Raw genomic sequence first — 71,279 nt, forward strand, 5'->3', positions numbered from 1 at the left:
GGCCATAGAACCAAGAAAACAGAGTCCAACACACAAAAAAGCACAAAGATAATCCTTGACTCATAGCCCCATTCTTTCAACTGCAGAGCCAGCAATCAGCAAAGCTCAGCTGAGTCTGTCTCATATTGCATCACCCTGACGCTGACCTTTCTGCCTCCCTTTTGCACATTTAAAGTCCTTTGGGATTACACCGGCCCACCTGGATAATCCAGGATAATCTCCTTATTTAAGGTCAGTTGATTAGTGATTTCATTCCATCTGCAACCTTAATTCCCCCTTTGCCATGTAATGGAACATAATCACAGGTTCTGAAAATTAGGGCATAGACGTCTCTCTTTACCACAACTTTATACCTTTCGAAACTATTTGCATTGGTTAACATAAATCTGCACTGCTTTTATAATTTACGATTAAGAGTATTTGATAGAGATGGGGATGCCTGGCTGGCTCGTCAACAGAGTGTGCAACTCTTGATCTTGGGGTGATGATTCCAAGCCCCGTGTTGGGTGTGAAACTTACGTTAAAAAGAGAAAAAGAGTGATGTGTATTTGATAGAGGTTTTTTTTAAATTTTATTTTAAAAAGGATTTTGACTTTCTTTCATGTTCTAGTGGTAAAAAGTGACGTGGCAGGATTAGACAAATGGAATATTCCAAAGAACTGGCAAACTGAAGACATATAGAGGTGGGATATAGCATGAGACGAGTGTCATATATCAAACTATGGAGAAAAAAGAATGGACAGTTAAAAAAGGAACCTGTGGTCGCTACCAGGAACAAACGCTTTGATCTTTATCTCACACCACACACCCAAATAAATCCCACATGGGTTAAAGGTCAAAGCTTCAAAAAACTTACATGTAGTAGAAGAAAATGTAGGAAACCGTACTTGTAATCTTGACGTATCGAAAGGCTCTCTTACACCTCAATCCATAAAGCGACACTTGGTAATATTAAACTAAAACAAAGTAAAATACAAGCAACAGGCTTAGAAACAAAATTTAATGAAGTATAGCAAGGAGTCAATAGCCGTTCTCAACAGCGGTCATCTATAATTTGATAAGAAGACAACACTACAGGAAAACGTGCAAAGGACATGAACAGGTCACCTCTCCAAAGGAGAAATGTAATGGCAATAAATACACGTAACTACATTCAAACACACTAACAAGGAAAGGCATGTTACAAGGAAAAAACACAAATTATTTCTGCAGGCACGTTGTATTGCTTAAGAACTCATACTCTGGTGTGCCAAACCTCCAGGGTTTAAAGCCTAGCTCTGCTGGTTACTGCACTGGCGGCCTTGGGCAACTTCCTAACCTCTCTGTGCCTCAGTTTCCCTCTATGTAAAATAGGGATAGGGATAATAACATATCTTTTTTTTTTAGTTTCTTTATTTATTTTGATAGAAAGAGAGCACAAGCTGGGGAGGGGCAGAGAGAGGGAGAGACAGAATCCCAGTGTGGGACTCGAACTCAGAAACTGTGAGATCAGGACCTGAGCCAAGCTCAAAAGTCAGACACTTAACCAACTGCGCCACCCAGGGATAATTATGCATCTTAACACTTTATTATAAAGATGAAATGAGTTAATATATGTACAGTGCTTTGAACAATGCCTGGCACAGAGTAATCACTCACTGAACATTAGTTCCATATTTTATCATGAGACATCCACAAAGGTATACCCACATATGCCGCAAACATACACACAACTAGGCACACTCCAAAGTTCACTGTAACATCATTTTGCCCTAATGAAAATCTGGAGATGACTTTAAACGACATCAACAGGCAGTAGATAAATTTTCTACCTCCAGAATTTAGAATGGCGATTAGCTGTTAAAAAGAACAAGGAAGATCCAGGCACCAATATAAGCAGATGTCCATGATAAATTAAGCGGGAAAAAGCACGTCACAGATGTATACAGAATGACCCAAATTCTGTTCTTTAAATATATTATATGTAGTGTCTACGCAAATATATACCTGTATGTGCACATGTATACTACGCGCAGAAAGTGTTATGAAGGCTTGATATGTTATCAGACTGTTAGCAAAGGTGACCATCAAGGAGGTAAGTAGGATCAGGGGTGAAGGTGAAAGGGAGAGCTTAGCAAATAAACTTCTACACTTTTCTTGTCTCCCTTTTGTGTTAAAACAGCATGTGCTTTTATCAAAATGACAAAAAATAAAATAGATAAACATCACGACCCGTGAGGGTACATTCTGACATAGAGACAATGGTACGTGAAAGAAAATTATGAAATCAAGTCATTCTGCAACTTTTTTTTTTCAAGAAAAGATGGAACCAGTGGCAAAAGCATTAGTCTGATTGTGCTTCAAAGAGTGTCAGTTTCGCTGTGGTTTTGCAAATGCTTTGAATGTGGGCTAAACATGTCAAAGTCCCACATCTTTCAAGGACAAAGACTCCACAACAAATAGCCTGCATTAATTGTTTCCACTGTGGGTACTATTTTGTGAGTTTCACGTCCCCGGGGGAAAATGTTTGCAAAATTCAAACCGTGGGACTTCAATATTACTTAGATGACACAAACAAATTAAAATAAGGCCAACCTAAGCCAGTTGTGTTTATCAACCTGATCCCCTCTGAAAATGAGAAATGAAGTCAAATACCCTTTAATGCTATTTATTAGTGGAGTAATATAATACATTTTGACAAGATGAACAGTTGTAACAGGCAGCTGTTAAAGTCTCTACAGGGCCTGTTTAGAATGAAAACAGGCGGGAGAGACAGCTCTATAACTGGGTTTTAAGAACAGCTCAGCCATCAACTATATCCTAACCAAGTACTTTTATCCAGTTAATTTACAGAAGGAATCCCTTAGGGTCTCCAGCCGTCTACCAGCACAGCTCATTAGAGCCCAGCATCCAACTTTTCTCATTGTAACACTGAAAGCATTTATGCTTAAAATGTAATTAAACTTAAAACAAACAAGATCTTGATTCCCTGACAGTCCTGCTATTTTGAAATCGACAAGAGGCACGAACTTATATAGGATTATTTAGAAAGCACTATACATTTCAGCCACTTATGGCAAGACATCTTGCCCAACTGTTCATCCTGCATGCAATTAGGAATCTAAATACTTGGGTAACGGGTTTCCACTGGGAATTCAACTTGCAGATCTCTTACAAACGGGTAATGTGGTAAGACTTGCTGTCCAATGAGGTGTCTTATTGAAATATCCCTGGCCGGTTTCACTTGTCGCGGCTGTCGTCTTAGCCGCTCGCACACACAGTGTATAGCTTTCATTACGAAAATAGAAATTTGTGTCCTAAGTGCTGTTACATTACTAATGCTAAATATTTAATTCCCTGGGGTTCCAATTATGGTTGAGCACCAGCAACACTGATTCTACTCTTTAATAACAACTGTAAAAGCAATTTGAGCATTTTTCAATTAATTAAATACATAGTGAACGAGTAACCTCTTGTCATTTTGCCCTCCAGGACCTGAGCTAATTGGTGTAGAATAAAATGTTTTGAAAATTAACTGATATTCCGGTCGGCACAGTTATACCATTAAATTACAGTTTGCAGAATGAAGTTTGTCTTCTCATAGTTACACTCAATAGAGTCTGCAGATGTGAGAAGAAAGTACCTACATTTTATGTACTTAACGGTGCCGCTAATTAGAGCAGAGCTGAAAGTCGAGTGTAGTTTCTCTAAACACCGGTCAGTATCAATAACGCTTTGCATTGTTCACAGATAAATGCAACAGATTTCAACAGAGGAAGGTTTCCCGGATTTCATTCTGTGTATTCACAATTTAGCTTAGCCATTTCAAAAGCTTGCCCAGAAGAATTCCTATTATTAATTAATTGTACTCGCACCAAGAAAAAAAAAAAAAAAAAGCCCCCAAAATAGATTCTGACAATTTCTGTCACAAGAGAAAGTTCCAAACCCAACGTCTGGGAAAGTCCTTCCTTTTTCAGCCCTCTGGTGTGGTTTCTCCTCGTGCCACAGAACAATGCCATAAAATAAGTTCTAAATTGGTTTCTCAGCTTTAAAAGTATGGCGGGGATGAATCATAAAAGCAGATGCTGTTTTACCCACATTTTTAAATGAACCTTTCTCTGAAGTGCAATGAAATCTGATTAAAGAGACCATCTCCTTGTAGAAAAACGTCTCTGACAGGTGTTCATCCAGCTCTGAGTCTTGATTGGCCATAATCTAAAATCCATGCTCAGAAATCGAATGCCTTTTCAGCAGCTGTCTTTCTAACGGAGATGATCCCCTAAACAGGTTTCACTGAATTAGGAATCTCAGCAAAAGCATTATGGCTCATGGAATGAGACACGGAGAGTGAAATTAATCACTCTGGGAGAGAGGGGAAAAATAATAGGGAAGATGTAATCATTTCCATACCAATTTTTAGGGTTTAAGTCTTTAATATTTTGAAGATTTTTAGTAACATCTTGGAGAAATGAACTTTAATTACAGGATTAACTTGATAGTACCCGTCTGTTAATATAAATGGATCAGCCCAAATTGCTGATTATTGGGACTAAAGTAGAGAATGAGAGTATTTTAGAGGCTGGTGGGGGGGGCTGGGGTGACTCTTCACAAAGCATTTCCAGTCTGTCAGCAGATACCCGCCCACATGGAAAAAAGAAAAAGTACACATCGGCTTAAAGCTTATTTCAATATTATTCTACATAGAAGGGAACAGCTTCCTTTTGTAAGTTTCTTTATTTATTTGGAAAGAGAGGGAAGGAGAGTGAGTGGGGGGAGGGGTAGATAGACGGAGATAGAGAATCCCAAGGAGGCTTCGTGCTCTCCGTGCAGACCTGAGCCGAAGTCAGATTCTCAACCGACTGAGCCACCCGGGGTGCCCCTAGAAGGTAACATTGTATCAGACCTTCAAAAACGTTGGCTCACCATGGCCTGTCATCAACCATTCTGAAAACAAAAAGCCACAGAATTTGTAAACGACATCTTCAATCCAGTATTGCAAATTATCTTATTTCCAGCCCAAAGAACCGCTTAAATGTTAAGACTTAAAAATAAATATAAACATACAAGGGATAAAGATACTGGGTTTTTTTTAAAGATTATTTATGCATAGGAAATTATTCTAAAATAATTTACTTAGTTCTGAAAAATAAGGATTTTATGAACAGACCAGACCACTAGTTTGTGTCTGAAACACAACTAAATAAAACAATAAGTGGCTCCCTAAAACACTGGACAGTTATCTATACCTAAAACTGCTACATTTCACCCCAGGGTCCTTAAATTATCACACCCGACTGACCAGTTGGCCCTCGGATCCCCAAAAGGCAGGAGCAGGCTCACAGCCAGTTGAAGAGAGGAGACTTCTTCCCGCTCAGGATCACATGCCCATCAAATTCCCCTTCTCTTGCTTTGGCTGATCTGACGCTTCCTCTACTCGGAACACTCAGCATCCCCACTCTGCACACGGAGAACTAAGTCCCACCTAGTACTCACCGACACAATCACTTAGGAGTTGGGGGTGGGGGAGCTCCCCTGTCTGGGAACCAGAGGATCTGGGCTCGGTCCCGAAAGCAGGGACACTAGTATGACCTTGGGCGAGTCACCGGCTGCCCCTGTGACTCTGGTCGCCCGGTTCTCCCAGGGGGGACAATATAAACCCTGGGCTCTTCTGAAGACTGGATAAGAAAGCACGTTGAAAACACTGGAGAGGCTGGAAAGTGCCTGGAAATGTACGATAACCAGGACTTCCGGTCTACGGTCACCTACCGGCACTTTCAACAACGCGGTTTTCCTCCGGCTGTTGTGCAAAAAGCCTAATGTTAAGCAGGTATGTAATGCATCCATAATCACGTGCATTTAAAAGTTAGAACAATTAAGGGCTCCACAGTTTTCACTAGAGATTCTCTTAGAATTAAGGCTTCAGCTTTAGTCCCAATAAATTACAAGCCTAAAGAAAGTATGTTGAGCATCTTCCTAAAAAAAGAAAAAGAAGGGGCACCTGGGTGGCTCAGGCGGTTGAGTGTCCGTCTTCGGCTCAGGTCCTGATCTCACGGTTTGTGAGTTCGAGCCCCGCATCGGGCTCTGTGCTGACAGCTCAGGGCCTGGAGCCTGCTTGGGATTCTGTGTCTCTCTCTCTCTCTGAGCCTCCCCCACTCACACTCTGTGTGCGTCTCTCTCTCTCAAAGATAAACAAACACTAAAAACAATTTTTTTTTTAAAGAAAAAGAAGCAATAAGGCAAAGATGAAAAGGAGAATTAGCAGGATATTATCACAACACACGCTTCATGTAATTAACTATGAACTTAAAATGAGGTCCGCTTTAAACCTGATTTTCTTTTCTAAGGAGTGTTCGACTAGCTGCCTTCCTTTGCAGATGCGAGGCCCAGGGCTCCCCCTACCCTGTAGGGGACAGTCGGCTTCTGCACAGCCCTGCCAGGGAGAGAAGCATGTTGAGGGAAGGAGTTAGAACAGACGCCCCCCCCTCCCCCCAGTTGGCTAAAACACACAGAAAACAGACATGTTAAGGAACAAGGATTTTAACGGGGACAAGAGCTGCCTGCACGTGAATATACTGCTGCGGTATCTGAGCCGCCAGTGGGGCTAGAAACCCTTTCCCAGGTCTGCCTGTATTCTAACCAACGCCATCACCGGTCCCCAAGTCCACAGAAGCATCAGCGATCTCAAGGGCAGAGGAGGGACCACAGGCAGGGCTGGTGAAAACTACAGCAGCCGGCAAATAAAGAACCAGTTCTAACAAATGGCAAGGAGAACGGAAGAACAAGCCCAAACTCCCACGTCCTTTAGTGAGAGCGGAGTCTTACAGTACAATCTGGAATGATGACCGCGAGTTGCCGTCGGAGTTCACGAGACGCAGCTTTCAAAGCTTCATGGGAAAGGCATGATCCATTTGTAAGAGGTTTCCAACACAAATAGTTCATGTGAATTCTTACAACTTGGCCGTCTTGTGTAACCCACTCCGGGAGGGTTCCAGATTATCGTGGTTTCACTGTAGTTAGATAGTTTATGGTTAATGTACTGCGGTATAAATAAATATAGCTTAGCCTGAGCGTCTCCGCTGAAAATGTGTGTGTCATAAAAGGACAAATAAAATAGGTCAATAACCAAGACCATAGTGAATAATTGAAGCAATAAAGGACGTAACATTAGAATCAACTAGAACTAATCCTTTTCAAACTTAACAGTACGTTTATTCCAAATTCACTTCAAGAGGTAAAACTACATGTCCAAAGATAAACGGTGAGAAAGGGGGTATAAAATCACTAACTTACACCGTCTCGATAAAATCTAGATAATGACAGCGCACCCCCCATGAGAAGAGTCTGTAGGAAAACAAACCCAACTGACGTATCTGTGTGATGAGCAAGTAACATTCTACACCGTCCTTATTTGATTTTATATCATAAAGGTATACTAGGTGCTCAATAAATTGACGTTGAACTGAAATATCACTGACAAGTGGTTTGGATGTCCTATAAATAAGGTGGGAATGGCACCTAGATGGCTCAGTCGGTTAAGCGTCTGACTTCAGCTCAGGTCGAGAGCTCATGGTTCGTGAGTTCAAGCCCTGCATCGGGCTCTGTGCTGACAGCTTGGAGCCTGGAGCCTGCCATGGATTCCGTGTCTCTCTGCCCCTCCCCTGCTCATGCTCTGTCTGTCTGTCTGTCTCTCTTTCTAAAAAATAAATAAACATTTAACATAAATAAATAAAATCGGGGCGCCTGGGTAGCTCAGTCAGTGGAGTGTCTGACTTCGGCTCGGGCCATGATCTCACGGTTCGTGAGTTCAAACCCCGCATCGGGCTCCGTGCTAACAGCTTGGAGCCTGGAGCCCGCTTCGGATTCTGTGTCTCCCTCTCTCTCTGCCCCTCCCCCACTTGTGCTCTGTCTCTCTCTCTCTCTCTCTCTCAAAAATAAATAAACATTACAACAAATTTAAAATAAAATAAAAGAAAGAAACAAATAAATAAATACATAAATAAAAGATAGGAGTCATCAGGAAGATCATCCACGTTTCCTGGGTGTGGTTAGATATCTACCACACAAGAAAACAGACCGAGAAAAGTCTTAGATCTTAAAGGACATTGATCCACGGACAGCTACAAAGGACACACTGACTTCAAAAGCTGCTGGGTGAACCATGTCCTGCTCTGGTTACCTTTCAGAGTAGGGGACCGCGGCCAATCTGAAGATGTCACAATAGTGTCAGGAGATGATGAGGACAAAGTCAGGGCTCCAGCCACACAGCTCCCCCGGCACTAACACTGTTACTAGGCGGTCCTGTTCGGTCAGGATGACAAAACACGCCCCGATTTGTGACTTCGAGGGAAGAGGGAGGCAGGGGGACTTCCACAGAGCCCCTTGGGGGCACAGAGCAGTGACAAAGGCCATACATGGTATTTCTGTAAGCTTCCTTCACACCCCTGCCTGATCTGGCTATGTCAGGGTTTTAGTAACCCCATTGTTGTAGATTTTAATTGACGTAGCTATTTGGTTTGGGCATTTTACAGATTTTGCAACGGTGGAAACATACGTGCTTGCCTTTAATGTCCACTGGCTTCATTTATGCGTTGCTCGACTGTCTCCCCCTCTATTAGCTCAAAGACATTAGCAACCTGTGCAGTTTTGCACATGGGCTGTGAATTCTAGACGGTCTACCTAGACTACGGACACGCATGTCTTCTCAGTGCCAGCCGGACGCCCGTTTACGAAAAGTTTCACTTGGCCCTCCAGGTCCAAAATTCACACAGCCTGCCGAGCCCCAGGCACGGCCCTGCTGCTGTTCCAGAATCCCTTCACGGCAGGGTTTCTTTCCCAAAGGCTTTCGTAGTAGGAATCTGTCTGTGCCTATCTCATGAAGACCTGGGTTAAGGATAAATTTTACAAACACTCAGACGGTGTTCAGTGTTTGCCACGCCTCTTTCATTTTACCGGTAAAGGACGTTTCAAGCCTCTGCCACGGATGGGCAAGTCGAGGCAGATGACTCACTGTTTGTGCTATTTGGAAAGGAAAAAAAAAAAAAAAACCCAAAAAACAAAACTCCAGCGATTGAGAAACTCTAAAGGCCAACCCAGAGATGCCTCTGAATTGCTGTTTAGAGATGGGGCCGAAGAAGGGGGATACTGTCTCTCCTTCGAGCAGGGCTGGACAAACTACCACCGTGGGCTAAATCCAGCCTGCGGCCTGTTTTTGCAACTGTTGTCGGAACGTTTTTGGAAAAGTGTCGTTGGAACGCAGCCATACCCACTTATCCACGGCTGCGTTTGCTTTGCAGTGACAAAACGGTCGTGACGGACGTGGCCTGGCCCACAAGCCTAAAGGATTCACTGTGTGGCTCCCCAGAGGAGACGTTCGCGAAGCCCTGCTTCATCGGGCCCGTCTCTGAGAAGGATGGGAATCCCGGAAAAGCTGTGCCCATCCTAGAAAGCTACTTCTCCTACCACCGACCTCAGCTGGCCTCATCCCTGCTCTCCCCTGAGCTGTGAGATGTCCAGATGCTGGTTCCAGAGTTGTCTGGTAACTACTCCTACCTGATGGCCTAAAATTCGTTGCCCTCTCCGGTTGCGAGATGCCCAATGAAGAGCCTGGGCCATGGAGTTATCAGAGGTGTGGCTGAATTTGCAAGTGTCCTTCCCAGCCCCACGCTCTCTCAGTACCCCCTGAGCACCTGGGCCTGGCCTGTGCACTTGACATCGAGCACAGGAGAGCCTCAGAGAATCTGAAAGATGAAACGGGAAGGGGTGTGTGGGATTTCACCAGAAGAGAGGTGAGAGGAGGAAGGGCCTTGTGAACAGAAGAGGTGACAGGTGCATCGGCATGGAGGTGGCAGGGCCTGCTGGGGTCTCTACCCCAGGAAAGCCAGCCCCCCCTGGGAGGGGTGTAGAAGACCGTGTTAAAAAAGTCCACCGGTCAGGGGTGAGCAGCCTCGTGAATGGCGCTGAGGGGCTGAGGGACATTAGGCAGGAGAGTGTCTGCCTTAAGGATTTAAGCAAGGGTGTGACATGACCAGATCTCCATTTCTGGAGGATCACTGTGACAGCAGGGGTGATGTGGAAGGGAGGGGTGGGGATGTCCGGGTTCTCCCCGATGCAGCTGCACCATCCAAACCGTGTCCACTCTGCAATCCCCCAATCGTCCTTTTCTACATACTCCAGGCAGTTCGACCTTCTTCCCTGGGCACTCAGGGCACCTTCAGCTGCAAAAGTATATAGTTTCTACCCTAAATCATCATTTTTCTCATTTTGTCTGACGGTCCGGAAAAAATTGCAAGGCATACCGAAAGGCAAAAAAACACAACTTAGAGAGACAGGGCAAGCATCAGAACCAGACACGACAGAGATGTTGAAATTATCAGAATGGGAATTTAAACAACTATAATCAATATGCTAAGACTGCTAATGGATGAAGTAGATAGCACACAAGAACAGATGGGCAAGGTAAGCGCAAAGATGGAAATTCTAAGAAAGAATCGAAAAGAAATGCTAGAAATATAAAATGCTGTAACAGACTTGAAAAATGTCTTTGATGGGCTTATAAGTAGACTGGACATGTGCCTGAGGAAAGAATCTTGAGGATATCTCAATAGAAAGCTCCAAAATTAAAGAGAGAAAAATGACTGAAAAAAACAAAACAAAACACTGGAACAGAATATTCAGGAACTGTGGGACAACTGTGAAAGGTGTACATGTGTTTACTGGGAATGCCAGAAGGAAAATAAAGAAATGGAAGAAATATTTAAAGTAATAATAAGTGGGGGCGCCTGGGTGACTCAGTCAGTTAAGCATCCAACTTTGGCTCAGGTCATGATCTCACGGCTTGTGAATTCGAGCCCCGTGTCGGGCTCTGTGCTGACAGCTCAGAGCCTGGAGCCTCTTCAGATTCTGTGTCTTTCTCTCTCTCTCTCTCTCTCTCTGCCCCTCCCTCGCTCACACTCTGTCTCTGTCTCTCAAAAATAAATAAACATTAAAAAAAAAAGAGTTGACAGAAAAAAAAAACCCATCAATCTAGAATTCTGTACCCTAAGAAATTGTCCTTCAAAAGTAAAGAAGAAACAAAGACTTCCTTAGACACAAATTGAGATAATTAGTTGCCAATAAACCTGCCTTGCAAGAAATGTTCTAAAGAACTTTAGAGAGAAGGAAGGGATATAGTCAGAAACTCAGATCTACATAAAGAAAGGAAGAGCATTGGAAAAGGAATAAGTGAAGTAAAATAAAAACTTTAATTTTTCTATTCTTTTTTTAAATATATGTTTATTTATTTTTGAGGGGGGCGGAGAGGGAGAGAGAGGATGGACGGGGGAGGGGCAGAGAAAGAGGGAGACAGAGGATCTGAAGCAGGCTCCTCGCTGACAGCGGAGAGCCTGATGCGGGGCTCCAACTCACCAACAGCAAGATTATGACCTGAGCAGAAGTCAGACACCTAACCAACTGAGCCATCCAGGCGCCCCTATTTTCCTATTCTTACTTGACCTAACAGATAACAGTTTGTTCAAAATAATAATAAAAATTATGTATGCACATATATGCTTATGTATGCATATGTATAAGTGAGCTGAGTGACAGCAATGATACAAGGGACGAGAGGGGGAATTAGGATTATTTTGTTATAATAAGATACTGGCACTACCTGTGAGGTGGTATAGTGTTATTTGAAAGTGGACTCATATTAGTTGTAAATGTACTTTGCAGACTCTAAGGCAACCACTAAAAAAATTTTTTTTAAAAGAGGTATAACTGGGGGCGCCTGGGTGGCTCAGTCGGTTAAGCATCCGACTTCGGCTCAGGTCACGATCTCGCGGTCCGTGAGTTCGAGCCCCGCGTCGGGCTCTGTGCTGACTGCTCAGAGCCTGGAGCCTGTTTTGGATTCTGTGTCTCCCTCTCTCTCTGACCCTCCCTCGTTCATGCTCTGTCTCTCTCTGTCTCAAAAATAAATAAACGTTAAAAAAAAAATTTAAAAGAGGTATAACTGATACACTAAGAAAGGAGGGAAAATGAAATAAAATAAAATGGTCGATTGAAACCATAAAAGGCAGGGAAAAAAAGTAGAAGACAAAAACGGGGACGAAGACCAAAAGCAACAAATAGAAAACGGTGATGAGTATGGCAGATACTAATTCAACAATATCAAGAATTAGTCTCAACATCAAGGTCTAACTCTACCAATTAAAAGGCAAATGCAGTAGGAATGGATTAAAAAAATAGTAAGTTGAAAAGAAAAAAACAAGACCTAAGCTTATATTGTCTCTAAGAAACCCACTTTAAACGTAAAGACACATACAGATTAAAGGCAAAGAGATGGAGGAAGATATACCATGCAAACACTTCTTAAAAGAAAGCAGGAGTAGCTATATTAATTTTAGACACAGCAGATTTCAAAGCATGGAATGTTGTCAGAGATAAAGAGGGACATGACATAAAGATAAAGGGGTTAATTCTTCAAGAACACATAATAATCCTTAACATGTATGCATTTAACAATAGAGTCAAAATATGTGAGGCATAAACCGATAGAACTACAAAGAGAAATAAATAAATCCACTATTATTGTTGAAGACTTTACCTTCTATCATAAGTGAACAGACCCAGCAGGTAGAAAATCAGTAATGACATAGCTGAACTCCATCACCATCAACCAACTAGATATAATGGACATCTATTGATTATTTCATCCAACAACCACAGAATACTCATTCTTCTCAAGCTCATATGGAACATTCACTAAAGTAGACCACATTCTGGGCCATTACACACACCTTAACAAAGTTAAAAGAATAAGACTTATACAATATATGCGCCCAAACCACAATGGAATTAAACTAGGAACCAATAACAGTTGGAAAAATCAAATACTTCAATATTAAACAACACACTTCTAAATAACACATGGGTCAAAGAAGAAATCACAGAGGGAATTTCAAAACATTTTTAACTAAAGGCAAATGAAAATACAACTTATCAAAATTTGTGGGGTGGAGGGAAAGTAGTGCTTCGAGGAAAATTCATAGCTTTTGAGTCCACATATTAGAAAAACGAAAACTCTAAAATCAATAGTCTAAGTTTTCAACTTGGGACATTAGAGAAAGAAGAGCAGATTAACTCCAAAGTAAGCAAAAGAAAAGAAATAATAAAAATTAGAGCAGAATCAGTTAAATTAAAACCAAGAAATCAATAGAGAAAATCAATGAAACCAAAAGCTGGTGCTTTGAAGAGATTAATGAAATTGAAAATCGTCTAGCCAAGCTAATTATGAAAAAAAGAGAGTGGATACAAATTACAAATATCATAAACGAAAAGGGGACATCCATATAGATATATGACACTAAAAGGGTAATAAACATCATGAACGTCACGTTCACAGATTTAATAACCTAGAGGACACAGACCAATCCCTTAACAGATACAATCTGCCAAAACTTACAGAAGAATAAACAGACAATCTGAATAGTCCTATATCTATTCAAGAAATTGAATCAATAAATAATAATCTTCCAAAACAGAAAGCACTAGGGCCAAATGGGTTCATAGGTGAATTCTACCAAACATTTAAGAAAGAAATGATACCAGGGGTGCCTGGGTGGCTCAGTCGGTTGAGTGCCCAACTTCGGCAGGATCCATGACAGAAAGGATCGATAATGTTGGATTTCACTAAAATTAAAATTTTTTCCTGTGAAAGACACTGTCAAGAGAATGAAAAGACAAGCCACAGGCTTGGAGAAAACATTTGCGAAAGACACATCTGATAAAGGGCTGTTATCCAAAATAGACAAAGAACTCTTAAAACTCGTCACTAAGAAAATGTGCAACCCAACTTAAAAAGTGGGCCAAAGGTGTTAACAGTGGCCTCCACAAGGATATACAGGTAGCAAGTAAGCATATGAAAAGATCTATACGCCATACGTCATCAGTGAACTGCAAATGAAAACATTTATGAGCTCCCACTACGCACCTGTTGGAACGGCCAAAATCCAAAGCACTGACACCACCAAATGCTGGTGATGATACGGAGCAACAGGAACTCTCATTCATTGTGGATGGGGATGGAAAATGGCACAAGCACTTTTGTGAGACAGTTTGGCAACTAACTATAAAACTAAATACTCTTACTGTACGACCCAGCAAAGGAGCTCCTTGGTATTTACCCAAAGGACTTGGAAATGTATGTCTACGCAAACACCTGCACACAGCTGTTTATAGCAGCTTTGTTCATAATTGCCAAAACTTGGAAACAACCGAGACGCCCTGGATGAACTGGGCTCCATTCAGATAATGGAATATTACTCGGCCCTAAAAAGAAATGAGCTCTCCAACTCTAAAAACACATGGAAGAATCTTAAATGCGTATTACTAAGTGAAAAAAGTCAATCAGAAAAGGCTACGTATTGGGTGATTCCAACTATGATATATGGAAAAGACAAAACTATGGAGACGGAAAAAAGGGCAGTGGTTGATAAGAGTTAGTGAGGAAGGGGGGGGGGGCGTGAAAAGGATTTTCACTGGATTTTTAGGGCAGTGCAACTATTCTGTATGATGCTGTAATGGTGGATACATTTGTCCAAACCCACAGAATGCACAACACCAAGAGAGAACTGTAAACTATGCACTTTGGGTGACCATGGTGTATAAATGTGGGCTCATCGATCCTAACAGATGCCCCACTCTGGTGGGGAATGTTGGTTTTGGGGGAGGCTGTGCATGTGTGGGGCAGGCGGTACATGGGAAATCTCTGCCTCTTCCTAAAACTGCCCTGCAGTCTGTGGACCACACTTCGAGTTGCACTGTGTAGACTGTGGCCTTTCTAAGTACAGAGACCTTGATTCCTCAGCCCTGTGTCCCTAAGTACCTGATCGCAGGGACAGACTAAGGGGTGGGATTTAAGAAGTTTTAGAAGGTAAAATTGACCTGACCTCACAGGAGCATGAAGTAACACTCACCTGATTTGGTAACTAGGGCAAGAGCGATGTCATGAACCGATACAAAATGTTCAGGAGGGCATAGAAAGAAGGAGGCTCGGGACAGAGAGAACAGAGGAGGGGTGATCGGGAGCTGTCCCAGGAGACAGCTGAAAATCTGAGACCAGGGTTCCAGCAAGGGAGCCCGTCCTGAAGGGAAGGCAGCACCTCGGAGAGTTGGTAAACTTTGTGTTTACTGTCACATCAAGGGAGGTGGCCTACAGAAGCAAAAGCGGCAGAGGCCAAATAACCCAGGGACAGCAGCATCTCAAAACCAGAGACACTGCTACATGCACACCATGGTTGGGTCCAGTGAGATTGAAAACCATCAGATCCAGGCTTTTGAGTAACTAGAAAACCAGATCACGTGTGATGAATGGAGAGTGGAGGGAGAGTGAGAAAGCGGGAGTGGAGGGAGCGAACACAAAGCCCCGTTTCTACACACACATCTTTCTAGGAGCTCGCCAGTTAGGGAGGGGAACGTTCTGAGTGGGGCTTAGAGGGAGAGACTGAGTCTCCAGGGAAGATTTCAGAACAGGAGCAATTTGAGGGCAAGAAATTAAGCGACAAGGGAGATTTTTACGATCCAGAAGACGGAAATCAGGAGAAAAGGGAAAAGAGAAAACAAGCGGTTAGCTAGACAGGAGACAAGCGACCCATTCTGGAAAATGAGGGACAGTGGCAAGTAAGGCCGGGTACAGAAGAGGCATAGAAATAACGTGCTGTGGTTTGCTCCAAAAAATGATCTCCTTCGGTTTTACAATCAAAACGTGCATTAATTCAGCTTCTCAGTGGATGTCAAGGTTTTCAAAGGCAAAAATTGGAGTAAGTACCAAGTTCTAATTCCCTTCTAACTCTAAAATCTGGGTATTCAAGCTCAACTATTTTTGTCCTCACCCTTCTGAGCAAACAAGTTATAACTCTCTATTTCGTAACCACTCAGGAAGAGTCAGGAACGATGGTCCGTACCTGCTCCGGTCTCTGCTTCCCAGCAGCCCCACCTCATCAGGTAGAAAGTCAAAGTGGCACTGAACCCTCTTTAGTTTTCTTCCTGGGAACATGCCAGCGCCCTCCGGAGGTGTAAATGTTCGCTATCATGGCTTCGTGAGTCCTGAGTTGTCCTCATGATGTATGTCAACGATTACGTTAAGCCGATACATCATAAAAAGCTACCTTCAGGATTAACAATCCACCAGCTAGTCTGGAAACTCTGTGAGGGAAGGACCATGGCCACTGTGGTCTCCACCCTGTGACCCCTGCTGTCCAGTCTCCAGTCCCCAGCAGGCGCTCAGTAAGCAGCCGTGGCTCACACGCCCGAGGTGAGAAGAGCCAGAGAACAGTCCGTGCTAATCACCGAAGCATACGTTGCAATCGAAACTCATCACGCCTCCCAAAACAAGAATATTCTCCAGTGCCTTTTTGCTTGGAAATGTTTTGCCTCTCTCCACCTTAACATTTCTATGCATAATTGAAATTTAGTACACTTCACGTTTCGGAGACAACTCCGGGACGCTCACGTCACTTCCTTGACCTATTTTGGAACCCCGTCTTTTGCAAAACCAACATTTCCCAGTCATATTGAGCAGTTCATCTTGGACTTGATTTTCACAGCTGTATCTCCACCTTAAAATTTCTATGCATAATTGAAATTTAGTACACTTCACGTTTCGGAGACAACTCTGGCCGGGAACGCTCACGTCACCTCCTTGACCTATTTTGGAACCCCGTCTTTTGCAAAACCAACATTTCCCAGTCATATCGAGCAGTTCATCTGGGACTTGATTTTCACAGCTGTATCACCTGCTTTTAAACACACACACACACACACACACACACACACACACACACTTAATAGTGAAAGAAAACACAGTTTTTGAGAAATTTTCTCATTAAGAGGGAAAAAAAATTGTGCCACTGTTGGAAGAACAGATATGTTCCCTGCCTACTTACTAGATAGGCTGTGAGTTCCAAACCCCTGGGCTATTGTACTATCGCCTCGAAACCGACTGTCGGGACCACCCCGCGCCTTTTCTTCCTGGCAGACCTACTCTCCTGGGATCTCGGTCTCAGAACACCAACACCACGACCTGATGGTTTAGGTCCTGTGGACACCCTCGTTGCCATGTTTTTCTTTGACCCTCGTAGGAGACCAGTCACCAAGCCCTTTGATGCCTGGCACCGCAGTCTTTACCATCAATCCTTCAACACCTCCCCTCCCCTGGCCACTCTCCGAGCTCGGGCAACTGTTTCCTCTCGCCCGAACACATACCCACAACCGTCACCCAACTAGCCTCTCGCCACCAGATCTCACTGGCCCCCCAGCGCACTTCCCCCCCTCCAGCACCAAAGGCGGGATGTCTAAAATACACACCTGAACGGGGGCACCTACGATGGAGCCCAAACTCCTCCTCGTCAGGCAGATGAAGCATCCCCTGAAGCCCCGGGCCCTGCTGCCTCTCATCTCTCTTTCCCATCTCCACACACACCCTTCCTGCTCTTCTCAAACTTCTCACGCTCCCAAATGCACCCGGCTCTCCTGGTCTTTGCTCCCCGCGCCTGGGGCTCTCTTCCTTTGGGGCTCAACCCTAATGCCCCTCTCCTCCAGGAGGCCTTCCTTGACCTTGTCCACCCTGGGGCAGGCTTGGTTAGGAATTGTACCCCTGTGGTCCCATGGCATCTGGCCTTCCCTGCCACCCCGCTGCGCTGAAATGGTCTGTTTCTGCCCCGTCTCAACCGCAGAGGCCAAGCTCGAACAAAGCTCCAGAAGCAAGCACGATGTGCTGTCCACAGATTCATCTCTAGGCCTGAGCCTGGTGCCCGCTTTGCTGAGTTCAGGGAATATGTCATATTCATATTTGGTTCCCTGGACTTATCACAATGCTTAAGTACAGCAGGTATGTAGAAAGAGCCATGCAAGAATGCAATAGTCTATTGGCGAAAATTCAGTTCTGAGATTAACACACTTGACCTTGCGACTTACGCCCACACTTGGCGCCCCACCGTCGGCATGACTTACACAGGCGGCATTTATCTCTGACATAGGTAGAATAAGATGCACCAAGAATAGGGCTGTGATACAAGCATCCTTAAATTGAATTTCCAGAAGCGGGGACAGGCATCTTCAAGAGGCCGCGTTTGCTTTGGATTCTAAAGATCCTCGTTATTACTTTGTAGCCGGTCATGTCATCTTCCTGGGACTCAAGTTTCTTCATATGTAAAACGAGTCTTGTCCAGCTTCAAAAGCCTGCAAGAGGAAATGGCCTGCAATTTTTATGCATTGAGTTTGAAAGGTACTTTGAATAAGAAGGCTCCTGGAAAAAATAAAATACTCCACCAACGTATCTGGCAACTCACACTTTAGTGAATTCATGCATAAAAGCTTAAAGATGGCGAGTGGGTTAAGGTAATCTAGCAATAAGTCGCTCTAAAAACATTTTGCGGAGAATATACATATAAACAATTATAGGCAGCATTACAAAGTGCCTGGCGTTTTAAACGACTGTACAGGGAATCAGGGCAGAGTCGGGAAGTCTAGTGGGAACCAACCTATGATTTGCAGTATTTGTAACAAATTGTTTTAAGACACCGACTGAAATCTCACGGCTCTCTTTAGTTTTTAAACTGCTAAACAGTATTACCAGATGATTCTGCAATGCTTCCTCTTCATGCCTACTCAAGACTCTGAAGTCGCTGACCTAGAGTAGCCCCTTTGCAAAACACGATTCGTTTTGGCCTCCTCATCGGCAACAGCACGCAGTTGGGTATATCGGGATCCATATCATTACACGTAAAATCCCGAGTACCTTAATGCTGATGTCTTTTATGACCACTTGGCTCAAATCTACGATTTATATAAAGGTAACGATCCTTAGGTCTCTTCCTTTTTTCAAGTTCCCCAGTTAAACGGGCCTCCGTGCTAGCAGAACTTCCTATTTTCGCTTCCTAAAATCGGATGCATATTTAAAAAAATTTTTTTAACGTTTATTTATTTTTGAGACAGAGAGAGACAGAGCATGAACGGGGGAGGGTCAGAGAGAGAGGGAGACACAGAATCCGAAACAGGCTCCAGGCTCTGAGCTGTCAGCACAGAGCCCGACGCGGGGCTCGCACTCACGGACCGCGAGATCGTGACCTGAGCCGAAGTCAGAGGCTCAACCAACTGAGCCACCCAGGCGCCCCTGGGATGTGTACTTAGAAAGGCTCTTAACTCTCTTACCACCAGGAGCACTTTAAAAAAAAAAAAAAAAATGATGCACAGAAAGACTTGTATTTGCTTAGCTTACTCAAAAGAGTCCCTGGGTAAAGCCGTCATTTCTCTCTCTGCATTACAAATCTTTTCTTTAGGTAATGTTTTATCTATATGTGATCTTGCAGTTTTCATTTTGGAACTCTTCCAAAAGAACTTTAAGTTCTTTTGTTATTTGAAGCCTAAAACAAACTAATACTCTAAGAAGTAGGATAGTTTTATAGATTACGCATTTCAGACACCGGAAAAGTATCAAACCTCTGATTCCTTATCAAACACAAAGGGAGGACAATAAAATATTGTTTTACACGTACACACCCACAAACAGATGGAGGCCTACACGCTAAAACGTAGGTCCAAGCCCATTTTAGGAGGAAGAGTATCCATTTGCTTTTCCCCTCAAACCCACATCTTTAAATTTAAATATTACTCTTAAAAAAAAAAAGAAAAAGAAAAGCATGCCTCATTTCTGGCCAGTTCCTAAAACATAGGAAGCTGTTAAACAGACTTTTGGGCAGTGACGTACCCGTCCGATGCCCCCGGGAAATTCTAGCCAGACCAGATTCCACCCCACGTTCAACAAACCACACAAGAGCTCATTTCCGTCTCCTTGCCGATACCCTCCTCCGCGTGTACAATACATGCTCCTTCGAAGTTCAAGTCCGCCATCTTCTGTGAGGCCCGCGCCAGCAGTTCCGGCGGTCTTGGGCCTTCTCCCGAGTTCCGAAGGTTCTGGATTTCTAGGCATGCACGGTCATGTTGGTCTCTCGGTTTCTTTTTACTTTTTCCTCTGTCCCCACCCCCTAATCGATGCACTATGAGAACCAGACTATGAGAAGCGAGGGGCGGGGGGGGGGGGGGCGGGGGGGGGGTGTTATATTGCCTTCTTTACTGTCAGGGTCCCAGTGCTAGAACGCGAGGCGTGTCAGTAGCTGCTTGATGATGAGTGACTACTGGTATTTAAAGACTGCACGTGTGCATGCTCTCTTTTTTCCAGGCCATTTTTAAGGGCAAGGACTACTTTGTTGTCTTAGGTCATTTATATCACTGTGGTCATGAACATGAGGGCTGGAGAGAGAAACTGTATTTAGAAGCATTGAAAGATTGGGGTCCCCTGAGCCTAGTGCCTCACTGGAAAAAGCTAAAGATTTGTAATACTGACTTTCGTTAGCAGGATCATTGTAACCAGTGCGTGACCCCCAACGTTGCTACAGAAGGAAATGGAGCTCGGTCTTCGGTGACAGTTCTAAAGTCCACATGTATAATGGTGGCAAATCAGAGTAAGAATCGTCCTGGGAAACCTTCTCATTGGCTCACCCCCAAAATATAGCATCCGTGGTTTTGTACACGTCTCACTACGTCAAGGTAAGTATAATAGAACAGTGTAATTTCCACCAGCGCTGGGACGAGGGCGGTTTCTTCCAGTTAGCACTGCATAAAGTAGCTGGGATTTTTAGGGGTCGTGTATTAGGAAAGGGCACGTTTTCATTTTCATTTCCTTCTTTTTCTTCCCACACCAGTCTTGGAGTTGAATTAAACGATCGTGAAATGCAATGCCAATGAATACAAACGGTTAAGATGATGAATTGATTCTACAACTAAAAACTGCAGGCAAGGTCGCAGTTTTTGCACAAAAGTTCAAGTGTATCAATTCGGAAGCTGTTACGACACATCCTCGAGCGCCAAGTCTCTGCTAACACTTGGAAACCCCCCCCCCATTTCTCCAAATGACCCGTCAGCTTTGCGGCACCTTCTCTAGACTATATACTTATCTTCATCCCTTTACATATGAATTGTTCGCAAAAAAAAAAAACAAAAACAAAAAAAAACAAAACGGGGGGGGGCAGCAACTTTTTTCGAAAGTATTTCTCTCAAAATAAGAGCAAAATCTAGGTTGTGGAAAAATGCTTTTGACATCTGGCTAAAGGTTATTCAAGAGAGTCTGCATATTTTTCAAGTCAGACGCAAACCCAGTTAAAGCAAAAACACCGCAAAAATGTCGATCTCTGCCTGGTCTCTCCTTCCACACACACACAAAATCAAGTCTAGTCACAAAAAGAAATGCTCTATGTAATTATCGTATGACCCACAATTGCACTACTGGGCATTTATCCCAGGAAAAATGAAAACTGATGTTCACACAAAAACCTGTACACGAATGTTTGTAGCGGTTTTATTCAAAAAGGTCAGAAACCGGGAACCACCCCGAAGTCCTGACTGGTGGTTAGACAATGTGCGGGACTGCCGCACCACGGAACACTACCCAACAATAAAACAGAACTACTGATTCGTGCGAGTTGAATCTCTAGGAAAAATGTGCTGAGTGAGAGAAGCCAGGCCCAGAGGGTAACATACTATATAATTCCACTTCTAGAACATTCTCGAACAGACAAAATTATAGAAACGGAGAACAGATGAGCGGTTGCTAGGGTTGAGAGGGGCAGGAGACGAGGAGATTGGATATGAAATGGTACCATGGGGGCTCCCTGTAGTGATGGAAATGTTAGGTACCTTGACTCTATCGATGTTAACGCCCACGTTGTGTGATGTTACGCTGCATGTTATAAATGTCACTATTGGGGAAAACGGGATAAAAAGTACAAGGGGCCCCTCCCTTAAGTAGGACACCCGCATGTGACATCTATTATCTCATAAAATAAAGTTTTATTAAAAATTTGAGAAAAAGAAATTGTTCTAGCCTAATAAATTTACTTTGCGCTATCGAGAGCTCTGATTCTTGGTAAAAACTATGGTAGTGGATGAAGTACGAACTGGGTCAGTTGCAAAAGAGTAACTGACCACATTTCCACGGGGGTCACCGGCATCCGTGAATCTCCCCAGTCCCCCCCGCGGAGGACACTCTCTGATCAGACTACACCCTCACACACCGCAGAGGCCAGAGGAATCCTCCCACTGTCCTACCGCTGCCCCAGGCCACAACAAGGAATTTCCCAATGGCAAGGCCACCCGTTATTATTCGGTCCACGCAAATAACTCTGTGAAAGGACCGGATGGCACCTTTCTTTACGTAAATCAAATATTCAAACAATGTAACAAATGATCTGCCAGTTAAGGCGGCATCTTCTGGTATCCCAGTTGAGCTAATTTATTTTGGAGGAGAATGTTCCATTCCAGGGGGACTAATATAGAGCAGTGAAATATACGTATGGATACCCTGCAAGCTTTTTTTTTTTTCCTCCCCTCAGCGTAATAGAGTCACATTAGAAACTGATGTTGGACTGCTGGGAGAGTCGCTATGATGGAGACAGGGATTTTTCTTGGAACCTTCTTTTTCAAGTAGAAACATCCATTCAATCCAAGAAAGACATTTTGGAAAAGAAGTCAACGTATAGAATTGATTTTATTCTTTCTATGCTCGGATGAAAACAGAAACTGTTTGGTGATACTCTACAATACTAAGCATTTCAAGTAAAATGGATGGACCAAGAAGAGAATAACCTTCTTCTGCATGACAGCTGAAGGTCTTAACCGGAAAAATAATGCAGTCTATCAAGGGGAACACCCAAAACACGCTTGGACCTCTTGCGTACTTGACTGCTCCATGTCCTTTGCATCCAGGTTGAACAGACCACAGGAAATTTCAAAGACCGACAGCTGAATCTAAAAGAAAAAAAAAAAAAAAAATCCATTTAGTTGTCATGATCATTGTCCCTGTCAATGTCTAGTATCCCAAACTTCACCCACCGCACTGAACTTTGCCATACTGCTTTGTGCTTGGGAGAAGACAAATCGCTAATCAATTATGTATACTAGTTAAAAAACGCTACCTTTGGGGCGCCTGGGTGGCTCAGTCGGTTAAGCGTCTGACATCGGCTCAGGGCATGATCTCACAGTCCGTGAGTTCGAGCCCCGCGTCGGGCTCTGTGCTGACAGACAGCTCAGAGCCTGGAGCCTGCTTCGGATTCTGTGTCTCCCTCTCTCTCTCTGACCCTCCCCTGCTCGTGTTCTGTCTCTCTCTGTCTCAAAAATAAATAAAAACATTAAAAAAAATTTTTTTAAATATGCTACCTTTAGGAGGCGTTTTAATACCGTAGTAATAAGGGTGAGTATTTCCTCTAACTGCCAACTTTGACACTTTCGATATCACATTAGCCAGGATGCGCTGGACATTTGCAAACACTTAATGCTACACTCCACGTATGCTATCGAATTGCCCTCCAAAAGTGGTGGTATGGTTCTGCAACTGGTTGAGGTCACATGGAAAATAGAATTATATGCTAATTTGTTCCTACATTAAGTTATCATAGAAGGTCAGACCAAACATGGCAAAATGAATTCTGGAAAAAAAAAAAATTAACTAAGTAGATTGGTATGCACCGTAGCAAAGTAAACTGTTTATCTTAATAGATACAAATACGAGAAAGATTTTTTTTTTTAAATCTTTCAAAAAATAAAGGCTTTAGCCAACCCCAGGCAATGACTTGCATGATTTAAAAACACTCTACGGAAATAATTTTTCCCTAAAGAAGAACAACGGCAGCGTATTTTTTTCAAGGGAAATAAACATGGAGAAGGGCCTAGTATCCAGAAGAGAGGAATTTCCCCAGAAAAAGCTCCACTCTACCTACATATTTATCGGAACTTCATTCACGTAAGTAGCTATACCCACACACTGTAAGATGAACACAACGTTTAAACTACACGATGGGGTCAAGAGGTGCTGAATATAATACCTTTATTATTTAACTCCAAAATAAACTAACCAACAATATAGATGTTTTCCTTAGCCTCGATTTGTCCGAAAAAAAATACGCTTTCTTTAAAAAAAGTTACTGAGGGAAAAATAAAATCTATATTCATTTCTTTTTCTGGAAGGCATACCTACAGACATCGCCTTGTCTACGGGTAAGTTGATCAGATGCTCCATCAACTTCAAAAAAAGTACACAGCAAATTAGTGATTGAAGAATCTGGGCTACCAGTTTCATATATGATGATGGTGTAGCCCTCACATTTCTATTTTCAAAGGTCTGTTTATAGAAAGAGGGAAAGAATTGGGGGGCGGGGATGGAGAAATCCAATCTTACAGCATCCGAAACCATGGGGTGAGTATTTTCTAAAGCATCGCGTCTACTGTAGAGCATACTGAGACAGATGACAAAGATCATCTCTTTTCCACGCCCTTAGGTAAATTCTTGGGGCGGGGGGGGGGGGGGCGGGGAGACGACGATAATTTTTTGTTCCAGAGTCTATCCTTTTTTCCATCGAAAGAGATGTTTATATTTTTCCTTTTATTGTAACGTTTCCAATGGCATCCTGCAAGAGAACTAGCAGTCCCCAAGAGCCATCTGAATTTTCTTTCAATCGGAACTCATTTCTACTTTTTAAAGGGACTTTGCCTACTGCTTTTAATAAGATTCTATTACTATTAATTCTCCCGAAAATACATTGGATTCCCATGAGTATCAGTTTGACGTCTTGTTCAAGTACTGACTTTTCCGCTATGTATTACCAGCAATGTTTACCCTATTTTCTCCTTACCAAGTTAGATATGAAGATACTTATTCAGGCACCCAGTCTTCAGGCTCCTTGATGGACTACAAAATACAGCTATATACTTCGCTACTATTATTGCTGGTTTGAAAGACCTTATGTAATGGGATCTTCATCCATAAAAAGTTGAGAATTCCATTTAAAAAAAGGGGGGGGGGGGAGTCAGACAAAAACGAAAATATGCACTGATGCCTGAGTAAATTAATCTTCATTCCCACTGAAAGCAAGCTGATGTCCAGGGACTGGGAATTATTCTACCATAAAATACGGCACATTAAATACTACAATAACCCATTTGAAATGTCTTAAGATAATTATTATGTCATCCACGAATGATTGTACACATAGTTATATTTTAATATTCGGTACTGGAGGTGCCCATGCAAAATATGTCGCCATTGTGAAAATACGAAGTCGGGTAAAACAGAAGATCAAGCAAATCAAATTCCATGACTAAAGGTAAGACTCCAAATAAGATGTGAAAAACGGATCGATAAGAGGAAGGGCAAAATATTTGGCCCCTGGTTGTCATCACAAACAAACACTATCACTCCTGAAGGTTTGCATAGAAAACTCCTTATCTCCACGAGCTCGTTGAAAAGAATGGAAAGCTTCTTACAACCAGCTAAAAAGAAAGTCTTTACCAGGCTCCTGGAAAAAGCTCATTTTCACATTACTCAGGCTTCATTATGCTAAATCAATATTCGTTTAGTCACTGGGGTTATTGACATATTTTAAAATAAAAGTATACCCTTCAGCTACTGCACTCATTACAGGTAATTTGTCTTGTCAGAGAGCAGGGAATATTATCCCAGTCTTTCAAGGGCTGACAGCCCATGGAAATACCTCCCCATGGTTACAACTGTAAATAATTTTAAGGTAAAATATTGAAAAATCAATGACTGTTTCCTGCAATCTGTCACAAACAAATCAATCATAATCTGTACTGCCAGAGAGTATGATTTGAAGGAGATGGGAGCAGATGTAATTCTTGGCTGAAATCTCTCATTTCAAAATCACTTCACATAATGGTGTCATCATTTAAACACTTAACAGTCAGTGCAACTGCCACTGTAACATCTAGTTGGACAAAACCACAAGGAGGAGGAGGAGAAAACGCCATCGCTGTTATGTTAACAAACATTTAATTTAAATGGTTGCTGCATTAGTAAATTTCAGCTGAAAACACTTTCACCTGCCCTCTTTCACAGGCCTACATTAATCAAGGCGGCTTTTCTCCGTACTAATGCTTAATAAAAAATTAGCCTATGCCTCAAAATCTGACTCTCCCACCTACACCTTTTATTCCAAATGTCCATTATGGAGAATAAAATTTAGCATTAATAAATAAGACATCTGGATTGATTGTAGAACATCCATAATTCTACCCATATAACAAAGACAAAAAATAGTGTCATAGATGTCAAGATTATACTTTTAAAGTAGGTTTAGAGGTCTCCGTTGCCCGGATATTAAATTTTATATTTTCCTTCTATTAATACATATTACATTTCAACTTTGTGATACTGTAGCTGATTTTAAGACGACCAGCACGACCTAGTCAATTCGAAAATACCCTTGCGTTCTGCACACAAGCTCTAGACTGATATTTTAAAAACGGAAGGAGTAACCCGAGTGTCTGAAGTGTAAAAGTTGGTCAAGGTCATAATAGTGAATCGCTTTGTAAATGTAAACTGCTTTCCAAGTAATCACTTTGATATCACCATTTTTTTCCAGGCGGCATTTTAACGGCTTCCTTGGCTTACAACCTCTACCTAGGCATCAATACAAGAATCTGAGATTGGTATACTTCCCTTTCTTGTTGTGTTAACCAAATACATCGTATGATTTAAAGATTAAAGAGCCTTCTTTCTGCAGGTTTTTTTTTTTTTTTTAAATGCACACTAGCCCCTTTCATGGAAGAACTTGATTTTAGCTACCACACTGCTTACGGATTTCCTAATTATATAATCGGACGGACACCATGAAACCCCTTATTGTCCCATTAATATCCTTCCATAGGTATAATTCAGGAAGTAGATATTTTTGGTGACTAGAAAAGTGTATCGTTTGTCTTAAGAAGGAAAGAAAACAGATAGAAATACCATTCCACAACTTAAGCCTATATAAACATTCTCAGACACAGTCACTGGTCTTTTATAAAGGGGTTTTACCCCGTTTTTAATTTCACCTGCATATTCCACATGGCAACCCAGCTCGAGAAGACAGAAGCTTTTCTTATTGATACAAACCGAGCACAAATTTTGTTCTTCGAGGATCTTAGATTCGTCCTTTAACCCTAACATTGGACGTTTGAGAATGACAAAAAAAACCACACGGGTCAATTATCAAAGATACCATCCAGAACACAACCCAGGCCTCCATTCCGTGTGAATTTCTGCAACAGCTGCAGAGGAAGCAGCAAGCCAACCTAGTGAGAGGAAAAGGAAAATGTGACCCGTAGCCCGGGATTACGAGGAAAATGCAAAGGGACGGAAAGGGGTGAACGAGGAACAGGACCCGTGTGCGTGTGTGCGTGTGTGCGTGTGTGCGTGTGTGTATGTGCGCGCGCGCACCCCTGCACTGGAGCGGCCCAGGCTGGGCCCAGCTCGCTCCCTGGCAGAGCTCTGGAGCCACTTGTCAACCGCCAAGTCTCCCGCTCCGAGTTTGGTCGAGGCTGGCAGCATATCGCCCTGCAGAGAAGGCAACACGGAAGACGGCGAAGCAACACGCTGAACGCACGCACACCAGCCACAAACCAGAATGATGTCTGCTTGCGCTGGGGAGGCCACCATCACGGCTCTAATTCTCAGAAAGAAGCTATTTTAAGGGTGCTGAGTATGCCTGGCTGAGATTTCTCAGCTCTCCCGGCACAGCCCGCAGCCCTGGGAGCGGCAGCTCACAACTCAGCACGGGCAAATCAGATCCTTCCATACCCCGCATTTAAAGACTTTGCTGTCTGGTAGATAAAGTTCTTATATGTAATAAAGGCTCAGGATTACAGAGGAAAGTATTCTTTTAAAAGAGATAATATTACCTCCCTATCTTCAGAATCTCCTCCTTCCGACAGCCAGTACAGTTAGCTCCATTATGAACTGCGGATTCTTAAAAAGAAAAACAGCAATAGTTAGCTGCGTCTTTCCCGCCACTTCCTTCCTTCATGGAATTACAGTTTAATTACCAATACTTCAATTGATTTTGTTCCTGAATGACACATCTCTCAGAAAGCATACCCTCGCTATTTCCACTGGAGGTCACTTAGTACAACCTTCTCAATGAATCAACCAGAACTCATTACTGTTGAAAGGACGTGTTTTCTTCGTAGTTTTTTTTTTTTTAAACCGGGACCCCCCCCCCCCCCCCCCACACACACACACCTATGTGATATAAAAGGGATACGAGTTTCAGGACATCTGGACAGCACTAATATACATGAAATACGAATCTTCATAATAAATCTTGGCTGGCAACAGAAAACAAAACCAATGTGCATATATGTTTAGATTTTTCCTATTTTAGGCTTGGGGGGGGGGGGATCTCGCCCAATCTCTGGCTTTTAAATTCAACAACTTTACACGTGGATAAAAACAACCACACAAAAGTTTAGGCTTTAAAGGCAAACAGAGAGGAGGAATCAGGCTGCCCCCTGCTTAACATTTTCCTTACATATGGGTTGTGTATTTTCGAATTTGTTGTGACGCGTCCCCTTTTGGTCATACCTGACACCTCGTCTCTGTAAGACCCAATCAGAGATAGGGGAATGCACTGTGTTATTTAAAAATAATTGTATAGTGCTTTATCTTCTGTTAAAAGTCACTTTACCCTCTCTGAAAGTTTTCAGAGAAGCATTTATTGTACTAAGTAGGGTTGCCTTCTGTTTAGTCTTTTTTTTCTTTGGTCATACAACCATTTTTCTTACTTGATTAACAAAATGTTCTTTATCACTGAATCCAGTCCCTTGCTCTCCCCAACAGACTACACAAATATTCTGCAAAATAATTTTTTCCCCTACTTTTCTCATCTGCTTGTATTCAGCAGCCCCTATTTTGATGAGAAATGACAAGTTTTACACACACCTCGCATTAAAGGGGTTTAGTATTCATGCCTGGAGCTGATACTCCCATAAAATTTATTCTTAAAAGATCTGGGTAATGAAAATAATCAAAAAACTCTAATTTGGCATAAACAGATCATTTCCTTTAAATAACGATTCCATTTCTATCAAATAGAAGCTCAGTCTTGACTTCCAAGAAAAGCACCGAGTTTATAAATGTCCCCATCCAATGACATCATTAAAAATAAATTACCCAGTGTATTTCCACGAACCAAACATTTTTCTATTTTACTGAATGTTTAATGCATTTAGTAAAATTTTAATAATCAAAGGCCTCAAGTGACATTCTTTGTATTCTGACTTAGTTCCTATTACCAATATAAATACTTTGGTAAAACCAACGCGGAGGCTATTTTGGGTTTACTTCACGCACACACTGTGTTGCAGACATTCACTTGCAGATGAGCTTGGGGATATGTAAGGAAAAAATTCAGCCAACATTTGGAGGAAACCCATAGTTCAGAAGTCAACTTGGCTGAAAACATCCGAATGTATTAGGGAAGCATCATACTTATAACCTGCACACAAAAATGGAAATGATTCTGTTTCAAGAAACACAGCAGGCTAGTTAAATACTTTGGGGATATTAGGTATGAATACCTAATCTAATTTCCTCCAAGGTATCACTCCATATTATGCCAAATAAACAAATAAAGGCTGTATCAAGGTGTGGAATATCATTAGCCCGAGAAAAGGCTGGAAAAAATGAATTACGTAAATGACAACTGCAGGAGAAAATTACATTTCCTTCTCCTGAACAAATGTTAAGTGCATCCTCACTAATAAAGATTTAAACTCAAACTACATTAGAATATACTGGTTTTCAATTTTGAAGCATCTAAGTTAATTTGCCAAGCTAAACTGGTGCTTAGGTATACTCTAGCTATAAAAATCCTGCACATTTATGTGGAAATAAGTTAGAAGTATCACACTTCAGAACTGTGTTGTGACAGCAAACCACAGTCATTACTGAACAAGCAAAAAACAATTCCGGGATTGTACGTCTTCCTGGAGGTACATCGGTTGCATCTTTTAAGCAGAATTGTTCTCTACAAAACAGCTAATAATATACCAAAAAGGTGTTAGAAATAAAGGAGCCAATAAAATGTAGAAATTGTAGGGAAATACACACAGATAGTGAGCTGTTAACACCACAAAAAAGGCCTTGCTATCTCAGAGTTAATTCGTATTTCTATTTTTAAAGGCCACGTTTAATTTAATTCACTTACGACTACATGATTGCATTTACTTGCATGTTATCAACTTACATTTTTCCTAAGGTTTCTATAATGCAGAAATATGTGAGCAAGTATTTGGTGTTGTTCATTGCAACAGACAATAGGCAATTAGCTCCCACTTGTACTTGATTTCTTTTAATACAGCATATAAAATTTGAAAAGAATACACGGACAACAGCACAGGGATGCTGATCTGAGCTGCCAGAACAAAAATCTTCAGGGGGAGAGTTGGGGGATGAGGAAAGCAATTATGTCAAAATTAATGCTCTTGTTTGAGTTTTAGCAAACAAATCTAAATAAGCCTTTCTCTGATTTTAGTTTACCATGTAATTCTAGCCAGCTAATTATCCTTGGAGTCACGAAGGAGCTGTGACTCCACCTGGCTTCTCCGATCATATGCCTATGGCCTCCTCCACTGTCATTGCCTCTTTCCACATTGAGTTTGAATATTAAAGAAAAACACTCACACATCTTACGTACACACTGATGGACAGCCAGCTTCCAGGAAATCATGAGCTACAAAGGGGGGGGGGGGCGGGGATCTTAATGCAATACTTATGTTAAAGGGTATTAGGTGCTGGGTAAGCCAAGGGTAATACAATCAGCAGCATCCGTCTTGCTATTGTTTTTGCATTCAGAAATTGGAAGTAAAGGAGAGTAATATTATTTTAGTGGTCACCCAGGTTATGGTCCAGATCCTTAAGCTAATAAGAGGCTAAACGCACTATTTCCACTGGCTCATAATTCGAATTTGCGGACAACATTTTGGAAGAAACAAAACAGTTGTTTGTTTGTTTGTTTTTTCTATTTCTGGAAATTAAAAAAAAAAAAAGGCATTCCATAAACAACTAAGGTAAGTACTTGATAATATGAAGAGAGAAACTCCTTTACACCATGAAAACATTCTAGGAGACGGTTTTCCCCAAATATAAAGTGGCATGAATTTCTCATATATTTACAGTTCAATTAGATCCTTGATTGTGCACATTAAGCGCGCCTCCATCTATAGATTGATTCTGCACACTAATAAATGTGTGCTTCACACGAGGCTGTCCCATGTATGCTTTTCTTTCTAAATTAGTAACCATCACTCCACAAAGATGGAGCACAAAGAAAGCTGACAAAGGCACTGGCCAAAAAGCCACAAGTAGCACTGCCACATGCCAGAGCACTTAACACGAACCTACCCTTTCTCTCTAAAACTTCTGTTGCCAAAGTGCTCACAAAATCTGGAAGCTCAAAGACGGGTTTCAAGTGCAATTAAATTCTCCCAAAGCAAAACTGTACCAAAACATGCCGCCCTTCTTATGTCACCATTTTATAGACAACGTGTTCTCAGGATCTTAATGAAGATAACGATGCACACCTGTGTCAACATTCACTGGCAAGACAGCCTTATCAATCATAATCCCTTAAGTACACTCCAAAACAGCAAAGCGATATGACAGAAGCAATCTGTTGCCTTTCCTGGTGCCGGTGTCGTGTCTCTCCCCACAAGAATGATGAGATCTTTAAAACACAGCAGACCTACTTTTAGGAGTCTTTAAAGTTTTAACTGTAAACAGCTATTACACTAAATAAACAGGAATAACCTCTTTTGCACTTCATTTGCACAACGACAACTGTATAGCCAAAACTCGAAAAACAAGGTCTGCGGCCACGTCTTAGCAATACAATTGTGGATCTTATTTTAAAAGCTTTAAATGTTAGGAGTGAGGCATAACTGGATCCGTGCGGACACGACAAACCAATAAACCTTTAGGGAGGCTTAAAGGCAGAATTTCTTTTAAGTCCTACGTCAAAAAAACAATCAGGGCATATCTACCCCTAGTGTGTGTTAAATGCTCAGGAAAGGTACGAACGCAAGAGTAATCCCCCCCACGCCCTGCCCCGTAAGAAAAAGAGTCATCTTGGTAATCTGAAATAAGAGGGAGATAGCTCCCGCCTCTGCTGGGGGAGAAAGCTTCAGTGACCAGAGACTAGTGAAACTACAGCTAACAAGTAAGCAGGTTCCCAAACGGGAGAAGAAAGGGAGGGGAGAGGGGACCTTAACCGTCACCACGACCAAGATCAAAAGGTAAAAACCTCGTGTTTGTCAGCAAAAACGTGAAAACTTTCACATGAACTCCAAGAACACCCGCCAGATGCTATCTGAATCCCATCTGCCTGCTAATGATCAGTTCTTCCATTTCACGTATTAACACAAGTCTGAGACGCCGGGCCAGGCGGCTGTGGTCAGCCGAGCAGCAGAGCCATCAATGTGCAAATAAAGCAGAAAATAGAGACATCCTTAAAGAAATGAGTCTTAAATTTGACGCAGAGCGGAGGTGACAACCACAGCAACAGAACCATAAATTCCAAATGCTTCAAAATCTTTCAGGATTCTCTCCAGTCCTTGACACCAAAAACAAGACAGTAAAAGGAAAGGGGGGTGGGGGTGGGGGGGGCGGAGAGCCTAGCAGCCCAGAGTGGCAGAATGATGTAATGAGGTTGTCTGTGTGACAGACTCCGATTCTCGGTGGCACAAACCTTCAGAAAACGGCATCCTGGACGAGAGCCGAGAAGGGTGAAGGGGCCGCGCGTGGGTGAAGGGGATACGCCCACGCGCGCCCGCCCGCGGACCGGGACCTCAGGAGAGGCCAGCCCGACACTCACCCGGCCCATGCCCGCCGGGGGCCCGGCGGCGCGCGGGGCGCCGCCGCGTCCATCCGGTCCACGAAGGGACGCGGACGCCGCTCGAGGGGCAGGAGTCCCCGGCCGCGACCGGGGGCGGGCACTCGGCGGGATGGAGGACCCGGGACTCACCTCGCCTCCACCGCGCGGGCGCGCGGGCCGCGGACGCTCCCTCGTGGCTGGCGCGAGCCCCCGGCGGGCGGCGCGCGCGGGCCGCTACCGACCGTTAGTTAGCGCGAGGGGCTGCGGCGGCGGCGGCGGCGGCGGGCGGAGTCGGGGGCGGGCGCTAAGGGGCACCAGAGCCGCGAGAGGCGGGAGCGAAGGGAGCGGGGCGGGGACGCTCCCCGCGACCACCCGGCCTAGTTGGAGCCCGAGAGGACAGCTCCCTTGCCTGCCCGCAAAGCCACCACTGGCCAGCTGCGCGCTCCCTCCCGATCGAGCGGGCCCGGCCGCTCGGCCTCAGTCTCAGCCGGCTCGCAGGCAACCGAGCCCGGGTGCGCCCGCCTCCGCCGCCGTCGGCTTCTCGTCTCCATGACAATAGGGAGCCGACGCCCCGCCCAACCCCACCCCCTCGGCGCTGTGACTCGGAGGGAAGCGGGACCGCGTCGCCGAGGGGAGGAGCCAATAGAGGCCAGCGTCCAATTAGGGATGGAGGCATGGAGGGATTGGGCGGGGCTGACCGAGAGATTCGCCGAATGTCCACTCGAGGGGCGGAGCCAGAGGGAGAGATGACGGAGGGGAGGAGTTAGCGCGCGTGCGTGAAGTCCAGCCGCCAAGTGTGTCCGAGGGTACAGAGTGGGTTAGTGTGCGGGGACTGAAGCTCCGGAAATAAAGTGTATCCTACTTGTGAAAGTCATCGCGGGAAGCTGTGTAGTTGTGCTTCGGATTGCGTGTGGCCCAATTTTATATAAGGCCACGAAGTCCCTGACATACTGAGTTCCAGTGGGGTGCCCAACACTGTGCCTGCCCCTGTTTTGGTTCACCAGCGCCCCTGTCTGTCCCAGAGTTCGAGTGCGTCTGTGGCTTGTGGCGGCGCGGGGTGGAGAGACAGGCAGGGGGTCTGTTTTGTATTCTGTGTGGCCGTCGTGGGCAAGAATTCTGCCTGTGACTCAGTTGTGTGTGTTTGCCTTGCCAGCGCCTCGCTGAGCAAACAGGGGTTGGGTTGGGCAATGCGGAGCGTTTACAATGGAGCGTGGGCGGGTGCTAAAGTGCGTGCTAAGAGTAAGGGGACCCGCACAGTCCACCACCACCACCGGCCTGGCAGGGGGAGCTGCGGATGGAAAGCCGGGAGAAGGAGGCGGCCATTCATGGCCGGGGGCGGGAAGGGGTGTAGTGGGGTCCGGAGACCGACTCCGGTATAGCTGCTTCTCCGTCTTGCGCTTCTCGCCCACTACCTCTGCTCTAGAGAAAGGCTACCCCCGTCGTCCCGCCTCCCCCTTCCCTCGCCGTTTGGCAGGGAGTTAGTTGGTGGAAGGGAGGCCGGGCCGGAGACGTGCAGATGTCCAAGGCCTGTCTCTCGCCCACCTGCTGCTGCTGGCGGAAAGGGACAATCATCTCGCACTCCCTGCGCCCTGGACGCGGGCATCCCTCCGTCTCTCCCGGGGACCTCCATTTCAGGTCTCCAAACTCGCTCTCTGGTTCCCTGGCTGGGGGGAGAAGCCAGGGGAGAGTAGGCGGCGATCCGCCTCGGAACCCAGCTTCTTGGCGAACAAGAAATCCGCTAACTTCGCGGCTTACTGTGGCAAGCACAGAGCAAAGCGTTCGCCGGCTCGCCTTCCGCCGCCTGGTCGCCTTTTGTGCTTCGGGGCGGCCGGACTGGCCCACCGGGGCCCGCCTTGTGTCGGAACTGCCACTCCACCCCGACTTAGCAGGGAAGGAAAGTTGGAAGAGATCGGCGCGCCTGGGATGTGATTGTCATCCTGGGGCCGGCGCTCGAGAGTCTGAGAAAGAGAGAGAGAGAGGGAGAGAGACCCGGGAGAGGAGGGGGGAGAAAAAGAGGAGGGGGGAGAGGAGGGCCGCGGTGGAGAGGCGGGCGCGAGGGAGGGGCGAGGGGAGCGCCAGCGAGCGGGAGAGGGAGCCGGGGAGGAAGAGGGAGAGGGCGAGGCGCGCCTGGCGGCCGGGTTGGCTGCGGCCGCCCAGAGGTTCCTGCCAGTCCTCCCACCGACTACACCCCGGGAAGGAGGAGCTTCAGGCGCGCACAAGGCGTCAGAATCCTCAATTTCCAACTTAGCATCTTGGCAGGACCTTTGCGAAGCCAAAAGCAGAGCCCCCCAGTGCAAAGAGCGAGGGGGAAAAAGAGAAAGCAGCAAGGGAGGGCGGGGGGGAAACCCAGCCGGGGCGAGCGAGGCGCGCAGAGGAGCGGGCTCGGCAGTCGCAGCCGGAGGCGCGCGGGAAGCCAGCGAGGAGGCGCCGCGGGCCGGAGCCCGGGAGCCGGGGCCCGAGAAGCGGCAGCCGGGGGCAGCCGGAGGCCAGGTGCCCGCCCGCTCGCCCTCGCAGGGCGCCGCCCGGCTCGTTGGCGGCCGCGGCGCGGCGCGCCCCATGCCCGTGTGTGGCCATGTCCTACCCGCAGGGCTACTTGTACCAGCCGTCCGCCTCGCTGGCGCTCTACTCGTGCCCGGCGTACAGCACCAGCGTCATCTCGGGGCCCCGCACGGATGAGCTCGGCCGCTCGTCGTCGGGCTCCGCGTTCTCGCCCTACGCCGGCTCCACCGCCTTCACGGCGCCCTCGCCGGGCTACAACTCGCACCTCCAGTACGGTGCCGACCCCGCGGCAGCCGCCGCCGCCGCCTTCTCTTCGTACGTGGTGAGTGAGCGGGAGCCGCGGCGGGCAAGGGCAGCTGGGGCCGCGCGGGGCGGGCGGGGGCTGCGGGGGACACGGGCCTCGGCGCCACCGCGGACCGCCCCCGCCAAGCTTCGCGGCCCCTGCAAACTTGGGAGAGACTGTCTCGGTCGGCTTCGCCCGGGCCTCCGGCTCAGGAGTTGCTCGGAGAGCAGAGCCGCCTCCTGCTTGGGTCGCGGGGCTGGCGACGAGGGTTTTTCGGGGGAGAGGTCGCTGCAATTAAAGAGCAGCATTTGGTTCAAACGTGAGCTCCAGGCCGTCCTGCACATTTTATTTCATTTTGTGTTTTTGGTTTTGCCGTTTTGGAAAAGTAGTTCAAAAGAAATGGACCAGAAATCTGAGCAGAAGCGTGCTAAGTCTATGTAAATGTGTTTGGCCTCGCCTTTAATTAGTCCTCCAAAATGTTGCAAATCCGTAATCCTATCTTCGCAATCCGATTTGGAGGTATTAAATTTCTGAAAAGTCGGCCGAGCTGCGGTGCATCCGGGATTTTTCGGCCGGGAGCACTTTTCTGGAAAAGCGCCGTGGCTTCGGTTTGGGGTAACATTTTTGGAGGGGTGGGAGTGCCGGGGCAAGGCTTGGCTTTTCATTTGCCTTTCTCTGTGGGGGTAAAAATGCCCTGACTTCCCGTGCTCTCCCTCTCTGCGCCTAGCGCGCAGCCACCCGGGCACGAAGTGGGGAGTCGCCACTGCTGCCCAGGCCTCTGGGTGGAGGGCCTGGCCACGGCGGCCGGCTCTGCGCCTGGGGGGCGGACTTGCCCCGGCAGACGGGGGCCTACAGGGTGCCACCGAGGCCAGGACGGCTTCAAGGGCTCCCTAAGGACCGGAGTCAGGAGTTGGCGCCCCCGCTGCCTTCCGAGGAGGAGGAGTTGCCCCTGGGTCTGAGCCCGCCAGCCCTACCCCAGGGAAAGCCCGGAGTTCGGGCCTCGCAGCTCGCGGACCCCTGGGCGCAGGGAGAGTGTGCTTCGGTCCTCTAGGTGGTACTGGGAACCAAGGCCCACTCTCACCTTCTCTCTGCCTGTTCCTCGCAGGGCTCTCCCTACGATCACACACCGGGCATGGCAGGCTCCTTGGGGTACCACCCATACGCGGCGCCGCTGGGCTCGTACCCGTACGGGGACCCCGCGTACCGGAAGAACGCCACGCGAGACGCCACCGCCACGCTCAAGGCCTGGCTGAACGAGCACCGCAAGAACCCCTACCCCACCAAGGGCGAGAAGATCATGCTGGCCATCATCACCAAGATGACCCTCACCCAGGTGTCCACCTGGTTCGCCAACGCGCGCCGGCGCCTCAAGAAGGAGAACAAGATGACGTGGACGCCGCGGAACCGCAGCGAGGACGAGGAGGAGGAGGAGAACATTGATCTGGAGAAGAACGACGAGGATGAGCCCCAGAAGCCGGAGGACAAGGGAGACTCCGAGGGCCCCGAAGCAGGTTGGTGGACGCGGGGAAGGATGTGTTGAGCTGGAGTAAGGAGGAAAGTGGGGGGGGGGGGGGGAGGGTGTGGGGGGAGCCTGGAGGTGGGGGGCAAGGGTCTCTCTGCCTTTGCGGCCGGGCACCTGGGCCCCGCCGCTGGGCCTCCGCGCCCCTTGACGGCCTGGGGTTTCTCCCGCAGGAGGAGCGGAGCAGAAGGCGGCTTCGGGCTGCGAGCGGCTGCAGGGGCCGCCCACCCCCGCCGGCAAGGAGACTGAGGGCAGCCTCAGCGACTCGGATTTTAAGGAGCCGCCATCCGAGGGCCGTCTCGACGCCCTGCCTGGGCCCCCCCGCGCCGGCGGGCCCTCCCCGGCCGGGCCAGCGGCAGCGCGGCTGGCGGAGGACCCGGCCCCTCACTACCCCTCGGGCGCGCCGGCTCCGGGCCCGCACCCGGCCGCGGGAGAGCTGCCCCCCGGTCCCGGCGGGCCCTCGGTCATACACTCTCCGCCACCGCCGCCGCCGCAGGCGGTGCTCGCCAAGCCCAAACTGTGGTCTCTGGCAGAGATCGCCACATCCTCGGACAAGGTCAAGGACGGGGGCGGCGGAAGCGAAGGCTCCCCATGCCCACCGTGCCCCGGGCCGGTAGCGGGGCAAGCCTTAGGAGGCAGCCGCGCGTCGCCGGCCCCGGCGCCATCGCGCTCCCCCTCGGCGCAGTGTCCCTTTCCAGGCGGGACGGTGCTGTCCCGGCCTCTCTACTACACGGCGCCCTTCTATCCCGGCTACACGAACTATGGCTCCTTCGGACACCTTCACGGCCACCCAGGGCCAGGGCCGGGCCCCACAACCGGTCCGGGCTCGCATTTCAATGGATTAAACCAGACCGTGTTGAACCGAGCGGACGCTTTGGCTAAAGACCCGAAAATGTTGCGGAGCCAGTCCCAGCTAGATCTGTGCAAAGACTCTCCCTATGAATTGAAGAAAGGTATGTCCGACATTTAACGCGGGCTGCGTCGGTCCCGGACTTTCCTAATTTATTAAGAAACATGGCCTTGGCAGTTATTTTTTTCCATCACCAAGAGAGAGAAACAAAACTACCCCTCCTATTAAAAAGTTTATAGTTCTTGGAGATGGGTAACATAAAAATGTAAACATCTCCACACACAAAAATGTCTTAACCAACCGAAAAGAAAAATTTAAAAAGGATTTGTATTAAATCTTATTCTGTATATTTAATGTAGCATTTTTGTATTTAAATTGATAATTCAATATCTTTGAAGTAAATTATGAAATTAAGACACCTGTACAGGCATTTAATGTTTTTTTTTGTAATATAAATATATACATTTGTGTTTCCCCCGAAACTGTTTCATAGTTTAAAAATACAAGTTTAATTTAATTTTTTACACCTATTGATTTTTCTGGATATGAGCTAAAGTATTATTACAGAAAGGAAACAGGTTATACTCTTAGATTTAAAAAAAGTAAAAGAAACTGCAGCCGCCTTTGTAAAATGCAAAATATTTAATTAAAAGAGATTTTAACATAATCAGAGCCACTCATTACTTTTTAGAAGCCTCAATAAACTGTCCATCGCCTTGGACAAAAGGTGGAGACTGCAACTTTCCCCCCCCCACCCCCCAAGTGGGCAATGAAAGGTTCCATAGAACTTCGGCGTGCCAGGGGGGAAACCGTAATTAGGCGGCAAGCCCCGGGGACCCTGGCCCTGAGGGGAATGCAGATTTGGATCACTGATGCGGGCGGTTTGGGGGAGATTGGACCCTGGAGGAAGGAGGAGAGCGACCCAAGTGTGTGCCCAGAAGGGAGAAAGGATCGCAAAGCCTGCTAGAGACACGCACCATCCGAGCTCCATCGCTTAACCTAATTACTTCCAATCAGTGTCGTGTTTTATGCAAAGCAATCAGCTGGTGAACTTTGCTAATGAGTTCGATTTTATGCCGGATTTAGCCCTTATTACTATTTCAAAGGTGCTATGGGCTAATGGCGGGAGGGGAGCGTAAGGGGATGCCAAGGAGAAGGCTTTCCCAAGTCACTCTTTTCCCTTCCCCTTCAAGACTGGGCATTGATCTCTTCCTTGGATTTGATTAAATTAGTAAGTGTTCCAGCCGCGCCAGTGCGGGTGGGAGGCGGCCCCGTAGATCCCCGCGCAGCAGCGAGGCTGGGGCCGCGGGACCGTCTAGGGGACGGTTCCCCCCTTTCACAGGTAGGTGTCACACTTGTCCTGAATTACAAGCCTGCACTTTGCAGAGTCGGAGACTGGAAGAGAGTGGGCGGAGTGGGGGAGGGAGCACCACAGTCGCTTGGGGGCAGTGAGGGGAGCCCCGAAGGGCCCGGAGGGCGTCCCTACTCCCCCCTCCCCCCCTCCCGCACGAGCCCCCTTTCTGGACGAGTGGCCTTCAAAAGTTCGAGGACACTTGCCTAGATAATGAGGCTGTTGTGGACTCGATCGGGCTTGTCGCGTTAGCACTTTTCCTGTCGCTGATTCAAGAGTCCAAGTAGCTACAAAAGTATTTCTGAGGTTTTATTTTCTCGTTTGAATCCCGCATATTTCATCGCAAAATGAAACATCAGGATGAGTCTCAATCCCAAATGAGGAAGAGACACCGCCCTGTGCCCGAGGCCCGCCAACACTGTCGGTGTTATGGTCTCCGTTTTGCGAGGGAGAGTTGGAACCGCGGACGTGTTTTTACTTCGTGGGAAATTTTCGGTGGTCGGGGGAGGGGAGGGTTTATAGCAAAAACATACTCCAGCGAGGGGAATTAATTTGCTCTATTAAGCCCAAGCCTGAGTGTAGAGACAATGTGTTTGCACATAACACCGGTTTAATTAGGCTAAATCAGAATGCACATATTTGCATTTCTGCTCAAGATTACTTGAACCCTGCTTGTTTTTTTTTTTTTTTTTAACACACCCCAAACTTTCACCGGAGTTTTAACTTTTGCTATGTTTTTTTGGTTTTTTGTTTTGTTTTGTTTTGTTTTAACGTGTGACGGGGCTCCATTAGCTTATTCGAATTTAAAACAAGTTTGAAAACTGCCTTGTCCAGATGTTTTTGCAAACAGCGGTCGACTTAGGAGTTTAAATTAGTGAGAAGATTCACGCAGGGAAAGTGGTTTCAAAGCTGGAAGTGTGAATGATTAAATATGCATGAGACGATCGTATTTTATTTTGTCCCTTTAATTATAAATGATTTTTTTAAACAATCGAATTCCAGAGATGACTAGCCCCACGACCGCCACCCCCGCCTCCCGCGCCCCAGCCCCCTCCACCCACCCCGCCGACAGCCCGGTTCACAATCAGCTTTTCCCCCCTGTTGAATATGCAGCCCCAGGAGCCACCTTGTCTTCTAAAAAAGTCAGAAGAATAGGCCAGTCCCCTTCTCTTAAGAGAGAGTTTAAGGACGACATCAACTCTGCGGGGTTTTGGAAGCGCTGGCCCTAAACCCTGCCCAACGATTTTAAAAAGAAAATTACAGGCCTCCTTGTGTTCCCGGGAATATGCAAATGGCGCGGCGCGGGCCTCCCAAGTCTGATCGCGGAGGCTCGGGGCTGGGAGCCGAATGCCCGCGGGGCTGCCTGGGAACGGGAACCGCGCACCGGGGAGCCCGCGGCGTTTCTCCCCAACGAGGGGCGGTGCGAGGAGCCTCCCGGCCGGGGAGCGAAGCCACCAGCGGCTGGAAGGCTGGTGCCCGAGCCGTTGCCCCCGGTCCGTATCCCTCCTGCCCTTGGCCTCTGCAGGGTCCACGGGTGTCTTTGCGCCCTTCATCTTGAATACAAGCCTCCAATTAAAGTCTGGGGTTTTCTCCTTGCACAGCTGGGTTTCGTGGCCAGTGGTTTTTCTGGTGTCCGGAGACTTTCCAGGGTGGGGGAGCCTGCCCGGCAGTCCGAGGTTTAGGTATTTAGGAGCTGTCTCCCGCGCTTAATCCCCGAAGTCATTTCGTGTCTTTACTGTCCCAAGTGCCTCCTCGAGCCCCGCTTGGCCGTCTCAAGGGCACAGAGTCTTGGAGGCGCTGGGGCGAGGGGGGAATTTCCGGCGTTGCAGTGGGGTCGAGGTTTGTTCGCAGGCTTGGACTGGGGCGCGGAAGTTGCGCGAGGCCGCACCAAAGACACCTGGGCGCTGGGGCCGCGCGGGCGTTTGCCACCTGCGCGGGACTGCGCTGGTTCTGGCCCCCTCGAGGAGCGTTTAGCTTGGCACTTAGGGGCTAGGAGGGCTGAACCCCAGGCAGCGAGGGCAGCGGGATCGCCGCGTGGGGTCTAGGCAGTCAGCCCCCTGAAGCAGCGCCAAACCGGAACGAGCTGGGTCCCTTTCCTTACCCCTCTATGGGGGCCAAATCAATTCATGGGACTTGGGGGTGGAAGAGACAACAGCCCAGTCAATCCCGGAGGGCGCATAAGCGCATACTGAGGAGAGACCGCAGAAAGGGGACCTTCTTGCTTCCCTTCCTGCTCCTCGGCTGGGGGTGCTAGGGCCCGAAATGTTGTTCCCTGGCCTGGGTACTGTAGGGCCTGCGTCGAGGCCTTCTGGTTTGCAAGCTTTTCGGGGCCTGTCCTTCTGCGAGGGGTGCGCAACTCTTGGAGCCTGGAAGGTTGAGGGGAGGGTCGTACGTGCATTTTCAGAACCGGCCGTGCCTCCCAGCCCACTTGTCCCCCACAACTAGCTGCCAACGCCGGCAGAGGCAAGGAACAGCGCTCTGCAAAGCGCCCAAAGTGAAAGGAATGTGATTGCGCTCCCGAGAGGGAGCCGGACGCGGATGCAGTTTAGGAAGGGCGCCGCCTACTGGTCCCCGGGCGCCACACGGTTCACAGAGAGGAGGAGTTAGGCAAGACCCGGCTGTGCCCCCCACCCCCAGCAGGGTCTTAGCTCTGAACCCCAAGCGGGTCAAACTGAAACTGTTCCTCCACGCCACTCTCTGCGGCGCGGGTCCCACGACCCAGTTAGCATTGGAGATCTGGAGAGCAGGGCCCGCAACCAGAACACTTTTAACCCTCCAGATGCCCGCCACGGTTTGGGCACAGTCCCGGAAACCAGGCAGCAGGCAATTGAGAAATATGCCGACGGCTGAAACAAGTGTGCGGGTGGGGGGGGGCCGCAGCAGTGCGCGGCCCAGGCAGTGAGCCAGTGTCCCCGCTCGGCTTCAGGTGCGCCCTTCCGCTTCTGCGGGCCTTTCCACGTCGGGGCTCTGCACGCCGCGCGGTTTTGTTTCACCTGCGGTTTGGCATACCTGGGGTCTACCCCGCAACCGCACCCCCCCCCCCAAAACCGTTTCTGCCCTTTGACCTGGGGGTTGGACATCCATACGAAAAGGAAAAGCAAACAAAACTACCTTCTCATTCTCAAAAGCCTCCTATTTCGAAAGCATCTTTAATGAGGTCGGCGTGGCCAAGCAAGGGGCGCTCGCCTGGGCGTCCCCTGTCGCCCCTCCAGAAGCGCTAAGCGGCAATATTGACTGGTCTCACCCTGGTGCAGAGATCTTGGGGGAAAGCGGAGGCGCGTCCTCGGCCTGGCTCTTGGAATCCCTTTTCACTTCGGCCACCGAATAGGAAAATCGGGCCTGAGTGAGACCTTGCCACCTGCCCGCCTTCCAAACTGGCCAAAGCTGCGGGACTGTCCCTAGACCTACTCCGCAGGTCACCCGCCGGGACCAGGCCAGAGTTGGTCTCCTTTTCGTTTTCGTTTAAATGCGACTTGAGTCCAGGGCCCGAGGCGGGGCCCAGGTTGTGGCCTAACGGAGGATCGCCTCTGGGGAGGGGTTGGAGCTCTGGCTGCACCCCCTGCCCAGGCCGACCCCTTCGGACCTTGAGCGGGTCTCTGGCCTCCTGTCGGCCGCAGGCCCCAGCTCCGGGTTCCCAAGGCCGCCCTCCGGGCTGCGCTCGTTTCCCGCGCCCGGACGAGCCCAGCGCGCCCAGACGCCACTTTTCCCAGTGAAATCTGCTTTTATTTGCTCCGAGCAAACCCCGGGCTCTCAGCGCTCCCGCCTGATGGATGCAAATGTAAATGTGCACTTATTTAATTGGATCAGGCCCCAAGATAAAAGAGATAAACGGCTCCCCGTTTGCTAACTTATTTTCCGAGGCATGCAGCGCCGCGGAGGGGAAGCTAATGAAGGAGCTGCGCGTCGCTCGGCGCTCCAGCTCTCCACGGTCATAGTGCGCCGGCCGGTAGGCTCCGCTTGGCCTGCGGCTCCTCGTCGACCTCCTTTCCACGGGCCCTGCCCGCCGGGTAGGGCGCCCGTGGGACCTTCTGTGCTCCAGGATCAGAAAGTGAGAAGGCGCGGCGCTGGCTTCGCGTTTCCAAATACCCCACTCCTCGCCACAATTTTCTCCGGCTCTTTCCCCTCTCCTCTCTTACCCTACTCTCCGTGCTGGAGTCAAACCGGCCCGGCCCACTCGATAGAAAATCCTTTCTTGCTCTCCTCCCCTGGCGTTATCTTTCACTCCAGGAGGCGGTTTCGGAGAGAAAGACGCCAGGGCCACGCGAAAGGCTAGGCGAGCCCCACCCCCATCCCCGCCACCAGGGTCCGGCGGAGCCGCCCTTTATACAGAAGGACCCCCTTTTCTGTTCCCAGATGGCTCTCTTTTGGAGCCTGGAATTTCTTTCAGAATCGTCAGGAATGGATTGGAGCCATGGATTACCCCCACCCCCCAAAACGTGCGCACGCAATACCCACAGCCCTTCAATAATTTCAAGGGGTCACGGGACCCCGACATCTAGACATTGGGGTTGGGGGGAAGGGGCCGTTTGGCTCTCCCCTCCCCGGGGCTGGAGTTCGGAACTTCAGCGCCAGCTTATCCTCCTCAGCCATCCTTGGTTCGTTACCCAATTTGGGGCCTGGGATTTTTTCCCTCCGCCAAATTTCTCTTCTGTTCAGAAGGGCTGGGGAGGAGATCGAGGTGGCTGAGGACTGGAGGCCGGACGCCCCAGCCTGCGGTGCATGGGTGTAAAGGAGCCAGGGAAAGGGGCGCCCTAGTCGGAGACCTTCGCCAGGTAGCCCCGGGAGGCGAGGCTGGGCAGGGCTGGGAGGCCGAAGCAGGGGAGGCTGGCCGGGGCTGGGCCGGGTGAGGCTGGGCGGCCCGGCCGCGCCCCATCCCCGACGCGCTGATGGATTGGCTTGTCAGGAGGGCTCTGTGCGCGGAGCCCATCAGAAAGCACTTACCTCGCTATACTGAAATTACTGTCTTTTCAGGGGCTAATTTGTGTAACTCCCATGGAGGGGCTTGGAGGGGGTTTGATGAGGCATAAAATGATGATTAATGAATTTATTGGCCGCTGCTCATCAAACAAGGGCTGGAGAGCTCGCGTCCGCACTGGCGGCCTGGCGGCGGCGCTCGACACAGCTGGGGTTCGGTCTCGGGGGGCAGGTGGTGGAGGGGGGTGCTCAGCGCTGCAAGGGTTTCCCCCGGCGCCTGGCCCTGGCCCTGGGCACCCTCCTTGACCTTAGCTGCTTTCTGCTGGCCAAACCTGCATTCCGGGAGACTCCAGTCTTGCCACCATCGTCCCCAGCAGGCGGGCGTCTCAGGCCTTCGGGGGAGGCCCAGCTCCTGTGGATGCAGGCCCAGAGAGGGTGTCGGCTTCTCCAGCTTCAGGCTCTTAATAGCTGGGAAGAGTGTGACCAGGGAGTCCCAGGCATCGTGGGGTTGGAGGGGTAGGCTGTTGCAGCTTCCTGGTTGGGTGCTTGGGCCTTAGTGGCTCAGTACTACCCTGCAACTTACTAGGTTGCATGTCTTAGATCAGATAACCTCTCTGAACCTCAGCGGCCTCATCCGTCAAAGGAGGCCTGCATCACCCCTGGTTTTGTGAGGATTCTAGTGAGTGGCACATAGATGTCCTTCAGTATGTCACCCCTCCCGAGAGTCCGCTCTGCCTTTGGTTCCCCAGGACATCCTGCCCTGGGGAAATAGTGCAGGAGAGACCTTGGCATTGACCTTTTCAGTGGAATGCTTAGGTTAGCCTCCAGGTCAGTGTAGTTCTGCTTCAACTATTCTGTTCCCTTCCTCCGATGGATGCTAATTGAGCACCTACAATATTCCAGATGTCCCGTTCCAGGGGCTGATGATGCAGCTGTGAACAAAACAAAGCCCCTGCTGTCCTGGAGCGTAGACCCTGGAGGGGGAGACAGGAAGTGAACAAATGCCTGTGATGCTGGCTTCTCACAGTGTCCCGGTGATGAGCATTAGCAGAAAAATTAAGTAAGGGGAGGACCCAGAAGGGAGTGTGCTCTCCTAGCGAGGGCAGTCTGGGAAGCCTCCTTTGCAAGGCATGCTTGAGCAGACACGGAAAGAGGTTGGGGCCTAGGCCATGACGATATTGGAGGGGGGGGGATTTCTAGGCAGAAGGCATATAGCAAGTGCAAAGATCCTGAGGCAGGAACAGGCCTGAGCCACAGCCAGGAGATCTTTGTGGGAGATGATGAGGCCGAGGCAAAGCCGGGTTCAGGTTATATGGGGCTTTATTGGTCCTGGTGAGATCTTTCGGTTAGAAGCAAGGTCCAGCGAGGGGGCTGCTGGAGAATCCAAGGGGAGGTAGCACTGTCATGGACCATGTTGGTAGCCAGAGAAGTGGGGAGAAGTGATCAGGTCTAGGCTATTTTTTGTAAGTAGAGTCAACAGGCTTTGCTGATGGACTGAAGGCGAGGGGTGGTGAGCAGAAGGGAGTTCTGGATTCCTCCAGAGATTTGGGCCTGAGCCCCCAGGAGCTTGGGGATGCCATTTGCTGAGATGTCGTATATAAGAGAGGAACAGGGATTTTTCTTTTTTTCTTTTTTTTTAGAGAGGGGGAAAGTGGACACTATTCGACCTGACTACCAAGCGTTTTGACCCAAAGGAACGGCTCTAGGGGACAGTGGCAAAGCGCAGAGTCGAGGGCAAATCCTAAAATGAACAGACCCTCCTTCCAGAAAGCAGACACTTCCGAGTTCTCTGACCACCACCTCTCCCCTTTTATTTCTGTCTTTTTTCTTGGGTTTTTTTTTTTTTTTTTTTTTTTTTTTTTCAATCAGTGGAGACACTGAGGTTCGGAGAGTGAAAACGACTCGCCCAAGCTCACAAGGTGAGTTTCCAGGCAGCACCGAGCTGGAAATCCAGGTCGTTTCACACGTAGGCGGTGTTCCGTCGGTGCCTCGCCCGAGCTAAATTCTCTGGGATATCTGTATTTTAACAGAGAACTGGAAACAAAATGCCTTAACAGAGAGGAATGAATTTATAATGGTGCAATCTCAGACACGGTGACAGGCTGTCAAGGGAGATATTTTTAGGCTGGGCCAGGAAACATCTTAGCCCTCCTCCGATGCTGCTGGAGGACGGCTGCCTCTTCAGGACTCCCTGTGTGAAGCAAGGATGAGGGAGAAGCTAGGAATGTGCTCTCTCTCCCAGACACTCAACGACAAGGAGGACCTAAGACTGCTGCCCCCCCACCACCACCACCGAGGAAGGTTTTCTTCCCTAAATAATTGCTATCTGAAAAGATTTGCTCGCTTCTTCTGTTGGAAGTGACTCTGCCCGCCCACCATTATCCAGATAATTCAAGCAAAACCGTATGTTCCCGTGCCCATAGGTTTACAGACCAACTTCTATCACATAGAGATTTTTGAGTGGGGGGCAAGGCCCTGAATCTCGTGGATCTTTCGCGCGTTTATTTTTGCATTCCTTCCTTCCTTCCTTCTCTCTTTCCTTATGTCTCAGCTTGACTGCCTCTTGTTTGTTTGTTTTCAATTCTTTTCTTGATTCCTTGTAGTAGATATATGGTCGTCAGCGGGGGCATTTTTTTTCTTTTTCCGTAAAACTACCAGTGGCTTTGTCCCCAAGGGAACCCACAGGCCCCTAAGAACAGCGTCTTGACATCTTTCAAGCAGAGTGAGACATCTGTTAGCCCTAGATTCCAAATACCCTCACAGTTCCATAGCATCCCAGACACCTTCCCAGCTAACTCGGTTTGACATCAGACTCACTGCATAGTTGTCATTTCTGAGACTTTTTTTTTTTAGATCCCAAACCACGAGGTTTTTTTTGTTTGTTTGTTAGTTTTGTTTGCTCTCTATTTGTATCCACCTTCTAAATCCCAACCCTGCGGTAATAGGTGACTCTTCTCCAAATACTCATACGTGCAGAGACGTTCATTGGCCGTCGAGGACCGATTTTCCTGGATCACATAAAAGCGCGGATTAGTGGCAACTTGGAGAAAAGGGCTCATTTAGAATAAACACCACCTCTCCGCTCTCCTGAAGAGTGCGGTAGAAAAACCATTGGCCTGGTTTATTTTGGTCGGTGGAGTTGTTTTTCTCTCCAGATTTTTTTTTGCCCCCTTCCTTTCTTTTTCCTTTTTAATTTTCCCTTCTAATCTGGTAAGCACTTGACAGGTCCTAGACCAGGTAGAAGGGATGTCTGAGAAGGCTCCACAGGACTTGGGTCTGTAAGGAATGAGCCCTTGCTTTTGCCCAGTGCTCCTCAAAACCCTCGGTGCTCCCACCCTCCAGTCCTTGTCATAACCTCTGACACTTGCAACTACTGTGAATGTAATAACTTCCTTTGGGTTCTGTCTCCACTGACTTATTTTGAGAGGAATATTTATACCTCTGCTGTAATGGAAAAACGAGTGTCATTTGCCATCGGCAGAAGACAATTATAAAAAGCGAATTCATTCAATGAAGTCCTTGGTCCCCTGGGCTTTGAAGGTGACCAGCATCTCTCAGGCTCTCGGGCTGCTCCCAGGGGCTCCCCCAACCCCACGCGACTCCTTTGCGGGCTGCCTTCAAAGTGATGTGGGCCACACGAGCGTCGCGTCGCCCTAACTAACGTCATCTCGCGTGGCCCCAGAGATGGGCTTACCGCCCTTTGGAAAATTCTAAGTGTTCATTTTATAGAACGGAGGCCCTGACTTGTTCAGCGTGCTCGAGCTCACGAAGCTGGTTGGTGACAGAACCAGGGATGGCTACCTCCCCGTGCCCACCCTGCTCTCCCCTCTCCCCCTTCTCCCTCCCCGTGCTCCTTTCTTAATAAATCCCTTGGGCTGCCACCCACATCTCCACACCTGCTTTGGAGGAGGCGAGACCAAAACCTGGAGGATGTTTGCAAACATGCTGAACCGTTTCCTTCTAAGCCACCAGAACTGCAAGGCCTAAGCCCCTTTTCTCTTGAGCGTGGGTCACTCTTTTTGGGGGGGGGGTGAATGGCCAAGGCCAACAACCCACTATACCCTCCCATACCACAAAAGACTCTGGACCTTCTTTCCTTCTTCAGGGAAAGAAGAGGGGGCCGGGCCCTCCAGCTTTGAACAAAGTTGTGGGGGTCGGTGGACTTGAAGGGGGTAGATGCCGCCCCTCTTTGACAGGTTCCTGCCCCTAGCAGTCCCAACGTGCCCTTTTTCTCCAGCTGCTCTCAAGTGGGAGGCTCCCATCCCACTCTCCTCTTTCCTGAAGCCACCCACGGTGACACACGGTAACCCCGTTTACTGCTGCTAAGTGGGGGACTGTTGGGTCCTCGCTGTACTGTCACTCAAAGGCGAGGCTCCCCACCACATTTCACCCCTCCCCCTTTTTCTCCCGGTGTGGGGGGGAAGACCCTCAGCACAGCTTGCTCACCGGGCCGACCCTCCCCTCTCCCCTTCCCTCCTTGGAATTACCCAACACACCTCTCTTTCCTCTTATGCCCTCCCTCCCCAGGTCCAATAGATCCTTCCAGGGGATCTCATTCAACCGCCTCCTGTCTACTGCTCTGGTCTGAGACTTCATCATCTGTTGCACGGACTATCACATATGATCCTGACGGTCCCCCCACCTCCCCTGCCCCGGCCCCAGTCCCCTTCATAGCACCCACCTAGAGCCTAAAGCCTCGTGTGTCCAGAGTATTCCATGTTAGTGGAAATGAAAACAGATGAGTGGATCCCATGCCCACGCGCTGGTTTGCACTTTCCCACACACGTGGGCATTTTGAAACAGCTCTGGGGCCAGACAGATGTGAGTTCAGATCCTGGCTGCGATCCGTTACCTTGAGTGTATCCGCGAGCCGGATTAAACGGCTGAGAAATCTAAACAGCGAGGCTCAGGAGGCGCGGTGGTGATTGAACGGGTGGGCTCCGAGGCCAGCCTGCCTGGCCTCCGTTGCCTTCCGTGCCGTTTGCTTGCTGTGCAACCCTGTGAAACGTCCTGAACCTCTCTGAAATTCAGTGCCGTCGCCTCTAAAACAGGGATAACAGCAGAATCTACCTCAGAGGCGGGGGTTAAATGAGATCATGTGGGCCAAGCTCACCGAAGCACATGGTTGACGCTCCATGAACGTAACCTTCACCTCACATTACTCAATAAATATGGTGTCTTTTAATGGCAAGCGACTCCACCTGGGAATTTCTAAAATCGCGGGGTGTGGTTTTCCCACGGCTTAACTGCTTCCCCTCTTTTTGCTGCCCAGCAATGGTTAAGATGTCTAGAGTTAAGGAGGAAAAAGAAAAAAAAAACCAAACCACCTTATTTTAAGAATCGCTCCTCGGAACATTATTTCATTACTTAAACTTTCTGCTGACTCATCTCGTCTTTGGTAACTGAGTCTTTCTTTACCAATAACCTTAATTACATCAATCACTCATTCCAAAAACCGCTGAGTAATGAAAAACTTGTAGAGGTGACACTGGACCTCTGTCACACAAGCAGAGGCTTGCGGAGGGGGAGCCGGTTTTCCTTCCATTTTTTCTTTCTTTCTTTCTTCTTTCTTTCTTTCTTTCCTTTTTTTATTTATTTTTATTTTTTTATTTTTTTCTCTCTGTAAACTTCCTTCCTTTTTTTTTATAGCAATCAGTACTTCAAAGAGAGAAAGCATATTTAGCTTTCATGATTCACTCTCTGTCCATCTATCTCCCCATCCATTTATAATTAGCAATCTCCACGGCAGGAAGAATGACAATTCATAGCTTCTTGAATGGAATGGAATGGAATGCGTTTCATCTTCTGACATATTTTTTTTTTTTTTTTAAGTCGTAAGGCCCGTGCCCCCACCTTGCAGGGGAAGGGCTATAAAATACATGATGTTTGAGATTTTGACACCAACTCTTTTGCTGAAAGCCGCTAATCACATGGTTGAGAGGCTAACATATTCCCTAAACAATTATTTTGTTATCAACAATAATAGCTACCTTACTGAGCTCCTAGTATACGCCAGTTATTATGCTAAAGGTTTTACATACGTGATCTCGGGGGAGCCTCATCAAACCTATGGAATGGGTACTATTATTATCCCCATTTTACAGATGAAGACACTAAGGCATTGAAAGGTTTATTTGCCTGAGCAGGTGTCCAAAGTGCGATACGAGCCCCCAGGAGTGCCTGAACCCTTATTTTCTGTGGCTAGATGGAACCAGGAGGGAGTTGAAATGGAAACCGGTGGCGGGGGGGGGGGGCGGGAATTGAGAATGGAACCTGGAACCGGAGGGGAGTTGAGATGGAACCAGGGGGGAGTTGAGATGGAAACCGGGGGGGGGGGGGGGGAATTGAGATGGAACCTGGAACCGGAGGGGAGTTGAGATGGAACCAGGGGGGAGTTGTTTGGCTGCTTTTTTGCTGCTTTAGGCAGTAGATGTTTTCCCGGCTATCCACAGCTCACTTCTGTGGGTAGAAGAAGGCACCTGCTCATCGCTAAACTTGAAATGTTGTCTGCTGCTGCAGGGAAGCGGTGACCCTTAATTTGATGAGGGTAGTAGGATGCCAGTGGGGGGGGGGGGGCGGTAGGGGACTTCACACAAAATCCTGTCCCAAAATGCACGCTCTTCCTTTCTCGTTCCCCTGCCACACCGTGTGCTCTCCCTCCTGGACTGTGACGTCTAGTAGGTCTCTCTGTCTCCAGTCTTTCCCCACATCTGCATACTCTTCCCTTCTTAGCCAAGAGACCGTAGCCAGGGGAGCTACAGAAGGTTGTAGAACAGGAGAGCAACTTCAAAAGTCTCATCTCCTCTCTGTCATTTGGGACTCTTCATCAGTCTGAACCCTCTCTTCTGTGTGGGCTCCATCTCCCAAGACCCATCACGAGTATCCTGTGCTCTGGTCCCACTGGTTAAATGAACCCTCACTTCCCCAAGCCCTTTTCCTGGCTGGTTTCTTTGGCTCAGAACAATCCATCCCGGTCACCTACCTAAATCCACTCATGCTTCAGAGATTGAGCTCCAGGGCTTCTAGAAGCTTCTAGGCTCTCTCAATGGCTCCAGCCCATACTACTTTCTGTCCACGTGAGGCTGTTGCTGAGGAAGAGACAGCAGAGCGTATTGGCTCTGGGCTTAGAGAAAGCTGGGTTGGCCTCCCACCTCTGCCACGCCCTAGCTGTGTGACCTTGGGCAAAGGTCTTAACTTCTCAGAGCCTGAGTTGCCCCACAGTAAAGTAATGATGATGGTATCTGTGTCCCGGAAGGAGTCTGGCTGGAATAAGTGGGAGCCTGTCTGCAGGGTGTTTTAGGAAGTCACTCATTCTAGCACTGCCTATAAGACCGACATGTTCGTTAGTCACCTACGCGATTCCAGAAAGCCCACACTTCTGTGAGCTTTGAGCTGGCTTTTCATCTTGCACGTATGCTTCCGTAAACACGGAGTGGGTCTAGTCTCTCGTGGTCTATTTGTCTTTTTTTTTTTAATTTTTTTTTTTAACGTTTATTTATTTTTGAGACAGAGACAGAGCATGAACGGGGGAGGGCCAGAGAGAGAGGGAGACACAGAATCCGAAACAGGCTCCAGGCTCTGAGCTGTCGGCACAGAGCCTGACGCGGGGCTCGAACTCATAGACCGCGAGGTCATGACCTGAGCCGAAGTCGGCCGCTTAACCGACTGAGCCACCCAGGCGCCCCTCGTGGTCTATTTGTCTTAAGCAAGTACTGTGCCCTTGGTCTTACTATGGCTTTGCAGTGTCCTGACTCTTGGTTTTTCCTTTTTTGAAACCATCTGACGTAGCTATTTGGGGCCGTTGATTCTTCAACAGAGGTTTTAAGATGAATTTGTCAAGCATTTAAATCATTTATCCTCGTACCCTTTCCATACAATACTGTGAGGGGCACAGAGGCTTAGCTTCAGGGTTATGGGGCTGAGAGCGGGCAAGTGAGATGCTGGGAATACAGACCAAGAAAGCAATAAAGTGCACCCCAGAGTTCTATCAGGATCTCTATATATCAGGCCCCCTGGTAATCTGTTCTGAGGCCAGCCTGAGGGCTCAGGTGCCTTACCTTGGGTGGAAGGGAGGGGCAAGGGCCCCCGGTGGCTCTGAGGCAGGGTCCAGAGCTGGCTGCGTGACGGCTTGGGAAGTCCAGCGTCCCCGTATCCAGTGAGAGAGGTTTCCTCACTTTGATCAGGGTTCCCTGAAGGCCCCTGGCCCAGTCCTGAGTCCCGAGTCCGGAGCACGTCGTGATTAAGAATGCGCGCCTGGGTTCCAGGCCGCCTGGGTTCCAGTCCTCCCTGTTTACCTCCCACCTGCCCCACCCGCGTAAATGGCACCACCATCTAGAAAGCTGTGACGCAGCCTCAGCTTTTCCCAACTTCTCCAAATTGTCACCTCCAGTTAGCAAATCTGGATTCAGATTTGGGATTCCACATCTCCGGTTGTTCCCTTGAATCTCTACTTCCCTTCATTTCTGCCACCAGCGCTGTGGTCCAGGCCACTGATCACTGCCACCTCCCAAAGGCCCCCTGGCTCTCGTCCTGGTCCTACAGTTAGTTGATCTTCCCCCACTGAAGATAGATTGCATATGGGATGATATAATTCCCCACCTAAAATATTTGGTGGCTCTCCAGGGGCCTCACACGAGGCTCAAACTCCTAAGTACGACGCTCCTTCAGACTTTATACTCTAAACCTGTAAAACTGTTTTCCATTTCTATGCACTGTTTGGCCACTGGGCCTTTGCACATGCTGTTCCTTCTGCCTGGCGTGCCCACATCCTCACTCTGTCCCCACCTTTCTATAGTCAATCCCTATGTAGTAAAAGGTCTGTGTTTGAAGCTCTCCCCTCCCTCAGCACTCTGTCTCTCTCTGTGCTAAAGGCATATGGTAAAGGGTCAGCAAAATATACTAGCTGTGTGACCTTGAGTATGCAATTCATTTCTACAGGTCAGTTTGTCCATCTGTAAAAGGGACGCAATCAGTGATAAGTCCATTGCAGGTGGACACTTTATTTATTTTTAATTTGTTAATTGTTTTTAAAAGTTTATTTATTTATGTTGAGAGAGAGAGGGAGGGAGAGGGAGAGGGAGAGAGAGAATCCTAAGCAGGCTCTGTGCTGTCAGTGAGAGCCCGATGTGGGGCTCGAACTCACGAACTGTGAGATCACGACCTGAGCCGAAACCAAGGGTCGGTCGCTTAACCAGTTGAGCCACCTAGATGCGCCTGTTGCTTTTGTAAAGTCAAGTCTATTCCCAATGTGTGGCTCGAACTCACTACCCTGAGATCAAGAGCCCCACACCCTACTGGCTGAGCCAGCCGGGTGCCCCTGGGTGGACACTTTAAAAGTCAATGTATGATTCATCATCTCGTAGGATTTGGGGGGAGAAATGAAGGAGACAATTGCAGGCAAATTTCATAGATCAGTGAAGGAATAAACAGAGGCACATGGGTCAGCTGTAGCCTGAAGGAATTGTCAGTGAGATCAGGCTCCTGCCTCCATAGCTGACAGCTCCTTGAGGGCCATTTCCTTCCTTCTTTTTTCCTGAAGGAACCCCGACTTTGTTTGGGGGTGGCAATGTGCCCAGCCTTAGGGATAAGCTATTTATGACTAGGCCGGTTGCGGTCATCTCATTCCCCTTTGCTAGATGCTTACTTTCCCAGCATCCCTCGCGGCTAGGTGCCCATGTGACTAGTTCTGGCCAATGAGACATGAGGAGAAATCTAATGTTTCTGGATCTCCGTCTCTTCTAAAATGAGGAGGTGGGAATCAAAAAGCAGTAATGTTTGATCTCCTCTCCTCCCCCCCTTTTAAGCAGAAGCCCTCTTATTTTGGCTCTAAACACAGTTTTAGGTGGAATCCTAATATCTATAGCAAATAAAGCACAATTGCTTGGATTGAAAGGGAAATGAACAGAGCGCAGGAACCCCGTCCTAGCCTTCATAGGCAGTGCGTGAAGCGCGTCTACAAACCATTTGGAAAACCACCGGGTGGGGGCATCTCCACATCCTGCAGTGGGCGCGTATTGTTTCATTTGTTTATGTCTTTGAACACCCATTCTAGCCCAGCATCCCGAGTTTTCCTCAAGAACCACCCCACCCCTCCCCTCGGTCCATACAATTCTGATGAAGTGAATCCGGGTCTCGTTCCCGGGCTGGCCATAGGATGCGGGTCATTCCAAACATTCCATCCCCCTGGATACAGTGACTGGTTCAGCTGTGTGCCCATGACCCAGTGTGGTCCAACGAGATTGAGGCCTAGGATTAAATACTAAAATGGAAGCGAGGCAGAAGCACTCTTTTCCCATTGGACTTGAACCCCGGTACCATGAAACCCGAGAACAGAGTCCACGTGGAAGGGAACGGAGCTGGGAGATGGAAAGCGAACAGCCTTTAGAGACTGAACCCTTGGATTAAGCTTTGCCTGAAGGCAAACAGAACTACTGCTGGATTTGGGGGTTTGTGACTTCAATTCCCTCCTACGTAGTTTGAATTTCACCTTCAGTGCAACCCAAAGCAGTTGCCATAGGGGACCCAACCATGCAACCCAACTAGTACACATCTTTTCCAGACTCAGACTCCCCGAAACTCTGAGAGCTACCCTTCAGAGGAGGCTGTTCACAGACTCTCCAGTTTTCCTCCTGGGCAGGCGGTAGGATTGCGCTCGTTCCGGGCATCCTGAGCGAGGTGTGGCGCAAGGTTGCCTTGGCCAACGAAACGTGCAGAGAAGCGATGCGTCTCACTTCTAGGTGGGGTTCCTGAAAAGTCAGTGCATGATTTACCATTCTCTCTCTCTTTCCTTCCCATGATGACGTCCCAGATGGCGGAGGCTCCATCAGCCTGGGTCCCAGACTGAGGACAATGTGGAGCAGAGAGCCCTGCTGACCCTCGATGGATCTGTACCGTGAGCAAGAAATAAACCTTTGTTGATTCCACCCGTTGAGATTTGGGGGTCATTTGTTGTAACAGCGGACCTTGGCGTATCCCAGCCAGTATACTCAGAACTATTCTCCTTCTCTTCCCCCCTCTTCCCCGCCCAGCTCCCTCCCTCTTTCTCTCTCCCTTCCACTGCCGCCCTGCTCCGCCCGGCAGTCTTACATAACTCTATTTCTTAACTTACCTTCTGTCAACAGACCTGTAAAGGTTTCCATGATTGTTCGTCTACTGCCTTCCCGGCGACATCCAAGTGGACATTGGCGGGAGATAACCAGCCTGCCCCAACAAAGCCCTGCCCCCTGGCCTCAGTGCCAGCACCAATCAATTACAGCAGTCAGCCAGCCATCCTCCCTGGCGCTGGCCTCAGCAGGCCAGCCTCCTAATCATATTACTGAACTCACACGGCTCTGAAGCAGGCCTTCTCCCTTCATTATATTATGAAAACTGACAAACCCCTGAAGTTTGCGCTGTGGTATTCATCGCATAACGCTCTGCCAAGGTTTAAAACGTCAACAATTAAGAAAAAATTATATACGTTGGCCCTCGTTGTTTCATAAGCCATTTCTAGAGCCGATCGGTTAATTAGGCCAAGGCACAAGATCCTGTAGCCGGGGTGGAGGAGGCTTGGCAATGCCTTCGTTCTTTGGGAAGCAGGAGAGTGGGAGGAAAACATTCCTGCAGCTCGAGCGTGATCATCGGCATCGGCATGCACGACGCTCGGATTGCTCAGGAGTCTCAAACTTACCTGCCAACAGGGGCCAGACAGCGTGGAAATGAGCAAAGCGGACCCCACAGGAGGGGGTGGGGACTGTAGGATGCCTCTTCAACATTCAGTTCTAGCCGATGGCCGCCATACACGAATCCGGGTCCAGTGTTGCTAGCCCCCCCCCCCCCCCCCCCCCCCAGGGCAAGTTGAAATCCATGTACATTATCAACTCCATCACATTGTCCCTAGAATACTGTTATATCCAAACTTACTGGGCAACTGCAGGTGGAATGTTCGATAGCCTCTGACACGGTCACGCTGACGATCCCTTCCCATTCTGCCTTAGCTCCATTTTACAGATTAGGCCACTGAGCCTCTCAGAGGTAAAAGGGTTCGCCCAAAAGGACACAGCCAGACTCTGAAAGCCAAATCTGTACCTTCTGTCTCCAACTCAGCCTAGATCCCCGCTGTCTCCTCACAGCTCAAGGATGTGGCAGAGAGGTTGATTGTCCCCCTCCGCCCCCAGATCCACGCTTCCATTTCCCTGGTCTAGGCGGTCGGTGGCGGCAGCCACAAGCCGGAACTACATTTCCCAGCCCGGCCTCTAGGCGGCGTCACCTGCCGAGTTCTTGTTCACGGACTCTGATAGGAAGCGATACCTCCGAGAGCTCGTTGTTAAGAAGTGACTGTGCCCTCCCCGCCCTCTCTTTCTCCTTTCACAGCTTGTTGCGGATGAACACAACCACCTTGGGAACCAAGAACCTTGGAAACCAAGAACCTTGGAAACCAAGAACCTTGGAAAATAAAAGCACCTCAAGACAAGGAATCTGCGGATTCCTGAGTCATCTTTTGGAGGAAAAGCCACCTTCGACCAGGAGCATCCATTTTGGACGTGACGTCAGGAATAAATAAACTTCCATTGTATCTGAGCCGTTATACATTTCTGGTTTTATCTGTTACAGCAACTAGCATGGCCCTAACTGTACAGAAATGAATGGATTTTCAAAAATCGATTCTTCTTTCTCCTTTCTATTCGGTGGGAGGAGTTTATAACGGACAGGGTCACCCACTCCAATCCAGCGGGCTTGGGTGAGAAAGTGAGTTTGGTTTCTGGGGATGGGGGTGTAGTGGCCCCAAGTGTCACCGAATCTTGCCCACCCCTCCACCCCAACCTGTCTTTGAAGAGGGACTTGTTCAGATTTCAGCTGGAGGTGAACATACTATCACGGAGCCCTCCTGGAGGAAAACGAAAGACAAAACAAGCATTTGGCCTGTCTGGGCCACACACCCTCCAACAAGATAGGAGTCAACATGTTTGGGAACATCAAAGACAGTGTGATATCTTAAGCATAAGGAGATTAACATTTACAAAGGTTTGCCCCTCGGCCTGTTCCCAGGAATCCAGCAGACAGAGCCAGAAGGGACAATTAACGTCACCCATCTGCATTGGGGTCTTCTGGCGTTTCGTTTTCACGTTTTTCGGTTTTTGGGGGGTTTTTTTTGAGCCTCCTACTGGATGGGGTAGAGGCAGGAGGTGAAGTCTGGCGTCATAGTTGGGCAAGAACCCTTTGGCATTCAGGGAAATGCTAACACAGACTGAAAAAAATGACAGCCCAGGCCCTGAGTCCTGGGGGAGAATTCTGCCCCGACAGGTACCAAGCCACTCACACTCAGGAGGAGAAGGAGAGGGAGAATCTCTGCACATGTTCTTACAGTCGGGAGCAGTCAGGGCCTCCCAAGCCAGCCAGCCGGTACAAACCGGGGCTGAGACAGTCTGCAGGAATGGGGGAGGCGGGCGGAGGGGGGGGGGGGGTGCGGTGAGGCACTGGTTCGTCTCTTTGAAGCCAGAGGCCAACAATATCTCAACACACTCCAAGTACAGCAACGGTAGGCAATGGATGGGGACCAAAATCCCTTACAGCTGTTGGAAACCATACCCTATTCAGAGATAATTGGCAATTAGTTAAACAACTCCTGTTTAAAACACTCCTCCTCCCCACCCTCAAAGACAGCTGTGTTTAAAAAGGGGCGGGGAGAGAGTCCTCCAGAAACGTGGAAACCTAATCTTCAAGTCAATAAAACAAAACAGGGCCCTGGGAGTAAATGGGTTAGAGGCTTTAAAAAATACGGGTAGGCGGCGGAAGGCCTTTTTGAAAACCCGTTGGCTCTCCGTTTCGCCGGCGGTGTAACCCGTGGTCGGGCGCGCACGCCTTGGGGGCGGCGAGGCCTAGGTGTGATTTTCTGGCCATGGGAGCCTGGCACGGGTCTTCCACGTTCTCGGGCTTCAGTTTTCTCGTCTGCAGAATGGGGCAAGACAGTCGTTGCCCCGCGAAGATCCCGCCAGGGGGTGCCTGAAGCCTGGCACCCAGTAAGCGCCCCGATGTGTTAGCTCTGGGGCATCCACGCTTATTTGGACCTAGATGCCTTAGCCTGGCATTCAAGGCTCTCTGCAGCTTGTCCTCAACCTACCCCTCAGAACTCTTGCCCCTTTTCCCATTCCCTGTTAACTGGCAGCCCAAAGGAACCAGTCCCCTGGGCCTCGGCTTAATGATCTGAGAAATGAAATGGATTCCCTCTAGGGTCCTGACACGTCACACATCACTCTTACCACGTCCTCAAGGTCAGGCTCCCCCACCAACCGTGAAGCCTTCCCTGGGAAGGAGTTGATTTCTTCTTGCAAAGCTCAAAGCAGGGTTGCAAACTGGTTGCCCTTTTGTTTGACTTGCGCTCTGTTTTTAAAAATCGGAAAAGATGGCAACAAAATCCGGATTTCCCGCTTCTCCAGAAAGAAGTCAGAAGGCTCGGTGATCCCGGCCCCGCTACCGTTCCCCAACAAAAGCAATTGCCCGGAGATGGCTCACTGCTGCCCCCTGCAGGTGGGGCAGGCATTTCTAGATTTTTTTTTTTTTTCCACCTCTGATTGACTTTAACAGCCTGAGCCCTGAAGGCAACTGAGATCTCTCCTCCCCCGCCTTATCCTCCCCTGCCTCCTCCTCTTCCGTCTATTTTTATCTTGCAAGGGCTATTTCTTGCTTTCCACCTTAGGCTGGAATTATTGATGTTTACAGACATCTTCATTTCCCCTGCTGCAGACTGTGAGATCCTTGGGAGGGGGCTCTTTTATTCATCTGCGAGGCCCAAAGGCCCTGGCCCAGGGTCAGGCTTCAGAAAGGGAAGGAGCGGGACGCCTGGGTGGCTCAGTCGGTTGAGCGTCCGACTTGGGCTCAGGTCATGCATGAGCTTGCGGTTTGTGAGTTAGAGTCCCACATTGGGCTCTGTGCTGACGGCTCAGAGCCTGGAGCCTGCTTCCGATTCTGTGCCTCCCTCTCTATGCCCCTCCCCTGCTCATGCTCTCTCTCTCTGTCTCTCAAATATAAAATAAAACATTAAAAAAAAATTAAAAAAAAAAAAAAGAGAATGAGCAAGGCCCCTGATACATATAAGGGTCATCCCCTCGTGTTGTGCAAACCAGTGCTGTGACTCAGTAGCAAGTGAGTCGAATGATGAATACACGATGCAGACGTGCACTTACATAGCACCTACTGTATGCCAGGCGCTGTGCCAAGTAATTTGCAGATACTAATTACTCGCGAAATGAGTGTGCCTACGGATGACTATCAAATGCATGAGTGCCTGGGCTTGGTTCTCAGCTCCCGGCCGGAGACCCCTTGTCCCTGCGAGACGCGGACAGATATGGTCAGCTCTGAGCTTGGTAGGTCTGGGGACTGTGTCCATTAGAGACACTACTCACAGCAGTGGAATGGGGATCGGGGCGACTGTGATTGTTCCCAGGCTGGAAACATTGTTCGTTGTCCAAGGAGCTGCCCCGGGCCTCAGTGGAGCCCCGGGAACCAGTAGACAGGTGACTATCACCTAGCAGAGCCAGATTATCTTCCCGATTTCCTTTTTAGTGTCACCCAGAGCGTCAGTTAGAGTCCTGTTCCCCCGAGTGGGAATAAAACACTGCACGTTTGAAAATATTTGTAGCCATCTGTTTCGCGTGTCGGTGTTTTAGACCTTCAAATTTTTCGAGTCCCTGGTTAATCCACTTTGATCTTGAAGAATGACCCATTTCTCTCCCTCCTCATCGTGTCCGTCAAGAGGCACATAAAACATCCATGACTTCATACCCGTTTCACAGATGAGAAAACTGAGGTGAAAATGGAGGGAAGGACCTGCTCTGGGCCTGGATTTCTGGCTCAGAGCCCTTTCTGTGTTTCATTGCCAAAATGTACTTAGGTGGGGAAAACAGACCAATCCATTGGGCGCCGTTGTCATACCAACGCATAAGTCATGGTGGTTATGTAGATTGAAGTGGCGAGCAGGTGTAGGAAAGGGGGTCCTGATGGGACTGTAGCTGGGGAAGGCCCCGAGGGCAGGGGGTGGGGAAGGAAGAGCGCAGAGCCCCTGGGAACAGATTCTAAGAGAATCAAAGAGGAGGAGAACAGGAAGGGGCCTTGGGACCCACAAGGGGAGCGGGACCGAGGGACCAAGAGCACAGTCTCTGGAGCTGGGCGGGTCTGGGTTTAGATCTCCCTCACTTCTAGCTATGTGATCGTGGGCCACCGACTCAACCTCTCTGAACTCGGTTGGCTCCTCTGTAAACAGGGATTGTGACTGTCCCCATGCTGTTGTAAAGATGGACTGAGGCAGTACATAGTAAGTGCTCAATAATTGCTAGCTGTCACAAATACCAGCCACTTTGATCTCCTGCCTATGCCTTTGAGGGAAGGGAATGGGCTTGTCCCCGGTCACACAGCAAATAAGAGACAGAGACTGGACCTCCTCCTGCCTTCCAGCCCACTGCTCGATTTTTTTTTTTTTTTTTTTTAAGTTTTATTTATTTTGAGATAGACGGAGGGTCGGGTGGGGAGGGGGAGGGGGAGAGAGAGGGAACCCAGGCAGGCTCCACGCTGTCAGCGCGGAGCCTGATGCGGGGCTTGAACTCACGACCTGAGTTGAGATGGGACGTTAAACCCGCTGAGCAACCCGGGTTCTCCCGAGCCACTGCTGTTCTAACATACCGGGCAGCACTCTGGGTGGCTTCTCCGGAGGCTCCTGAGCGAGGGGGGCCCACTGCCCAGCAAAGCGATGCCGTGCCCACTGTCTTCACTACTGACGCCTTACCCCCATCTCGGCACAATTTCCCGCTGGCATAAAAGCCAGGGCAGAAGACCCATTTCGCGTGACCCTCCGTTCCTTCCCGCTCCCCCAGAAATATGTTCCTTCTTCCCAGGTGGCGAAAATGGCCCCTGATGGCCCCCTGCCCCCTGGAAACACCCCAGGACAGCTCAGAACCCCCCTGAGCCCCAGCCCACGCCCCCCCCCCACCCCTTCCGGCTGGCAGCGGCCGCGTCCCTCTCCTCCCGTTACCACCCCTCTTCCTGAGCCCGCTGCCCCGACCCACGTCCTCGCTGAAGTTCAACCGCACCCCTGCTTCTGAGGCTGGGAAGAGTCAACCGTCGCAGGGCCACGGACGCGTGCAATAGAAATCAGCCGGAGCCAGAGAGAGAGGCAGATACATAATTTATGGTCTGGCGGAGTGTGAGTGACAGGCCGCAGCGGGGGGCCTCAGCACCTTATCGATCCTTTCAAAAAACCTGAGAAAGGGCCCCGTGCTGAGGGCCAGGGGAGGCATGGAAGGTGCAGGCGGGGGCAAGGCCATTAAGGACGCACTGCGACCAGGCCCGCTGCCGGGGTGGGCGGGGGGCTCCGGCAGGTGGGGCACACACGCGTGCCTCCGATCGATGACGCCATGTCAAAACATAAAATGTATGCTTCGGCTCTTAAGCCAAATGTGCGTGAGATTTTTTAAAAGCATTGATTCAGGATGGATCAATGGAAATCGAGGCATATATTTTTTTTTTCCTCGTGCAAAAAGGGGGTTATAGCACTTTGCAGAGAGGCCCCCGCCAGGGCTGGCAAGAATAAATGTTCTGCGAGGAGTGCCTTCTTCTCCACTGGCCACCAGAGAGCTCCGGGGGGGAAGGTCAAGGTGTTCTCTCCCACCGTGGAGGCGCCCGCCTAGCTAGGGGGTGAGGGCTTCCACTTCTGCACCCCCGGGTGGGGACCTGCCTGCCCTTCACCCAGCGCTCACTGGGTCATCTTTCAAAGATAATTCTAGGGGCGCCTGGGTGGCTCGGTCAGTTAAGCGCCAGACTCTTGGTTTGGGCTCAGGTCATGATCTTGGGGTTTGTGAGTTCGAGCCCCGCACGGGCTCTATGCTGACAGCTCAGAGCCTGCTTAGGATTTTTCTCTCCCCCCTTCCCTGCCCCTCCCGGGTTCTCTCTCTCTCTCTCTCTCTCTCTCTCAAAAACAAATGAACAAACATAAAAAAAGATAATTCTACTCTTTCTCTAATTTCTAAACAAATCTGACCAACTCTACTTTCAGAACCTAGCCAGGCCCCCCCTTCCCCCCGTTTACCATCTCCAGCTGGCGCACGGCTCACCTGGGTCCTCTTCCCACCCAGCAGCCAAAGACCGTCACCCTGAGTCGCACTGGTCCCCCACGAACCTACCCTGCGTCTTGCCACCCCGACCTCACCTCCCACCCACCATCCCCCTCACGGACCCCCTCTGAGATGCCTTTCCTACTGCCCAGCCTTGTCGGGCACCAGCCCCCCCCCGCCCCACCCATGACCCCCCCCTTTTTTAAATAAATAGCACCGAACACTATTTATGCTGTTGTCTGTGGGTTTATTTATGGTCTGTCATTTCTTACAGGATACAAACGACATGAAGGCGGGGGCCTCGTTCGTCTTCACCGCTACGTTCTCAGACCTTGGGACAGGGTTCGGCAGAGCAGGTGCTCAGTAAATGCTCGCTGAAACACGGGAGGGAGGAGGGAAGGAAGGAAGGAGGGAGGGAAGGAAGGAGCCGTACGCGCCGTGTGAAGCTTCTGTTAGGACAAAAGCCAAAAGACATCCCAGCAGTCACGATCTGCAAAGACTTTCACAGGAGCTGGTCACCTGTAGCTAGGAGTTCTAACCAGAAGGTCTGCCTTTGGGATTTCGAGTCATGGAAGAAAGCCCGTTATCCAAGTTGCTCTTCTGGGGGGTGGGGGTGCGGGGACGGGCTTATCTTTTGATCACATGAAACTCACGGAGCGTCAAAACCCTGGCATCCCCCCTGCCCAGCTTTGTTGGAACAGGGGCGCCATTAAGGGTGAGCCTCTCTCTCCTGGGGTCCAGAAGAGTCGCAGAGGCTCCTGGCCCTAAAACGGTGGGGCAAAGGGCGACAGAATCTGTGGGGGTCTCAGGGGACCCTCCTGGGCTCCCTGTCATCCCGGGTGCTGGCCGCTGGGCTCCCACTCTGGGATGGAGGCTGGAGACCTGCCTTTTTTTCTCCGCTGCCCTTTTCGAAGCCACATATCATTTTTCACTGTCGTGAGCACTTACCTGGCCAGGACAGCCAGACCCGATGATGAGATAAAATGAATCTTCACCACCCAGGAGAGAGCCTGAGAGGTAATTCCCCCAACAGGCCTGTGACCTGGTTCCCCTTCTCTTTCCCCCCACCACCCCAGCCCCATCCTGGGCAGGAGAGGCTGGAGAGAATCGTTGTAATTCGGCCCCCGTGCTCGCGAAGACAATTATGTAATCATTTCCCTCAATCATCCGCCAGGTCGCCAGTCTCATTCTGTTTGTTATTTATAGGATGACGGTCACCAACTTCAGTGGGGGGAGGAAAAGAAGGATGGGATGAGAGGCGTGGGGGAGGGGGAGATGGAAAAGTGCTCGCTCACAATTACTCTCTCCCCTTCTGCTTCCCCCCCAAGTTGCTTCAATGTGCCTCTCTCCTCTTCCCCCTCTCTCTGAATCTCACTCCCGCCCCCTCCCTGCTCCCCCCTCTTCTGTCTGCTTCTCTTTCTGCTTTAATAGCCCCCTCTCATCTTCCCGCTCCCCTGCCCCGGCCCCCAGCCTGGCTCACAGACAAACCTGACCCCTAATGGTTTCTGACGGTGAGATCACCCCTGTGCAGAGCAAGAAGCCTACCTTCCCCATCAGCCACATCTTCCGTTGGGTACACCCTGTGGGTTTCCATTAGTGACCCCGGCCCCTGGGACGGAGGCCGGGTGGGGTGGTGGGCGTCAGACACGAGCGTCTCATTCTCGAGTCCCTCGCTGTCCCAGCTGAGAGTGCCCCCTGCCCCTTGATCTGGGCTCCCCGCTATTTATCTGGTGTGGTTCAGAGTCGAGGAGGCCAGTGTTCCCCCTAGGTCCCTCCTCCCATCCCTAGATGCTGTTCTTGTACAGCGTTCAGGGCCCCTTGGGCCTCAAGGGGGCTCTTGTCTAGGAGATAAGACAGAAAAGCAGAAGGACTCTGGACCAGACCGCACCACTTACCAGCTGTGTGATCCTGGGCAAACCACCTAACCTCTCTGGGCCTCATCTGTGATGGCAGTTAAGTCGTACCTTCTTCATGGGGTTCGTGTAAGGATTACATGTGTTAATACTTGTAAAGCACTTAGAACAGTAGCTGATACATTTACAAGTACACATCCTGTATTCGTTGTCGTTATATCTGTCATCTCATGTCTCAACCTGGGGATGCGGATGTGAGGCATGGGAGGTGCCGTCTGGCCGGGACCCAAATAGAACAAGCCTCTTAACCTGCCGCTAACAAGTCTTAAACCTTGGGCAAACCACATTTCCTCCTTGGATCTTAGTCTTACTATCTCTGCAGTACTGAGAGTACCTGGTTACGGGAGTGCTGGGAAGCTGAAATGAGCTAATGAACGTTACGAACAAAGCTTCTAAAGCCAGACCTTCTGAGGTCAAGTCCCAGCTCTATGACTTAGTAGCTGTGTGACCTTGGACAAGTTCCTTAGCCTCTCTGAGCCTCAGATACTCTGTCTCCCTATAATACTGTCACCTCTGCCCCCCTCCCCACCTCCACCGCCAACCTCATAGGGTTATGGGGAGGATGAAGGGAGTTAATTTAAGTAATTTAGCACCAAGCACGACCTGGGCAGGGGTTGGTCATTATTGGTTACTGCCAGAAAATGCTTCTTTTCTGCCTCCTGTCTCTGAAGGGTTTCGTCTCCTCTCCTCACTCCTTGTGTTGGGTGGCTTGAGGCAGGAGGTCTTACCTTTTGACCAAACCCAAGCCCTTCTGATGGACTCAGGCTAGCAGCACCACCTCCGGAAGCAGAAGGGGACTTGAGCGCTTAGGCGGGAGCTCACGGTAGCGATACCCTGGGCAAGGCGATGAGGAGTGAAGTCCTAGAACCGGGCCTCACGGGGCAGGTCCTGGTTAAGCCAGCAACTCCCTGTGCGACCTTGGACAAACTCCCTCTTTTCGGCCTCAGCTTTCCCATCTGTCAAATGGGAATGGCTGCTTGCCCGCTTCCCGCATGACCGCAGAACTCCAAGAAAATAATCAGGAAGCAGACGTCCTGAGATCAGAAGTGCGTCAGAGCTCGAAGTTGCTTGTCCCATTTGGGTTCTACTGGTGGCAAGAAAGTGCCTCGCTCAAGGGGCCTCGTGTTGTGGAGGGCACCCAGGCAAAAACCAGAGAAAGAAGGACAGCTTCCAGAAGGGCAGGAATCGAAGCGAGGCTCCCGCCTTTAGTCACGAACGCGTGGGTTATATCTCTATGGCTTTGCCACCCTTGAAGCCTTGCGGACGGGCTATTTCTTCAGCCTCCAAGGAAGTTGTTCCCCTGCTCTCAGACCTGCTTTCTCAGAGCGTTTGCTGTCTTACAACATCAACTCGCCCTTGCTTGGCGTCTAGGCCCTTTCTCAACGCCGTGGGTCACAGACGCACTTGCCCGTGGGTCCAGGCAGCTAACGTAACGGGTGCCGTGGGCCAGGTGGCAGGCGGCTAACACCTCTGCCCTTGGAAGAGTGGGTTGGTCATTCGCCTGTTTGCTCTCAGACCGGTCCCCCTTCCCTTTCCGGCCGGGTGCTGCATCGCAGGGTGGATCCCTGTAAACTACATTTCCCATGATCCTTTAACAACCGGCTTCCAGCTAGGTTCAGCCAATGGGAGGTGCTGGTGGGAGACTGGGGGGGGGGGCGCGGTTGAGAAGAAGGGAGAAGTCAGGGTATTTCTCCCCCTCTCTCTCTTGCAGATAACTCCTCCTCCTTCTGGCTCGCGACCTCTCTCCACTAGCCTCACTTCTGTAGGGCAGGCCCTCCATAGTTCTAGATTCTCCCAGGAGTCTCTATGCCTGAGCTGTGATAACATCGCCTCCTCCCTCTGTCCCTTTTGTCCCAGTTGCTAGTCTCAGGATTGCGTCACCTTCTCCTCATTGATTTTTTAGCTCTTCTAACACCTTCCTAGTTAAATACCTGCATTAATTCCCTCCGCTGAATCCCTAGCATGGGTTTGGTCTTCCTGGATGCTCTCTGAGTGACAGATACAAGGAGCAGTCGCTGCTCAGTGCCTGCCAATGGTGGCCCGACAGGCATGTGGGTCTGTCTGATCTGATCTCTCCAGCAAAGGCAGGTATCCAGATTTCTCTATGATGTCTGCTTTTCACATGTTAGCCACTAATCTCAGTTCTAAGCTTTTATTCTGAAGGCCGAATGAAACAAGTTTGCACGTCCTAGTCTGCGGCTCTGCTCTTTATCATGACCCGGTGTTGCCGCAACGCTTCCTTCCCCTGGTGTTTCCTGGGTCACATCCTCGGGAAGGACACGGGACTGGTTTAGCTCATGTGCTTAGACAGGGTTACTGCCCCCGCAGTGGATTTGCAGCTTTGGGATCAGTTACCCTCTTTTAACCAAGCAGCCGAGGTTGGGGGGCGGTCACGTGGGACAAAGGCAAGTTGACTCAGGAATGTGAGGCTAGATACGTGAATGGGTATAAGAGGCCATTCGGCAAAATGCTTGAGTCTCACTCCGGTCCTCCTTCCACTTTATTACTTGGACCTCCTCTGGTTCGTCAGCTTTTTGTTTGGTCCAGAATCAAAAGCGTTACTGTAAGCCGGGTTTCTGGGCTTGGATGAGTCAATTCTGGTCTCAGGACTTCAGCTTCTTTCTGAAGATTACTCGAGACCTGGTAGTCTATGGTTCTTCAGTTGCTTTTTCCGTGACACCCATCAATGTATGTCCTCATCTTTCTATCCATCCATCCAGCCATCCATCCATCCATTCACCTACCCATCCATTCATTCAACGATTATTCATCGTCTCCTGTGGACCAGATACTGTAGCAGGTGCTGGATAAAATAAGACGGACTAGGCCTGCCCTCGTGGAACTACATTCTAGTCAGGGGAGAGAGATGATAAACAAATAAATACATACAGCAGATAATTTTTCATAGTTACGGGTGCTGGATGGATCGACAGGATTCAGAATGGAGGGACAGTTTTGGCTGGCCGGTCAGGGAAAGCCTGTGTGAGAGGTGACGTTTGAGCTCAGATTTGAAAAAGGATCTGTGGGGAGACTATTCTAGATAGGGGATGTGCTAGGTGGAGGGTTCAGGGAGCTCAAAGGTCTTGAGAAGAAAGGCAGTAGCCTAAAGGAGGCCAGAGTGGCCGAAGCAAAGAAGAGGGAGAGTGCTGGGAGAGAGGGTTGGAGATAGAGCGGGGGCCAAATTTCCAGAGCCTTGCGGGCCACAGAAAGGACGGGCGGTTTGATCCTGAGCCCAACGGGAAGCCATTTCTGACCGGTGCCTGTCGGGTAGCTGTGACCACCGTGAGGGCATCATTTCTTCTGGGACCGACCAAGGCCAGCAGCTGCTGATGTTGCCAGGACAGTTCCCAGAAGTGGCCGTGTCAGGAATGAGGGAGGCCCCGGGCGTCCTGCCACTGAATGCTGGCCAGAGCCAGACTGACTTAGGCCAGTCTAGAGCTGAAGAGGGGGTGTGCGGGGTCCACAGGGCTCTAGACATCCAAGTTGACCCAAGTGAAGTTCTGGAAACTCCCCCGTTTCACAGGCCCTGCGCTTCAGGGCTGGGGAGGGATATAACACCCGGCAAACACGGAGTGAGCCAAGGCTCAGCTAGCCTGCTGCGCTATTGACTAACTGATGACCTTGCACAAGGTACCTCCCTCCCTGAGCCGGTTTTCCCATCCGTAGCAAGGACACAATCGCAGCGCCCTCCCATGGCCATCAAAAGAATCCAGCGACAATGCCAAGAAAAGCAGAAGACGTGAGAGCCCAGTACATCTTAGCTATTTTTCTTCTTCTTCTAGCCTTGTATCATCACCAAGCCCCGGCCACGCTAGACAATGTCAGGAATAAAATATTCTTCCCCATCTTGACCTGTGAGTCGGTGACCTTGTAATTTTCTTCCCACACCGGGGCAGGGGACAAAAGATGTCAGCGGAGACCTATAAGGTCCTATAGGATCTGGCCCCCACCGACCTCTCTAATCTAATTTCTTGGCGCCTTCTACCTCATTTAAACTAAATGGCCCACTCCTGGCTCCACAGACGTTCTGAGTTTCTTCCTACATTGGGATACTGCCCAAGACTTGGAGGATAGGCCTTGTCTGGGGCAGGGGGGGGTGGGGGTGGGGGGGGGCCGGGCGCTCCAAGCACTTCCTCTGGCCCTCATCCAAGGCCACAGGAACTCCTCAGAGTCTTGGATTAAGTCCTCGGGGGCCCTCCCTGCAACCAAGCCTAGAGCAGAACAAGGTCTCTTTTACATTGTTCTTTCTCTACACATCTTTTATTACAAGGGCGATTGTCCTGTGATCCATGTGATTGCTATTTTCTGACCCTCTTCCCAGCGGGCTCGGAGTCCCATGATGTCAGAGATCATGCCTGATTCACTCGCGTGTATACCCTCGACACCTCACACGGTGCCGGCACACAGTAGGTGCCCACTAAGTATTGATCGAGCGGATGGGTGGGTGCCTGATGGAGCTGAGATCCCAGACCAGCCTATGCTCTTCCCACAGCCTCATTCTGAGACCACCAGCCCGGGTTGGCGACGCGGATCGTATGCAGGCTAGAGAAGCTCCTCGTCAAAGGCAAGGCCAAGATCAGCGGGAAAGGACCAGGTCAAAGCAAAGGATCCAGATGTGCAAATTCCCTTCAACGAGGCAGATGTGACCCGGCGATTCCACACCAGGCACAACCTGGTTGCATCTGATCCCTCGTTTCCATTAAAGGAATTGTAGCAGGTGCAAAAACTGGAGATTATCCCAAGAATTAAGATATGAAAAGCATGTTAGATCACTAAATTCCAATTAGGGAAATTAAATTGTGCACACTCCCCTCCTGACGCAATATCAGGAGCTTGCATTAGCTCTGGGCTGTGGTTCTAATAAAATTAGAGAATAACACTTTAATTGAATTGTGCTTAAAAGGATCACGCTGACAAATGTGATTGTATCTGGCTGGGATGCACACCTTCTCCGGCAATCATTAAATCCGATGAAATGCCAGTCTCGGGATCTTGACAGTTTTCTGAGACAATCTGTGAACCGTGCTGTATCTTGGAGTATCTAATCAATTTAGAGCCGCCTCATTAGGACTTGGCTGCTAACGGATACTTAAAAATCAAAGCAAATTACTGCACTCCATGGATAACTAGCTAATCATATCGATACAACATGGCTAGATTGTGTTGCAACAATTCATTTCCTCTTTAAGAAGCCACTGTCACCCATAATTTAGGGATTGAGATTCATAAGCCTGGCGCAGACAGCTCCGATGTCAAGGATTTTCCTGAGCTCAGCACCAAGGAAGGGGCAGATGTCACCCCGAGTCCTGGGGTGAGCCAGAGCCAACCCCTTGACTCTTTTGCTTCACGTCCCACGAACCCCAGGCTCATTCTCCGGTAGCAAGCCCAGGAGCGTTATTGCACAAAAGAGGAATCAGATGATCAGAGACAGACGGCGTCTTTCCTAAGATCACACAGTAACTTGGTGGGAGCGCCAGGATTTACCCTTTCTGGACGGCACATCAGATTTTCTTATGTCGTTTTCATAGCAGTTTACGACGGCACTTGTACCTTCCTCGATCGCTTCCTGGGGTCCTTTTTTAATATTCTGACTACTGAGAAGCCCCGCGACCACCACCGTCATCCCCAAACAGTCAGTCTATACTTCTGGAGAACTTACTGTGAATTTAAATCATTTGATATTCACAACGACCCTAGAAGCACATCCTCTGATTGGTGCGGTAGGCACGAATGCTGGCCACCGGGTATTTTGGACTTTCCCCCTCTAGGACACACGGTGGGACTACACTTCCTGGCTCCCTGTGGTTGGATGGGTCAGGGGACGGGTTCCGGCCAACGAGTGTGGACAGAAGGGACACGGGTTATTCACCGACTAGAGCAAGACCTTCGCCGTTCTTTGTCCCTCCAGGTCAGCAACCAGCAACCTTTGAGCTCGTAGCTGTTCCGAATACCGCGAGCAAAGACTCCTGGCTGACCCGCAGCGGACTTGGGGCACGAGCGAGAAGGAGACCCGTGTGGTCGGAAGCCTCTGAGCTTTTGGGGTGGTTTGTGGTTTCAGGATGATCTGGCTTGTCCTGACTGGTAGAGTTTTCACCCCCGTTTTACGGGCGGGGAACGAAAGCGACGATTAGGTCGGATTCAGGCGCTCCCAGTGGATCTCTCGACAGCCTAGAAGTTTCCTTGGCTCCCGCTCTGTCTACTTCCCAGCCTCTCTCCTCATTCCAGGGTACCTCCTTGACACCAGTTTCTGGGCCTGCGAGGTGTACAGTGGGGGGGGGGGGGGGGGGGGGGAGTTGTGTGTGCCAAGAACTGCTTTTCAGAGACCCAGGTCAGGCCTGTCCCGATCCCCATTGCCTGCCACTCGGCTCATGCCCGGACAGATATACTTTTGAACACGTGCCTTTCCAGGCCTCTGAACCGTCGGCTTTCCGTGTAGACGTGCCCGAAAGCTTTCTTTTGGACGGAGGAAGTCCAGGCACGGTGAAGGTCTGGCCAGGGACATTGGACGGGGACTTTTCTGCGCCGTAACTCCCCCTCCTCGAGCCTGACCAATTTGGCACCGTGGATGTATTACGGGCGAGGAAGGAAGGTTCTGCAGTGATGTTCTCTTGAGCGTGCCTCACCACTGGCCTCGCAGGGTTGCTGGAGGGAGGGAGCCTGAGCCCCCCAGCCCTAGAAGAGGAGGGGGGGGGCGGGGAGAACGTTTGCAGAAATTGTATACAGCTCCGGGAAATGTCTACCCTTTGTGAACCATATCTGAGTCGGTTAAGACGGTAATTGCAGACCTACCCCGACATAGAGAGAGGGCAGGATGGCAGGGCCTGCTATTAACATGTTCTCTCAGGCACAACAGCTTGTTGACAGGAGGGCTGCGGACTGCGGGGCAATTGTCTGGTGGCTCCGGGGGCCACGGCTTCTCGCCCCACCCCCTCCCTGGCTGTTGGGTCCGTGGCCAGCAACCCTAGTGACCGGTCTTGGGGTGCCCCTTGCCAGGATGCTCAGAGGGGTGCAGGCACCTAACGAGGTTCCACTACCGGCTCCTGGTCACGGTCATGTCCGTCCCACCTGCCACAGCCCCAGAGAAGGCCAGTATGCCCCCCCCCCCTCATCTGGGCCGCTTCGTTGGAAGACACTTGAAGCCTGAAGGCAAGCAGTC

The 71,279-nt window shown here is 49.2% G+C and overlaps 1 protein-coding gene and 1 long non-coding RNA gene across 2 annotated transcripts; one reads left to right on the plus strand and one right to left on the minus strand.

The window, feature by feature from the left end:
• Positions 1-22,536: 22,536 nt before the first annotated feature.
• On the minus strand, positions 22,537-33,254 carry LOC109270913 (uncharacterized). Its single transcript, XR_002081735.2, has 3 exons — positions 32,865-33,254; positions 27,745-27,811; positions 22,537-22,815 (listed from the first exon to the last, which is right to left on the minus strand). It is a non-coding gene; the product is annotated as an uncharacterized LOC109270913 (long non-coding RNA).
• Positions 33,255-34,829: 1,575 nt separating this feature from the next.
• On the plus strand, positions 34,830-38,532 carry IRX5 (iroquois homeobox 5). Its single transcript, XM_019455920.2, has 3 exons — positions 34,830-35,535; positions 36,602-37,007; positions 37,189-38,532. The coding sequence occupies exons 1-3, from the start codon at positions 35,287-35,289 to the stop codon at positions 37,983-37,985; spliced, it is 1,452 nt and encodes a 483-aa protein (XP_019311465.1). The 5' UTR covers positions 34,830-35,286; the 3' UTR covers positions 37,986-38,532.
• Positions 38,533-71,279: the final 32,747 nt, after the last annotated feature.

Source organism: Panthera pardus, unplaced genomic scaffold (genome assembly GCF_024362965.1).
Source record: "Panthera pardus isolate Hobbes unplaced genomic scaffold, ASM2436296v1 HiC_scaffold_18, whole genome shotgun sequence".
Taxonomy (NCBI): Eukaryota; Metazoa; Chordata; class Mammalia; order Carnivora; family Felidae; genus Panthera; species Panthera pardus.

Bases quoted from the DNA above. Each gene is read 5' to 3' on its own strand.
- IRX5 (XM_019455920.2), top strand. From the start codon at position 35,287: ATGTCCTACCCGCAGGGCTACTTGTACCAGCCGTCCGCCTCGCTGGCG. The intron at 35,536-36,601 runs GTGAGTGAGCGG...TGTTCCTCGCAG, and splicing joins CCGCCTTCTCTTCGTACGTG to GGCTCTCCCTACGATCACAC. The intron at 37,008-37,188 runs GTTGGTGGACGC...TTTCTCCCGCAG, and splicing joins CTCCGAGGGCCCCGAAGCAG to GAGGAGCGGAGCAGAAGGCG.